A 72089-nucleotide genomic window follows, 5' to 3' on the forward strand; every position below is an offset into this window, starting at 1 on the left:
TTAACCAAACACGAGCTAGGCTAGAATTTAAGACAATGAAATAAATGCTGAAATCTAGTGGGAAGCTCCACACATAATACATAAACTATCTCTTTTGCTACTTTGTCCCAACTTCTACTTTGTTTCTCAAAAAAATTCTCATGTTCCTCTCAATCCGTGATGGCATGAATGACTTCTGTGTACAGTACATCTTGGTAGCTTGAGCCTTCAAAGGATCTCCCTTTTGTCATAGTAATCAGCCATTGTTGATGCTGCTCCCAGTTAGCTAGAGGATAAGGTTGCATTTGATTGATCGCATCATTTATCTTTATTGGACAAAAGAAAATTGGGCACGATATCTGAAAGAAGGAAAAATAAGTTGCATCTAATGTAGGAAAATTAAACATGGCAAATCATAGCAAACCCATGCTAAAAACATTAGATAAACCTAAAGAAATGATTTGTTATCCATAATATTTTACTTTGACTGTTTGACATAATAAATTTGATAGGAAACAACCAAATATTAAAGGCAATATCACATGTACTGGATACTGTGTTGCTGAAATATCAAGTTGATGTTGCTCATATTAAAATATATATTGTGTTGCTGAAATATTTAAAATCAAAAGAATAATCAAGTCGAAAATTTGATATATTAGAAGAATAGTTATTGGTCGAACATTAGTTTGTTGCATTAACTTTTATCTTCAACGCTATATATATTCAATAATAATAATGATAAGCCAAAAAATAAATTTATCCAAATAAAAAAAGATGATACCAACACCTTTGATTGTGTATAACTATAAACTAAAACAATGACAGAATTAGAAGAAAATACTGCTACAAAATCACCTCTTTCTCAAAGATAACTTCGATTGTTCTTCTTCTTAGCTTCAAACAATGACTTCGATTGTTCTTCTTCGTATCTTCAAACAATATCATCATTTAGACATTAATAAATAAGCACCTTATGACGATCCACACATATTGATCATTTACAAAACTTGTATTTTTTTATTTTATGTTTGATAATTATTAATTAGAGCTTTATTTTATTAATGTTAACATTATTTTATAACATCATATACTACAAAACTTAGTATACACGTGCAACGCACGTATAGTGAAACTAGTATGTAGAAAATGAGAGTGTTAACTTGCATGGGGAAGTAAATTTCCTGCTTGCAATGAAACTGAAATCTTCAACAAAAAATAATTTATTCATGAGAAGCTCCGTATAAAAAAAAAAAAAAAAAAAAAAAAAAAAGAAGCAAACCGTGAGCCTTCCATAATAAACATGTATAAACTGATGCATGGATGCAAATAAGAATTAAAGTAAAAAAAAAAAAAAAAAGTTAAAAAGACACATAACTGAAGAGATAAATTAAGCATATAACCCCATTTAACATCACAAAGATATAAGCTACAACCAAATAAGGCTAATTGTCCCACTCTTATATTATATATCATATATACAGTAAAATTAATCAATTTTTGTCATAACATTCATCACATGTCAGTTATGGTTGGAAAGAACAGAAAATTCAAAAGTAAAAAGTAAATGTTGTGATTGAAAGGGCTCCAAAAAAAAAAAAAAAAAAAAAAAAAGAAGAGGAGGTAGCAGATGGGTTTCTAAGAGGAAGTACAAAAGCAAAATAATGTGAGATTAGGAACCCTCCGTGCCAATATAATTAACTCCGCAAAGTGTCAAGCTTTGTCTTGAACGTGTTACAACTAAAAGAAAACTAATAAAGATAAATATAAGAGATAGCAAGCTAAAAAATGAAACATAACTTCTTACAAATGCAACATAAGTGGGTAGAATGATCTATGAAAAATTCGGTGCTAATCAAGAAGTAAAAAATGCTTACGTAAACGATCACAATTAAAACACTTTAAAAATGTCAATAAATAATAAATAGGAAAAGATATTTACTATCGAACAAAAAGCTATTGAGTTACCGATTTCTAAATTTTCTTTCCTCCTTTAGGTAATTCATTCAAAATTCCTCCCAAAATTGGATTAAATAGATAAACCATCACCATCATTAATAGGATGTATTCAATTTTACTAAAAATCAAACAAACAAAATTAGAATAATTAAACTGAAAAATATTTCTTGCTTGCGTTCACGCCAATAATATATAGTAGATAGAGAAAATAATCCAGTGACCATCACTCATCTGCATGTAAAAAAAGAAAACGTTAAAAATGAAGCATATTAATCCGAAAAAATGCAAAGAAACATAATTCACGAATGTAGCCACGATCAATAAGAAAGAGAGCCTAACATGATATATCATTTTTTTGCATACATGATTGCCTTCTTTTGGGGTCGCCTTTAAATTTTGCCCTCATATTTATGGTCTTAAATTATGCCCTCATATTGCTGGTCTTTAATTTTTTGCCTTCGTATCGCAACTTTGAGCTTTCACGCGTAAAATCGTTGAGGCTCCGAAAAACCCCATTTCAAGCATAAATTTTAAAAAAAAAAAATTACTAGGCAAGGTTTGGATCTCGTGTATGCCGACCAGATACTCTTGTTAAGCAATTACAAATTTTACATGCGGACTGCAGATACCATGCCTTTATGGGTGACTTGGCATGAGCAAATATGTCGGCCCAGATAACTTTGATAATTCTTCAAGTTTATCGCGGGGGCATACTTAATGGGCAAACTTTTATGCGGACCCTAAGATAAACTTGTGAATTATCCAAAGTTATGCGGGCCTCCGATACTTAGGCCAAAACCCCATAAGGGATAAGATTTTCCGTAAACCTTTTCCTTCACCCAAATTTACCCGGGATGGGAATTTTTTTTAACGGGTAAACTTTGGGAATTATAAATTAAACGGCCAATTTAAGGGTAAATTATTCCAATTCCGGCCCTATGCGTTGGGGTTCGGCCGGGATAACTTGGAATTCCTTCACAAATTTACCGGGGCATACTTTTTAACCAAAAAATTTTACCCCATCAGCATAAACTTGGGGAATTATCAAAAAATTTTAACCCGATACTTACGCTTTAAATTTCCCCCCCTACAAGGCGGGGCCGATCCCGGATAACTTGGGAATTTCCCTTTACGTTCGCCCCGTGGGGGCATAACAAAATTTTAAAATTTGCGCTTTTAATTTTTTTTAAAATTTTAACCCCGTGTGGGGCAACCCCAACCTATTTTTTTTTAAACCAAGGGAAAATTTTAAAGATTTTAAATATGAGGGGCAAAATTTAAAGACCACCCCAAAAAGAAAGGCAATTCTGCGAATTGCCCATGATATATCAGTGTACGAGTATATATATAAAAAAGAGGTTAGAGAAGTTGGAATTTCACTCCAACTCAAATTTCATTTAAATTCAAATTCAAATATCATATTAGTTTGTTAAAAATATATATTTTTTAAATACAATGCATATTGAAAATGTAGGATTCTGAGATTTCCTTATTTATAGTCGATATATTGAATTGAGAGAAATATCCGAAAATGATGAGATCAGTTCAAAATAAAAGAAGACCATTTGTTTAGTCTTGCTTTTTTACTGTTACCTAACGTTTCTTCCTTTCATCCTTCCTTTTTTTTCTTCTTTTGTCTGTTAGAAAAAAAAAAAATCACAAAAGTTAGTAAAAGATACAGATATACAAATGAATAAATATAGTTATATAGGTTGGATTTAGATAACTTTCAATTCAAATTTAAGAGTTTAAAACGCAAGTTCAGTAAATAAAAGCACGACATAGAAACTTATTGATATATTATAGGATCTTATCAATTATAATTAAGTTAAATTTAGACAACTTTCAATTTAAATTTAAGAATTTTATTTATTTATTTGTTAAAAAACTCATAAATCAATTCAAAAAAATTATTATGGTGTGTAGGTTTGTGTGTTCTACAAAAGATTTGGATGATATTCATAAATGAATAACTATGATTCTTAGGAATAAGAAATTTTCTTTGAGTGTCCCGTAGATATTTAATAGATAGTAGATGTAAATATTGATTATAGACGTAGATAGCTTTTGAAATTTGATTAATAATCATTAGTTCATTTTCATTATTTTACCATTTGAATTTAATTTCTTCAAATAAATAGATAAGCTACCTAAGTAAATAGATCTTAGCAATGATACTTAGCTTTTATGTAGGAGTAGGAGTAGTTGATATTGGTTCAATATTCAATACTTAGCTTCTTATCGGTTCAAAAATTTATAATGCAATTTATATTAAAAAAAAAATTGTTACATTGCCAATTTAAATTCAAAATTCTATTCATAGATTCAAAAACCTTAACTTCCAATTCAAATTTATGTTATTACATAGCTTAACTTAATAAGTAAATTTTGTCTTAAAATTATTAAGTAGCTTATTATTAGATTGTCACTTGACTTAACCGTATTCTTTCGTACCTCTCCTGTGATTATAGATAGCTATATAGATTCCCAGCAGATCACATCACACTCTCTTTATAATAAGTATGAGTCGCTTGAACGACTCCTGTAATTTCGTATTGAGTGCAGCTATGGTGCAATGTGTCCTTTTCACCCACTCCCTTATGGAATTTTGGCTATTAGCCTCTCTGTTGTTTCTTCTATTAGATTACTATGTCGCCGTTGCCGTAGGGCTTTATCTTGGAGTTTGCTGATTTTGGATTCATTGCATGTCAACATTGTTGATTCAATTGCACCAGACGGAAGAAAGCAGCAACATAGAAAAAAGGAGCGATTTATTGTGAAGCGAGCATGACAATCAACTTTCGGAGAATTCTTGGCGTAAGTTTCTAGATATTTGCGCAGGTTTAATTTCGTTTCCCTCCCTCATATTCACAGAGATAACTAATTCAGCTTTTTTCTGGTTTAAGTACTGGGTTTATATTAATTTTGTTAACTTCGTTATTGTTTGTAATATAGTAATTTGGTTGAATCAATTTTTGTTTCTTTCTGCTCTTATAGTGACTTCAAATTCTCTAATATTTTCTTTTGTATATGTTTGCTTTCTCCTTTTTTTTTTTTTTTTGACCCTACTGTTAGTGATCAACTTTATTTGGAAAATAGGAATTACAGACTTATCTCATCTGTTACTAATATTTGTAAGGTTTATGCCTGCTAAAGTGCATTGGGTACATAGGGAATTGCTTAATTCCGACTTCAATTGTAGTTTTCTACTATGTCTAATTTTGTGAAATGCTGAATTTAAGCAGCTTTTAGATGCAGGTTAGAGCATCAAAAGCGGTTGGAAATTGGGAAAGTTGCTATTTACCAGCAGGTTTCTATAAGGATGAAAAAGAAAACAAGCCTCACGTTCCTTGGCGTATGTATGTCTCAGGTGCATGGTATCTTGCAAGACCTTTATGATTTGTGTTGATAATTTGGCATTTCTTGATTGTCTATGCATACTGCTTATCCTTTTGTTATGATAAAAAAATAATTCAACCAGAAGGATTCTTTTGGTTTGTGAGCATTACTTTAGAAAAGAAAAAAGTTTTTTTTTTTTTTAAAATTTGAAATGATCCAGAATATAATGTACTTTTCCCGATTCAAACTCTACAGGAAGGATAGGCAAATGAACTGTGAAATAGCGAAACGAAAAATTTAAAACTGAACATATAGTTCTTTATCCAATATTAGTTAAACATCATGATGAATAGCGTTTTGACACAATAGACTGATATTGCTAAATTCAAGAATATTTGGACTACAAATTTTCTTATTTGATTGCTTTTATTTGTTCTAGATGAACTTGGGTTTTCAAATGCAATTTCTTTGGTAATTCATTCTGATTTTAAAGTTTGAAAATGCTTACTGATTTATTCAAGTTTCATATTTTGTGTCAATGATGCACTAGTTATTTGAACTTATGAGTCAACTTTATAAAGGAGGAGTGAACTTTTTAAAATAAACAATTATTTTCAAGACCAAACATGGATATACTAATAAACATGCCATGCATTTTCATCAGTGATTAGACCTTTCTTTCATTGCTCCCTATGGTTCATTTACTATTGGAATTTTAAACAAGCATTCTATACTTATACAATCCTCCTCTCATAAAGTCTTCTCAATTTATCAGATTAGAAAGCTTACTAATCATAGAAATAGCCTTTAGGAAAGTCTCCCTTTCGGTAAGAGTTAATCTTTTTTTTTTTTTCCTTAGAAAACCTGATGGAGCTAAGCTTGACGCTGCAAAGTATGTTTCAACTATCCTTTAACTTCTATTTGTACCTTGCTTTTATTTTCTATTGTAAAATCTCATAAATAAGTCTTATTTTGGTAATTTTGCTCACTGATTGTAGACACTTTAAAATGATGACTTTAAAACACCATTCTCTCAGGTACAAGATAATCTTTAGAGTAATTGACCATTCAAATTTGATGAATAACTACCAATAAAATGCCCAGAGACCAACTTTATTGCTATAAGAAGCTGAACTTTTGGTTTGGCCTTTCCTGTGTCTTTTTAAAACTAAGAGGGACTCTATATCTTTTGGCTTCCTCATTAGTGGTATTCTACCCTGTTTACTATTGTCATACATCTTACAACACTCCTCTGTATGTAGGAGGATGATGCAACTGAACCTACTCTCTCATTTATCTCATTATTAGTTCCTCTACAGCTCTCGCTACCATTTATCTCATGATTAGTTCCTCGACAGCTCTCGCTACTAACGTCCGTTGATTCCCCTTTATTAACAAAAATATGTTTCCAAATTCTTTATGCAGTTCGTGTTGCTTTAAATATGTCCTAGAAATATATAGTGTCTTCTTTGTAATGAATACAATGTTTTACAAGAACTTTTGGTATTTGTCTCTGACAAGTTCTGCTTAAAGTGAAACCAATGGTGTTATCAGTGGCTTTTTAGTTTCTCGCTGCAGAGAAACAGGAAAATGGATAGTTCTATGTAGTACTTGCTACATTTGCAGATTCCCCTTTTTGGGCATAGGGACAATTAGACCCGTATCTTGGCTTGGAAAACCTTGGATGGTATGTGAGTTGAGGCTTCTCTATCACATGCAGCAGTTCTTTTGCATTCATGGCTTGGTATCCTTCTCTTTGCCCCATTAGAAACACAGACTCAGCCTGAATATTGCAATTGGTCCTCGTGGAAATTGTTTGGTGGAATCCCCTTTCGTTTGAATTCAGCTCATTCAAAGGTCATTGGGAAATAGGAATTGGAGTACTTATTTATTCAGTTTTGTTGGTAAACCCATGATTCTTGCTAGAAAATTAACAGTCCTTGGCTCTTTCTCTTTGTTTGGCATTGATACGTTGTTATTGTTGATTTTTTATTATGTGATCATAATCTTTTTCCTAATTTCGCAGTCTTCCTCGGTTATGACAGTTTTGCAACCAGATTGGTCTTTAAATTTGGTCTGCCTTTATGCTTTTCCACCATTTTGTGGATTTTAATTTCTCAATACATGATATTATCGGATATTTGTGATTTATTTAATTAATATATTGGTCTGACTTTTCTGATAGCACATATTTTTTGCAGGTGAAAATTGCTGGAGATGGGGGAAAAAGTGAGACTGCTTCGACTGAACAAGGTAATTTCTACACTTTTTTGCTCTGATGTTATATGTTTAGTTAAATAAGGATAAATGGTTGTATTTTATAAGTGTTGTATATTATATGTGTGTGCTTTGGGAATAAATGTTAAGATTACAAAACTTAAGACTTTAATGTAGAAATTTTATGAAACGCTTGAAAAACTTATGCCCAACAACAAAATAGACAAAGCACAAATTGAATTGGCGCAGGAATATCCATGTTTCTGTGCCAAAATAGTCTAAAAAATGAGTTTGATTTATAGATTGGACAAGTTTCTCCCACAATCACAAGCTACAATCATCATTTGAAGGATCCCCATCCTAATCAATCCTGCAGCTATATCTTGGCCAACAATAATAACATCATCCTGAATAATGTTTTCACTTTCGTCATTGTCCAGAGAATCCCGGGCAAAAGGAAGTGTATTGGAAGGTTTTGCATTGTATTTCCAGAAACCACCATGGAGAAAACCTTCTTCGATCTCTGGTTGACTTCTAAACACCAGAGCATTAGGTGCATCAGTTGGTATCCTCTGATAGAAACACAGAGGTTAAGAATAAATCATCTCCCCAAAGTTCATTGAGGCAATAAAATTCATAGTCTTACCTCCATGATTTTAAAAAGCTCCTCAGTGTTCTCAAAGGTAAGAGTACACTAAATGGCTATAGCACAAACTAGATTGCAGAATTGTGGTTGTCATCCACATACATCATCCAAAGTAAAAAGTGCATTTTCATCAACACTTCGTTTGAGTAAGAAAGAATGCAACAACTGTTGACTGAAAGAAAATTGATCTTGTTCCATGCCTAGAAACATTCCTTATTTCCGGGAATCCTTAATTAACACGAGATATATTGAAGTAGATTATTTTCAGATTTATATTATGTAGAATAATCTATTTATTTTTTTGGTTACTGTCCATTTATAGTTAGTACTATCCATTTATATAGTCTACAGGAGTGTGTATGTGAAATCTTTGCAAATTTCCATTGGATTGGATCCTATTTCACTTTGGGTACATAGTATAAGATTTACTCCATACATTCCATTTATACTCCATCACTATAGGAAAGGATGAAAAAACAAATAAAAGATTATGAACCATTTTCGGGGAACTTTTGTTTGGAAGCTATGGTGAGTTTGATTTTCTTTTGTGTAAAGGGGATGATGACTCATTTCTTTGTCATTTGATTTACATCTATTTTTCCTTTTAATGATAAGTACCATGTCGTTGCAGTGTTTCACGCAATGTGAATGATATTTCTTGAAATTTTTTCCTCGGTAGGGTGCTTTTTACTTAAATCTTCATATGCTTTGGAATGTCTAATTAAGGAAGTCATCATGCTGATGTGTTTCAACTCTCTGTTATATGCTACCTACCTTTTGATCGGAGTAAAGGCTTCATGTATTCTAACATAGGGAGCCTTTTCCGCTTTTATCGTAGATTTGTTTTCATGTAAGTAGCTAAATGCCCACCCTTTTCTTCAAACTCTGTTACCTTTTTCTCTAGGTCAATTTCGGGCCACCAAACCCTGTAACTGATGAGAAGGTCCTATGGAGCGTGTACGTTGTCACACTCCCTGCCTTCCAAAGATGCCTAGAGGACAGACCAGACACATCAGCATGATGACCGGGGAGCAGGTTCCCTATGGGAAGGGGGATAGACAATCATCTCAAGGCACATCACGAACTACAGGTAAAAAACAGTTTATTCATGATCACATGTCTGTGATCTATTTGCGGTACTTTGTGATTCACATGAAGTCGTTGTCCAGGCACATTAGGTTTTAATCCTGAGCAGAAAAAGATTAGCTGGGGAATTAGGAGCCTGACTTCTATATTATGTGCGTCGAAGATATTTATGTCTATGTATATTCTATCTCCTGGACATACTAAAATCATTTACTGATGGATGATCTCTGCTAGGTTTATCACAAGTGAAGTTAGTATGAGAAGTGCAAGTGGAAACTAATCTATAGAGCTATTATTTAATGCAATGCATATCCATGACTGCATCTAATTAATTTGATGGAGGTGCTTAACAACGGATGTGGATCAGTACAGCCCTGCAACTTGGATTCAGCTTCATGCATATCCCATAAATCTCGAACACAAAGATGGTCCTGTAGAACTTACGGTGTCTAATAAATACTTTAAACTTGAACATGTCTCTTTGTGTTTAGACTTTCTATTTGTGGTCATTATGTATGGTCTTTTACACACTACTATGCCCTTGAAAAAAATACATCAACATTTATGGATTTCTTTTGTGTTAGCCAGAGGCAGATCCACGTTTTAAATTCTATGGGCTCAATCTTAAGATTTTTAGTATTCAACCCATTATAGTTTACAAGTTATGGGTTCATATCTACTATACATTACAATTTTAATAATTTTTTACACAAAAATTTATACTCCGCGTCTAAAGTTAGGGGTTCAATTGAACCCCCACTTATAAGGCTAGATAGGCCACTGGTGTTAACAGATTAGTGCTCTTAAAGGAGAGGATATAAACTTCTTGATAGAAATTGCCATAAGATGTTGTGACCATCTTTTTTCCCCTTGATGCTTTTTTGGGTTGGTGCTACCCTTCTGTTGGAACATGCCGCATCTTATATGTCTTGATCACTTCTGGTGCTGAGACACTTTGATGCAAGATATTATCGGGGAAGGAGTTCAGTGAGTCCCCTTTACTGGGAAATCTCTTTTGCATGTTTTTATGATTACACATTCTGCTTTTCCACTCTTATGACTATGTGTAGAAAATGTAGAGATGTGATAATGATGGAAGGTCGAAATGTCATCTATTTTTTAAAATACTATTCCTCCATTTTCTGCTTTATGTGCCACAATTGTGTAAATGTTAGTTATTGAAGGAGGACAAAATAGGAAAATCTTAATTGCAAGAGTTCTATGTCTATTGTCTCTCTTTCTATGTTGTAGTTGCAACTTGCAAGTGTTGAAACCTTATCCTCAAAGAAATGGAAGGAGACTCTGATTGAGATGGGTCTCGACAAATTTAAAGGACCTCTAGCAAAGTTCGTTGCACCAATTTTACTTGCTCCACCGTCCAGTTTTCATATCTGGTGGACTTTAAGGTTATGGATATTATTATTGGAAAAAAAAAAAAATCAGTCATAAGGTGAAGCATTGAACAAATACGAGGAATGTCGATTCACATTTAGGTTGACTTTGCTATTATCTATCAAGTTAATACATTGTTAATTTGTCATTCCTGCTCAGTCAAAATTTCATATCTCTTGGTGCATTTAACCTTAAAGTTTTGATCAATTGAATTTCTTTTCAGTTTCATTTTGTGACAAAGTTCCTGAAGATATTTGATGTTTTTCTCTCAATTTAAGTTGGTCGTTCTATCCTATCACACCCCTGATGATGCGAATTGCTACTCTGCATGAGGACTCAGTGGAGAATGGAACATCTGGGGAATGCTTTGTGATCGCAATGTGAATGAGCTCCTGAACTATAATTTCTGAAATATCTTATGTAATTGAGTTACAAAATAATTTGATTACTAAACAAGCTCATTGTTATTCTCAAAGTTCACTTAAATGCCTTTTGTCTGCACTTATTGTTAGTCTTAAATACAAAACTATGAAGTAGGTAGTTCAAAGTAGTTGGTTTGGAGCCCGTTTGGATTGGCTTACAAACCAGCTTATAAGTCATTTTTAACTTATTTGGTTATTTGGTAAAATAGAAAACAGCTTAAATTAAATTGAAAAGTGCTTAAAATAAGTTAAAATCAAGAAGTTGTTCAACCCCAACTTATTTTTTTGGATTAAAAGTCATTTTGGTTTGAGCAACAACTTTATCCTTTTATCTTTTATATTTTCTGTTAATTTCAATCACCCTTAGTTAAAAATCCTTTAAACAACTTTTATCAAGCATGAATATTTCTTTTATTTATAAAATAACGTTCAACACATAAAAAGTACTTGAAGCAATTATGCTTAAAAGTCACTTTTTTTTGAGCTAATCCAAACCGGCTCTTAATTGTGAAAGGAATAGTGATATCGGGCGCCCGTGCCGAGCACGGGCACTCTTGGTGAGGTCGGAAAATAAATCAAACTTTTATTAGTTCATAAGTTCATAATATATAAATTAAATTCAAATGTCGAAATGACACAGCGGTCAAATAGATTTTCTATTTAAATTTATAATTAATCCATTGGTTTACTTTAATTGAAAGTAGCAAAATGGAAGTATAGAACGGTTAATTAGATTAGATATCGCGCTAATTTTAGAAAGAGAGAGAAAAGAATTTGAATGGCCTTGATTTTTGAATGCTACTAAATAGGGCCCACAGTCGGGACCCACATTTTCAGAAATGTACGTATACTTCATCAGCTCCCAATGTGATTATACGCACACATGTCAATCTCGAAATTCAATAGCCTGCACTTTGATAGAGACTTGGATTGAGTAAAATGACAGAACCGTCCTTGATCGTTCCAAACTTGACTCTTCTATATAGTAGAAGAAAAGAAAAACGCCTTGATGGAATCAATAATTAAATTGGTGTCTGAATTAGGAAAACTTTGGTTTTGATTTAATTTATGTTTCGGAAACAATATGTGGATGACTTGGTTTTGGAAAAATTATGGTTGAATACACGATAATTCTTAAGCTTATCAATAAATTTTATTTAATCATTCAAACTATAATATGTTTCAATTAAGCACCTTAACACATAATAAATTTTTTTAATTATACACTTATGACTCAAAATTTGAAAAAGTTTTTGTGCTTGTTTTGAAATGCTCATTACGTAAATAAGTTTCACCGCTTAAAAATTAAAATATGTCACCTTCTTTAATTATACACATTAATCTCAAAATGAATATAAATAAGGTTTTATCACTTATTGAGGCATAAAAATATATAATTAAAAGGTGTAATATATTTTAAGTTATCTACTTAATGGCGCTTGAGAACTCACATAACAACTTTTAAAAATTTGAGCCGAAAGTGTATGATAACTTCACTTTATCATATAAAACATAATTTCGGTGTCTAAATAAAATTTAGTTGCGATAGAGCAATATTAAAGCAAAACAATTAATTTTAATCACTTTTTCAGGACAAGCAATTACTGGTGTTGATTTCTTGGAACGGAAGTTGCTCCTTCTCTCCATCATCTGCAATCGAGATGTAAGTTGTCTATTTGACTCTCAATTGTAAATTAATTACCATTTATGTATTTGGTTGCGATACTTTTAAGCTGCCGAAAGAAAGCTTCAAACTCCTATTTGTATTCTTGAAATTTGCACTTTTACTTGTGGGGTGAATAGTGCTTGCAAGTGTTGTATTTGATGAAACCTCTCTTGGGTTTGCTAACAAAATATCTTTAGGAAATGGTTGATTTTTACTCTAACTGTTCATTGAAGTTCTTGTTGTTGGATTCTGACCAAATGCCATTTGGGTTATTGAGGAAATTGATGATTATACCCCACCTATATTTTGAGCCTCCTAGTATTTAAGTTATATGCTTTTTTTGGTTTCCCATTCGGTGTCCGGTACCAGCATTGGGGCCCCAACTAAACCCGATTCGCTCCGCGTAAGGGCCATAACAGGATTTTTTCAATACCCAGGGTTCGAACCCTAGACCTCTAGTTCAGGGCGAAGGGATCCTATCTATCTCACCATAACCCTTGTTGGTAGTTACATACAATTGGAATTAGAACATGATTACCCAAACATGGATCACAGCTAAAACTAAACACCCTAAGAAAAATACTTTCTAGCCATAATCTAGTGTGTGTGGTTGTCACGCCCCGAACCTGGGCCTGGATGTAACACGGCATGCCTGACTGCATGTGACCGAGCAAACCACATGGCTGGCTAAATCAACATGGGATATGTACTGATGCGGGAATATAATTTGAAACATGAATAGTTCGGATGAATCATGCATCATCATAATAATACTGAAAATACTGTTTTTAAACATAAGTGCGGAAAATAGTCTGAAAACATAGTTGTGTAGCCCACAAGGCTAAACATAACTGAATACTGAACATGACATACTGATTAGTCTATGAAACTTCCGACATGAGTCTGGAAATACTGAACTGTTGCTGGGACAAGGCCCCTAGCATACCTGTCTAGCATAACAAGACTACTGAAAAATAAATGATAACGTCTCGAATGAAGTGGGGCTCACCAACTAGCTGATACGGTGGAGTCCTAGTGAGCAGATCCGGCGTCTTGAAAATAACCACCTGCTTCCTAAAATGTAGGCCTCGAGCAAAAGGGTCGTAAGTACACTGGAATTGTACTTGTATGTAAAACAACTGAATGAAAGAACCGTAAGTGGGGTGCTCGGGGAATGGCAACCCAAATCAATAACATGAATACATGAAGTAATTTGAAACTGAAACTGAAGTTGTAACTGTAACTGTAACTGTAAATTGAATCTGTACTGTAAATTATAACTGAATACTATCAAGCTATAATTGTAACTGAATACCGTAAAGCTGTAACTGTAACTGAAACTTGGACATGACCATGATCTGCATGGTCAAGCTGTAAACTGAGTAAAATATTTTAAGTGAGAGAGCTTTAGTATAACCCACATACTGGAATCACCAAGTGGGTACGCGAAGTCTGGTCTCTGGCCCGGCCAGCAAAGCGATCTCATACCTTGCTAGGGTATGAGACACAAAATGACATGAAAGGATCCAATCAATAAGCTGAAGGTATCGTCCTAACTGCGCGGAGCGATCCTAACCCTATGTTGGCATACGTAGTTTCAGGCATCTGAGCATTCTTGGTAAATCTATGCTACTCCCGAAAATATTGAACATAAACATAGTTAGCTTAAAAACTCATGGATTTCATAAACCTGGTTTGTAAATAGTTTTACATGAAAATTTGTATAAATATATCTATATAATTCCTGAGATACGAAAACATGTGAAAATCCATAGGAATGGAACAATCTGAGTTCATAACTGGTATCTGAGAGCTCATGGAAAAGATAACACGAGCATACATGGATTACAGACAGGTTCATGACAATCGTAATGATATACATGAATACAATTATCTGAAACATGATTGAGATTGACAATACATATATGTAATTAACTTGTATCTGAGGTTTTCATGAACTGAGGCATGATTCTCTAACTCTGAAGAGAAATAGTGATTTCTTAAATTAACGTGGCGTGGGGAAGAACAACAATGTTCCCACACCTAGATATAAGCCCTACATACCTGTAAACGCTCCAATCCAACGAACTAGTTTGCTTCTCTGACGAAGAACACCCAAAACCCTAGCTTGAATCACTTGAGAAGGATTACCTTGGAAATCTTATGTTCTCGTTGAAGAATCATGTATTTAGTGCTAGGATTGATTAAGAATCGTAAAGATGTTCTTACCTTGATATGGGAGGTTGAGATGAGAGAAAAGTCGTCCTTCCCAATGGACTACGAGGACCCTAGGACTGAGGACTCTTAGAAAGAAGGTTTATCGTCTTGCATACCATACTGGCTCGCCTTTATGAAGAGCAGACTGGCTGACTTCCTGGGTTTTTTATTCAAAGAAGGCAGTTAGTGGACACCCACCAGTTTTCACCTGTTAGATAGAGAAGGAACTTTCGATGTCCTATGCCGTCATCACTAACCATTTCCTTTCTCTTTGCATTTCTTGATCTCCAGCCTTCCATTAGCTTTCGATTTAGTTTGCGCCCTCCATAGAAGTTCAAGGAAGTAAAGCTATATACTACAGGAAAGAGATGGGCTTTCTCCTTTCTATTGGAATGTCTGACAAATGAAATTTCGAGTTAAGTGTTGAATTTATAGAACGGGGCTTTGGGAGGCACTGGCTCACTGAGCGAGCTCCAAAAGCGAGGGATGACCTCACTATGGGCCTCGCTCAGCGTGGTCATGCCTCGCTATGAGCTTCGTTCAGCGAGCTCATCCCGTCATTCCACACTTACTCGATTTTTCTAAAATTATCCCTTGGGCACAACTACACCTCGCTGAGCGAGGTCTATAGCAAGGTCCCGTCTCGCTCTGAGCGAGCTCCTACTGACATTTCGATACTTAGTCGAAATTTTACGTTTTTCGTCTTGGAATCAATTTGCCTCGCTCTATAGCGAGCTCCGATCTCGCTTAGCGAGCTCCCTCTGTCCTGCAACACTTAGTCAAATTCCGCTCTTCTGATTTCATGGTTCTATATTTTAGTTCTGGAGTATGGAATGTTACAGCAGCATTAAAAAAGCTAAGTGATTTCTTTCCATCTGTTTGAAGCTTGGTAGGCTGAATTAACCGTTATATGCATTGGTAAGAGGTACTAGGTACCCGGTGGATTGGTCTAAGTGTGAAGTTGGCCCGAACACCACGGTCATTAAAAAAGAGACGGGTGTGAGCTTTGAGAATCATAATTGCCCCCTTTTCCTACCACCTAGAAGATATTTAGAGCTTGGATGTATTTGTCCACCATTATCCAAGTTGAAGTCAAAGGAAGGATCAGTGACCTTCTTGATTATTTGTGGGTGTTAGGGGAGTAGGGTGGTGGATGATAAAAGCTTTGACATTGAGGATTAGCGAAACATACACCAATCCGGTGGATTAGTTAGCTATGAAGCTTTTACCAAGAATCGTTAGAATCTAACAACAATACTTACAACACTCCTACTTTGACAGAAAGGGAACCTTGAGGGATTCGACATAAATTGTTGTCCGTTGCGTCTACTCTTTTTTAAATTGCTATGCCCGAACATCCACGAAACCACAGTGCTTATTGTTGACTTGATTACTGTTTGTTGGTTTCCGACATGTTAGAAAAGTTCTGTCTGAATTGATATTCTTGGGTGTTGATCATTGGTTTCTATATGCTCAAGAAAAGAGTGCCTATATTAAGTCATTGGGGTCTCTGACATGACCTAAAAGTTGGTGCAAGGCTTTTGAAGTGCTAGGTTGGGTCAAAACTTGGGTGGTTCTGCAATTAATAGGAATGTATGAGGTTTCTAGTGGTACCAAGTTATGGGTGATAAAATGCTAAAATAAGATTATACACAACTGAATGCTAATTACTACTTACTAGTTAGCTTAAATTACAGTTGGCAGAGTGCGAGAAAGCTGTTGTGGTTAATGGGAGAAGAAGAGTTCCTATTGTCTCGAAAATGTGGCCAGAAGTAGAAGATTTTAGGGATATGGTAAAAACATGGTGGAATTTGACGGAATTCAAGACAGGACTATCTCTTGCAGTCAGGAATTTCGGTAGTGTCAGTTTTGCTGGCTTTCTGTAGTACTGTGGCTTGTTTCTAATGGTCTCCCTGTGATGATTGTCTGCATAGATTTTTACTTTTTGTTAATCGTGGATGCAGCTATTGTTGATCTTGCTTTTCTGCTGATAGACTTTCTCCTGCATTATTTTCTTTCTGTTCTCGTGCTTATATATTTACTCATCAATGTGCAGAATTTTGTTTCTTTAGTGATATAGATAGTTGCATAGTATGCAATAGAATATCTGAACCTAAAATGAAATAAGTAGATACAAAAATAGTCTGGGAAGATAGTGCAGCAACAGTCCCTGCGGTGTAGTGGTCATGGCTACTCATTATTAAGGCTGCTACTTTTTGTAACTAAAACTTGAGCAGATACCGGTTAACTTAGTTAAAGGTAGTAAATATCCATTAACTGTTCTTTGTTGCACAATTATATTACTTGATCAAAAAAATTGCACAAGTATATTATCTTATGCTTTGGTCAAGATTGGGTTGCATGTCAATTTTCTAGTTTTTTTTATGCTTTGGTCAAGATTGGGTTGCATGTCAATTTTCTAGTTTTTTTTATTTTTTATTTTTTTTATGTACAGGTTATTATAGTGTTTCAAGCTGCTCCTGCATTCATGTCCTGCTAATCGATTTTAGTAGTGATGGATCGACAAGCTCATGATTATGCTGCTATGGCTTTTGCTCGACAACAGCACCAAGCAGCTAGCATGCAACAGCAACAACAGTTTGGTTTTCATCCCCAACATCAACAATTTCCTCCTTCAGTTCATGGTCCTCCATTTCTACCCCCACATTCTTCCCTTCAACAGTTCCCTTACCCTCACCCCATTCAGCAACCACAACTCCATCCTCACATACCGCCTCCTCACCACCTTCACCTTCAGCAGCCACCTCCTGCGTTTCCTCCACATATGCCTCATCACCAGGCACCATCACCTTTCTACAATCCCTATGATTCTCCCCCACCTCCAGCTCCTCCACCATCTGATCCTGAACTCCAAAAGCGTATAGATAAATTAATAGAGTATGCTGTCAAAAACGGTCCTGAGTTTGAAGCAATGATCCGCGAAAAACAGCAAGATAATCCAGATTACAGTTTCCTCTTTGGCTGTGATGGCCATTACTACTACCGCTATAATCTTTGGATGGCTACACGCCCACCAGGTGGACCATTTAATGCTCCTTTTCCATCCTCTTCTCTGCCCATGATGCATCCTCCAAATCCTATGATGAGTCCATCACCCTTAAATGCCCCTTATAGTGGCTCCAATGCTGCTGGCGGGGCTTCTGCTGCAATGTTAGGTCCACCTCATTTACATCAACCTCCTTTCCCACCATTCTATGAACAGCAGCCCTCTCAGCCTTTTGGCCGAGCAGATTATGATCACTCATACAGGTCTTTCAAAGGTGTATCAAGGCCTCTTCCGTCAGAGGTTGAAATGGAGTTGAATAATGTACTAAACAGTCTTAATGGTACCAAAGAGTCAATTAAAGGCGCAAAGAATTGGTTCATGCAGAGGTCTCCATTTATACCTGCTTTGGTTGAGGCACTCCGAGATGGGGTATTTTCCCTAGATGATCCTGAGAGACAGCTTCATATAGTCTATCTTGCCAATGACATCCTATTTGAGAGGTAATATATCATTTAGTTACCTTATAATTTACTGCACAAGTAGATACATGTGCCAGAATGAATTCTCTGGGTGTGTTTGGTATGAAGGAAAATGTTTTCCAGGAAAATAAGTGGGTTTCTTACTTATTTTCTTGTGGTTGAGCATGGGGCTTTCATAATGGGAGGTCTTAGGTTCGAAATCTCCTGTCTACGAAAATAGGGTATTTGCTTTCTGGGTCGAGCTCGTCACACATGGCTTGCCTAGTGCGGGTTATCTCTCTTGTGTGGTTTGCGGGCTATTGCACAGGTTTACCCTGTGCGCGCCCCAAGGTTAGCGGCTGAGGGTTCCCTTGGCATTAAAAAAAATAATAATAAAAAAAAATAAAAAAAATCTAGACAAATACTATGGGAGGTGAGGGTGGGGTGGTGGGGATGGGGGCTACAGGGGTATGGGTGAAAATGAGGTGTGTTGGTGGGTGGGTAAGACAACAATCAATGTGGAATGTCACTTTGTGAAACTTGTTTTCCCTACTTCCACTAGGGAAGTCATTTTCCTCATGTTTAAAGAACTTGTTTTCCTAAAAAAAAAAAAATCAAAAAGTTTTACCAACCGAACATAGGAAAATTAGAAAACATTTTCTGGAAAATGTACTCCACCATACCGAACACACCCTCTGTCTTGCCCAAAGTTTGAACTGGACTTGAATTTCCTTTACCTTTAAAAAATCTTAACTTTCTTCAGTTACCCCTTTCTTTGAGAAGGAAAAAGATATCTTTATCATTTTCTTGAAAAAAATTGTATGTCATTTTAGTGCTTCTTGTTGATTTCTCCTTACAGCTAACATGTCCTTATAATCATAAAAAAATTAAAGAAAACTGAATAGCTGAAACACACTAGGTATCTATTATAATTAGGACAGCTTGATATGGTAGATCTTTCTCAACTAGTGCTTGTAGCATGTAGTGATATCAACATACATTCCTATGTCTCCCTCCTATCACCGACACGCACACACACACACATATGATACACCAGAGATATAGAACTTGGAAGACTACTAGATTATGTCAACATAGAAGATAATCCTAGATTCTGTTTGTTGTGTGTGTGTGTGGGGGGGGGGGGGGGGTACTGCCAAAGTATGGAGATGGTGTAAACTGGCATTTGCTTGTGGGAAATGCCAGTTTTGGTGGTCTAGTATTGGTAAAGATGGTGAGAACTGGTTAAGTTCTGGAGATGACCGCTTTGGTGTTAGTGTTTATGGTTAATTTCAGCAGGCACTAATGAAGTATGAGAGGATGGAATGATCAAGTTCGAAGGTGGAACTTGTAGCGTTTATGATGAAAACAAATAAATATATAAGCATGAATAACAAATATATGTGTTGAATGAGCTGGCAGATTTAATCACAATCTGCTCTGTGAATGAGCTGGCAGATTTGATTATAATCTGCTCCTATAAATATGTGATATGATGTATTTTAGGAAAAGATACTAGGAGTTATTCTAGGAAAATAGTTAAGAGGAAATCCCTTGATTTAAGGATCTCCTATGAATTAGGGATTCATTAGTTTTTTCTGATCTTTTTGTTCTAGTATAAATACTGTACAGTTCTGTGAATAAAGTAAGCTTTGCATTCTCTGAAAGCTTTCATGGTATCAGAGCGGGAGTTTTATCCCTAATACCATATGGGCAAAACAGATTCTTCTGGAACATCAACAGAAGACAAAAGTTCTTCTCCGATAGAAAATCTGATCGCACAAGGAGGCGATGCTTCTCACATGCCCTTCCAGTTAACTTCTCATCGATTAAACGGGAAGAACTATCTGGAATGGGCACAGTCCGTAAAGCTTGCAATCGATGGCCGTGGAAAGTTGGGACATCTGACCGGAGAGACGAAAAAGCCAGAAGTCGGAGACCCAAAGTTGAAAACTTGGAGATCAGAGAACTCACTCGTGATTGCCTGGCTAATAAATTCCATGGAACCAGTCATAGGTAAACCTTATCTTTTTCTACCCACTGCTAAAGATGTGTGGGAAGCCGTTAGGGAGACATATTCTGATGTAGAAAATGCCTCTCAAATTTTGAGTTAAAAATTAAACTATGGCAAGCTAAGCAGGGTGAGAGGGAAGTCACTGCTTATTATAATGAAATGGTGTCTCTGTGGCAGGAATTAGACCAGTGTTACAATGATGAATGGGAGTGTCCAGTGGATAGTGTGAAAGCAAAAAGAAGGGAAGAAAATGAGAGAGTTTACCTTTTTTTAGCAGGACTAAACCGGGAGTTTGACGAGGTTAGGTCACGAATCCTAGGAAAGAACCCTTTGCCCTCACTTCGTGAAACCTTTTCTGAAGTTAGGAGAGAGGAAACTAGGAGGAAAGTTATGCTAAAACCTGATTTTAACCTTGAACTAAAACCTGCCATAGACTCTTCAGCTCTTGTAACAGTGAAAAATGAAGACGACAAAAAGAAAAAGCCATGGTGCGATCATTGTAAAAAACACTGGCACACCCGTGAAACATGTTGGAAGATTCATGGGAAACCACCAAACTGGAAGAAGAAAGGAGTTGATAATCGTGGCTCTCAATATCAACATGGTCAGGCTTTCCAAACTTGTTTTGATCAGGGACAGCAGTCTTCTCCAGAAACATCTCCATTCACAAAGGAACAACTGGAAATTCTGCACAAACTCCTTCAATCTCCACAATTTCGTCCTAGTGCACCAAATCCTTCTAATCCTTCTTGTTCTTTTGCTGAAACAGGTATTGTACCGTCCGCTTTTCTTAGTGCCAAATCTAACCAAATAAATCTTTGGATCATAGATTCAGGAGCTACTGATCACATGACAGGAAGTTCCCATTTTTTCTCTACTTACACTCCTTGTGCAGGGAATAATAAAGTCAAGATAGCTGATGGTTCCTTCTCTGCAATTGCTGGAAAAGGAACTGTTAAATTATCACCATCTCTCGCACTTCATGATATCCTTCATGTTCCAAAACTTTCTTGCAACCTGGTTTCTGTCAGTAAATTAACCCGTTCTCTTAATTGTCGTGCTATTTTTGACTCCGATTTGTGTGAATTTCAGGACAAGGTTTCGGGGAAGACGATTGGCAGTGCTAGAGAATCTGGAGGTCTTTATTTTCTTGAGAATGGGAACAACTCACTACAACTGAATCCAATTTGTTTGAACTCTACTTCTGTTTTGAATAAAGTCATGCTTTGGCACTATAGGCTTGGACATCCTAGTTTTTATTATTTAAGACATTTGTTACCTCAACTATTTAGAAATAAAAATCCGTCTTTGTTCCAATGTGAATTTTGTGAAATGGCTAAGCATCACCGATCCTTTTTTCCCTCTCAAAAGTATCAGGCTTCAAAGCCTTTTACGATGATTCATAGTGATGTTTGGGGACCATCTAGGATTTCAACAATGTCTGGAAAGCGATGGTTTGTAACTTTTATTGACGATCATACTAGACTGAGTTGGGTTTATTTATTGAAGGACAAAACGGAGGTAAAAAATGTGTTTGAAACTTTCTATGTCATGGTAGAAACACAATTTAATGAAAAAATCAAGATTTTCCGAAGTGATAATGGTCGTGAATTTTTTAATGAACAATTAGGAAGTTTTTTTCAGAAAAAATGGGGTAGTACACCAAAGCTCTTGTCCAGATACACCTCAACAAAATGGCATCGCAGAAAGGAAGAATAGGCACCTTTTAGAGGTAACGAGGGCTTTAATGTTTACTAGTAAAGCTCCACAGTACCTTTGGGGAGAGGCTCTCTTGACTGCTACTTACCTTATTAATAGGATGCCATCCCGGCCTCTCAAATTTAGAACACCTTTTAATGTATTCAGAGAGAGTTTTCCTAGTTCTAGACTAACTGCAGATCTGCCACTGAAGGTTTTTGGGTGTACAACGTTTGTTCATATTCATCCTCATAATCGTAGTAAACTTGAACCGCGAGCTAGGAAGTGTGTTTTTGTAGGATATGCTCCAAGTCAAAAGGGATATAAGTGTTATGATCCACATGCTAGAAGGATAATTGTCACAATGGATCTAACTTTTTTTGAGTCCCAACTCTATTTTACTACTCATCTTCAGGGGGAGTATCATGTAGGTGAAGATTCGTCTTTTTGGGATATTGAGGAAACTAGACATCAGACAAATAAGGAGCTAGACTTTACGATAAATGCTAATGTGAGGGATATAGGAGAAGATATGAATAAGTGTGATCCAAGAGATAATAGGGACCCAAGTGACTTAAATGATAAGAACTCTGATAATGAACCTGTAGAGCCTTCAGATGAAAAAATTAAAAATGGAAACAGAGAACAAACAAAAGAAATACAGGTGTATTCGAGAAGGAACCGAACTCAAGGCAAAAAGACCGAAAATTCTCAACACTATCAACAGTCAGTTCCGCGGGACCTTACTGGAATCCAAGGTAATCTTCCACCTGATTCTAATTCTAATTCCTTCTCAGATCTGGATCTTCCTATTGCAAAACGCAAAAGTGTTAGAAATCCCTCTAAATATCCTATTTCTATGTTTGTGTCCTATAAAAAGTTGTCTCCTAGTTATTCAGCCTTTACTTCACAACTTTCTAGTGTGGAGATTCAAAAAATGTGCAGGATGCTCTACGAGTTCCCGAGTGGAAGGAGGCTATTTTGGAGGAAATGCGAGCTCTTGAAAAAAATGACACATGGGAGTTGGTGGATCTACGAAAAGGAAAAAAACCAGTGGGCTGCAAATGGGTGTTCACCACCAAATTCAAATCAGACGGGTCCTTGGAGAGGTATAAGGCCCGCCTAGTAGCAAAGGGATTTACGCAAACATATGGCATTGACTATGTCGAGACGTTTGCTCCAGTAGCTAAGCTAAACTCAATTAGAGTTCTCTTGACAATCGCGGTAAATCTTGATTGGTCTCTTGAACAGTTAGATGTGAAGAATGCTTTCTTGAATGCGCAATTAGAGGAAGAAGTCTATATGGAACCCCCGCCAGGTTTTGAAGAGAAGTACAAGTCAAAGATATGTAGACTTAGAAAATCTCTTTATGGCCTCAAACAGTCTCCACGGGCTTGGTTCGAAAGATTTACTCAATTCGTGAAGAAGCAAGGGTATGTGCAAGGACAAGCAGATCACACATTGTTTACTCGACATTCACTAGAAGGAAAAACAACAGTTCTTATAGTGTACGTCGATGATATCATCCTCACAGGAGATGATGTGGTTGAAATAAAAAATTTAAAGGAACGTCTTGCCTCAGAATTTGAGATAAAGGACTTAGGCCCGCTGAAGTATTTTCTTGGCATGGAGGTTGCACGATCAAAGAAAGGAATTATAGTCTCACAAAGGAAGTATGTTCTTGATCTGTTAAAAGAAACAGGAATGAGTGGTTGTAGACCAGCTGAAACTCCAATTGACCCAAATGTAAAGTTTGCAAAGGAAGGAAAATTGATTGATAGGGGCCAATATCAGAGATTGGTAGGCAAGTTGATTTACTTGTCTCATACTAGACCTGATATCGCCTTTGCTGTGAGTCTAGTCAGTCAATTCATGCATTCTCCACGAGAAGAACACCGAGAAGCTGTTTATCGAATCCTAAGGTATCTAAAGAGTTCCCCTGGGAAAGGGTTGTTCTTCAGAAAGAATGAGCAAAGAAGTGTTGAGGCTTATACGGATGCGGACTGGGCTGGTTCATCTACGGATAGAAGGTCTACATCTGGATATTGCACATTTGTATGGGGAAATTTAGTGACATGGAGAAGTAAGAAGCAAAACGTGGTGGCTCGAAGTAGCGCTGAGGCTGAGTATCGATCCATGGCACATGGAATTTGTGAAATGTTATGGCTCAAGAGATTATTGCAAGAACTAAGAAGACCTATGAGTCTACCAATGAAGTTGTATTGCGACAATAAGGCTGCCATAAGCATTGCTCATAATCCAGTTCAACATGACAGAACAAAACATGTTGAAGTGGACAGACACTTCATTAAAGAGAAGATTGAAGATGGAAGCGTGTGTATCCCTTTTGTACCAACAAAAGAACAAGTTGCAGATATTTTCACAAAAGGTCTTTTCAGAACTACCTTTGAGACCTTTGTCAGCAAGTTAGGCATGTTCGACATGTACATGCCAACTTGAGGGGAGTGTTGAATGAGCTGGCAGATTTAATCACAATCTGCTCTGTGAATGAGCTGGCAGATTTGATTATAATCTGCTCCTATAAATATGTGATATGATGTATTTTAGGAAAAGATACTAGGAGTTATTCTAGGAAAATAGTTAAGAGGAAATCCCTTGATTTAAGGATCTCCTATGAATTAGGGATTCATTAGTTTTTTCTGATCTTTTTGTTCTAGTATAAATACTGTACAGTTCTGTGAATAAAGTAAGCTTTGCATTCTGTGAAAGCTTTCAATATGGACAAAGATTTTTTTTTTTTTTTTTTTAACGATAAAGTGAAATATCAATTGTTTAGTGTCACCTCATCAGAAACGCTCATTTGCAAGGAAAAGTTTGTCTTAGAGCCTTGATGATGACACTGAAGCGCACATTGAGCGAGGCGAAACACTCAACATGTTTTGAGCCTCGTTTCAAGGCTTAAGCGCGCCTTTGACAACATTGCCTAGGTCTTGATGTTGGGAACTGATAACACATCAATATGTGTTGATGTGACACTGAAATAGAGAAGTGAGAAAGGGAAAATATAGATAGAAGAAGAGAAGACTAAGAGAAAGATCAATTTATGAAGTATTACCTGCCATCTGATCAAACAAAAGTAGAAAGGGCCCTATTTATAGAGGAGTGGATCCTTATGAGAAAGTGATGTTATCTTTAATTAAAAGATAATGATAAAATCTAGTTAAGAATAAAATCAATCTAAGTGATCATGATAAAGGATAAGATCTAGTTTGCGAGCTATTTACACAGGAGCTGGCTTTACCCCGTGCGCACCCGAAGGGTAGCGGCTGCGGGTTCCCATGTCATCAAAAAAAAAGAAAAAGAAAAAGAAAAATAAGGATAAGATCTAAACGATAAATGAGAGTATTATGAAGTAATTTAGAAGAAAATTTCTAAGTTATAAGAGTTAATATCTTATACTAAACACTCTCCAAAATCTCTTGGAATCTTATTACGTGTTAGCGTAGAAACAGAATTGACAATTTCTCAAAATCAAGAACCAAATTCAAACTACGGCTATTTAAGACTGCTACTTTTTGATTTGGCGGTTTTGGTTTGCGTTAAGTTGGTTTAGCGGTTAAGTTGGTTTTATGAAATTTCAAACGAAGTGCTCTAGATTGATAAAAGTTAAAATTTAAACTTAAAATAGAAAACATCTAATAAGTAGTTAATTTGACCAAGGCAAATCCAAATTTAAGTAGAATAACTTTCCAAATACATTTCATTATTTAATGGACTGTGAAAAATATTACGAAAGAAACCTAAACCAATTGTTTGAACAACTAGCAACAACATGAAACAATTTACTTACATAGAGTGGTTAAGATAGGAGAAGCAAGATCTAAGTTAGAGAAACAATCATAAAAAACAACAAAAAAGAGAAACCGCCAAAGATAAATGGCATTGTGTGAAAAAGGAAAATATTATAAATTAGGTGATGTACTGTATTGTTAAAGGCTCGCCTAAGGCGTGTTTAAGCCTTGAAACTCCGGTCTACCATAGGTTGGACACTAGCCTTGCTTAGGCAATACTTAGTGCAAGCACTAAGACGATAAGGTGTGCATAGATAATCCATTTGGTTCTTTCTTGACGATGATGATACTGAAATAAATTTAGTTAAATAATATGTTAATTAGAAAAAAAAGGAAGGCAGCCCCCCGGGCTTTGGTCTAGTGGTAAGAGTGCAATGCGTGATGTTTGGTTTAGGCGCACGTCACGAGTTCAAACCCTGCTCTATACAAAAGTTTGGTATTTAAGTGGAGAAGGGTATAGGGCCGGGCTCATTATCCCATTTTTGCAAACTTGATTAAAAAAATTAGAAGAAAAGCCAATAATGTAGGAAAGAAGACATTCGGCATAAGTAAACTAGTCAACATACCAAAATTAGTATGAATAAAAACTTCTGATATGGTTTTTTACTTGATTTGCATGCAAGTTATTTTACATATCTCACTTAGTTGTGATCTTTTTCATTTCCTTTTTCCATATAACCGCTGTTGGTATTAACAGTTAAGTATTTCTTGCATTACACGCCCACATATACATTTGATTTTCTTTCTTTTCTAAAACGTGTGCTTTGATTTACCTTTTGTTCTTAAAGACTTACCATACAATGGCGCTTTTTCCCCCTTTGATAACACTGGTTATATGTCTTTTATTGAACAATGAATAGAACCTCAGACTTCTACTTCTACCTCTTTCTTATTCTCATACTTCGTAATAAAATCCAGAGTTATTAACAATCAGAATTTAACGTTTTGGTTTCAGTTAATATCATAGATTTGAAAACCAGACCTGTATTTCAATTTTTTTTTTTTTTTTAAATAAAAGTCTGAATTCAACCTATACTAAGCTAAACCAGAAGTTTGGGAGCGGTATGATTTGGATTGGTTAGTTAGTGGTTTCTAAATTTTTTGCTGAGTCCTACTTGCTGGTGCTTTCTGGTATCACATGACAGCTCTGCTCAACCTTTTGTTGCCCATCAGCTATATGAGGGTATTAGGCGGTTATTGACATGCATGAGTTGTATGCGCCCCTGGCTTTCTCAAAATGAGCGAATCGAATGAATGGATTAATAGCAATTTGGTTGTCTTACGTAAAAAATGGATGTATTAGTTCTCTTTAATTTTGATACGCTAGACCCTCCACTTCCTACAACATGCTACACACACATAGAGAGAGAGAGAGAGAGAGTGTGTCTCATAGTTACTCATTTTAGTTTTTGGTATCTGCAGCTTGCAACGACGAATCAATCCTCATGAGCTTGACAACGAGGCACTTGCTTTTAAGCCTGTTTTAGGTCCCATGCTTGCGATGATATACCACAATCCTCAAAACAAGGAAGAAAATCAGTCTCGACTGCAGAAAATTTTACAGTTTTGGAGCTCCAAGGAAGTCTATGATCAGGATACAATTCGTGCACTTGAAAATGAGATGATGAGTGGACTGCATGCAAATTTTGCTGGTCCTCGAAGGGAACAACTGGCTGCAGATCCTTCTGCTGCTGCAGGTAGTTACTTCTAATCTAGCTGTAATAAGGAATACCATTGGAAGAATGTATGGCTTTTGTTAGTTATGTACTTTTTGGCCGAATTGAACAATTATTCTTGATTGCTTTTCTTATTACCTTTTTTTTTCTTTTTCCGGGGGGGTTTTAGGATTGTCACACCAAGTAGCAAACCGGAGTGCTTTACAGTGGAAGCCTGATGAGCAGGTGCCTCCTATACCTAAAGCAGTTCCTCCAATACCATCTGCGGCACCACATCAATTTCATCCTGGTGTAGTTCCACCCACTGGATTTCCTGGGTCGATGCCTATGCTGTCCTCTGTTCCACAAGGAAATCCACACGCTGCAGCTCATCACATGCCAGCATCAACTGCAAATGTTGGTGGAAAATTGCCCCCATACCCCTTGTTTCCTCCTGGTCTTATTCCTGGTATGGTCAGGAAGAAGCAGATTGGTAGTGGGGTGCCTTACTCTCCTATGAGCCCTTTAGATATCCCCACCACTGTACCATCCTCCACCGTTTCAGAGTCTGAGATTCTTGAGAGAGTGTCCAAATTTTTTAGGGAGATCGGAGAGGTTAATCCGTCAGAAGGTCCTGTTAAACCATCTGATTCAACCCATGATTATGACGACTATGAGAGAGAGCTTCCTGTTCGCAATGGAGGGGCTTGCATCCCTCCACCTCCAAATCTCCAAGTTGACCCTGAAACTGGGACTCACCCTGATGGAAGTGTGGAGCAGAAATCTGGATTGAATAGTTCAAGACGGTTAGGACTTGGAGCCACAGCTAATCCAGATGAGTCAAGTCAATACGATGATGTCTACACTTCTTACAGAAAAGATAGAAGCACAAATTACCATTCATCGATGAGTGCAAGAGCTACGAGGTAAATTAATCATCATTTTGACTTGTAGTCTGTAGAGAGCTCATAGCATCTGTGACCAATATTTTGCGCTTTTTAGCTGCTGTTGAATGGACTCACAGTTCTTGTCTCCGTAATTTTTAAGTTTAGGTGGATGTTGAAAGACAGATTTGCCTACAGGCAACAGAATGAGTTAGATCTTTCCATGTTCTTCCAATGAATAAATAACTAGTTAGCTGTAATGGACATCCTCTAGCGTACACTAGTAGGGAGAATACCAACATAAAAGCTGAACAGATGAACTTTGACGCATCAAGTTTTCAACATCTTATGCTGCATCACTTAGATGGGAAGTGGTGAGAAACTGCCCTTATGCTTTGTGGGGAATGATGGCTATACTTTCGTCCAAAGCCAAATTGATACTAAGGTCATTTCCCGGAAAATGAAGTCCTAGAGAAAAGATGTAAATGGGAACAACTTCAAGTAGTTATAGTTGCTGCATGTGCATCGCCTGTTTACTATTTCGAAGTTTGTTGTTTCGGAGGTCAGAAACAATATAGCCTATTTGAAGCATCTTAGTCTAGCATTGCAGAGGCTGGGGATGTGACTTTCTTCCTTAAGTGTGGTTTTAGAATTTAGCTTTAGTCATATTATTCCTTCTCCGAAGGGGTTGTCTCTGTGTGACGTATAGGTCATGGGTTCAAGCCGTGGAATCATCAACTGATGCTTGCTTCAGGATAAACTGCCTACATTACTCTCCTTCAGGGTGCGGCCCCTCCCCAGACCCTGCGTGTACGTAGGATGTTTCGTGCACCGGGTTGTCCATATTATTTGTTCTTTCTTTTCTTTCATTGGTAACAATTGTCGTGATCGTCAAAATACCAAGAATGACATCATGAGAAGACAACTCTACTAAAACTTACATTGAAAGGAAGGTATATTTGGATGGGATGTCCAATTACCAGGGTGACATGAAGAAGCACATAAGCATGAAAGAACTTAATTTTGATGTTTGTGGTAAGCATGTTAGTGTCTTGGGATCTGATCTTTACATGGTAAGCTTAAGCAGGTAGACGGGCTAGGACTACAACCATTAACTTATCCCAACAGTTTTAATGGTCAGGACTCGGATGGATGAATCATATTTTCATAAAATATTAGTGTTAAGAAACAAGGTTGAAGCTTTTATTTCAGTTGGCTATGATGACGGTATGAATGAAAATCAATTGTACATTGAATCTTTAACCTAGTCTTGTCCATATTATTATAATGTTTTGGAGCTCCAATCATCACCATCACCATTTCGTAAAACTGGTAAATATTATTTCCAAAGTATAATGGACAAAAAGTTGATTTATAAATAAGCTTTCGTATAAATGGGAACGAATAGTTGATCTCAAATGCTTGGGAATGAGTTATGTGCTCACAAGGCATTTGAGCGCTATAATACACCCACAATCATTTACTCTTTTCCTTTTAACTGTCTATTAACTCGTGTTCATTGTAAGTTAGAATTACGGTCTGAGAAAACGTCTATGCATCTAAATATCGGTCTTTCTGCAATGTCATTTTTCTCTTTCTCCGTTGAAGGATTCAAACTTCTTTTCATCTTGTTGGGAGGTGTAGGTCATACTTTTTATTAGCGATTGTATTTCACGCGTTAGGTTTATTCGGGACTTGAGCATTCTCGAGGCATACTTATGCACTATTCTTATACACTCTACCAAACGACCCCTTAGAAATGTCTAGGTGGTCATTAGGGTAGTTAAGGTGTGTGCTGGTGGCAAGTTTAAGGGACTATCCATGTATTTTGCCCTTTTTATTACTAACTGGAGTTGTCTTAAACAGGAATCAACACAATGTTACTCAAATTCTAAAGAATGAAACTCAATAAATTCTGAGTATTCTTCCCCCAAAAAAACCTGCCAAAATTTAAATAAATTTAATGGGTAATTACTATAATTAAGCCAAAAGTGACAAAACAACGGAATTTCAATCAAATTATACCCTCTTTGCCACGGTGCAATATTTCGAAAGATAGATGCCAGATATAAGCTTCTTATCGAACAAAAGATAGTAATAACAGTTGAACTCATACATTCTATATATTCCAATCGACATGTCATTAAATTGAATGCTTGTTTACATTTCAAAACACAAAGATATGGCCATTTAAGACATTGTGTGCTTGAAGTATTTTAGTAGTTAAACAACCTTTCCTACAAACGGGGAATAAGAACATCTCAAACGGGGAATAAGAACATCTTTGCTCATTTATTAGTTCAAGCACTATGACTAAAACAATTCTAATATGCTAAATTATATCAACACGAAAGTTTTACCACTGATTAAAAGAAAAAATAACCTAAAAGCTTTGGATAACAGTATTTTTTTCCTAGTAACTGGAAGGGTATGCTCCTGCCGCAAGCTATAACCATTTTCTCAATCAGCTATAATTCATCTACTATAACAAACATTTATTTATATAAATGAAAAGGAAGGTAAAGCGAAAAAGAGATTGAAATTAGTAGTTTACTAATGGATTTATCTCTTCGTATTCTGAAATTCATTTCTAACCAAACTCATCATTTTCATTTCCCCTCTACAGGATTTCAATTCCAATAATTAATAAAATAAAACAAAAAGAATAAATAGAATAAGTCTCAACCTTTAGATATGTTCCTACAACTATTTTCTTTGTTACGATGTAAACTGCATAACCTTATGACAGAAGATTAGACATATCAATACTTTGAACACAAGACGTATCTAAAGCATGTTGATAAGTTTAACTGAATTTACTTTTCCCTCGAACTATATATACATACGAAAAAACATATTTATATTTCATAGATCACACTCGTTCTGAACTTACTGACTGTGACATCTGCCTTTGAGCTTAGATCATGAGATAAAAGTCAACTCAAGTCCTGCTTACAGTTGCACCCAGTGCAAGTTGTATGGTACCTATTTTTTGTGAAAATTAAATCACAGAAAAGGAAGAAGAACTTGCAACTGGTGCAACTATAGGTTGGGCTTGAGAAAAGGAACTACTACTAACGGCTCTTGCATCTCTAGCCCCTATATAAGGTGTTTCCTTAAAAACCCTAGCTAGGGGTATTATTGAGTTTTCAAGCACTTTTTCATCTAACCACCTTATAAGGAAAGAGACAAATTCAGCCGTCCCACTCAAAATAAATTATATTTAATTTAGATTTTGGAGTAGATTTAATTTAAAAGGTGAGGAATTTTGCAGGGGTCAATGGAATAGAAGTGTGGCTTAGTGATGTATTTTCAATACTGTCGTAATATTAACATCTAAAATGAGTGGAGTTTAGAAAAGGTTAATGTCATAGCATAGTACAGTGTCATTACGTTTAGTTTCAGAAAAAAGCATTCGAGCTGCGATTTCAACAATTCAAACTTAAAAGTGCAACATGACTTGACGAGTGAAATATTGCATAAAAATCCAATAGTAAAATGGTAAAAATATACTCATCCCAAGTATTAATATTAAATCAATAAATGCACATCGTCATATGTTTGTACATACTAGTGGCACGGGCCCAAAACTAAAATTAAAAGTTACATTTGTAATTACTTATAATTATTTTTTTCGCTTTTTTTTTTTACATATTAAGTTATTAAAAAATAAGTTCGAGTCTTTGCAAACTTTTAAAAACAAAAGACTTAATATTTAAATTGAACAAAACTATTTAAAAACTGAACATAGATTTCTTTTGTCCTTACTTGAGACTTTCCTTTTACCTTCAAACATTTACCTGACATAAAGTCTCTTATTTTTTGTTATTTGTTGAATTTTATTTAAATTTTAGATTTTGATAATTTCTTGAAATCCAACTTAGTTATAGCATATGTGTGATTAACAACATCCATTATGAACTATAACGTTTTCTTCCAAAAAGAAGAAAAATAATTTGGTTCTAGAGACATCAGTTATATGCTACATTTATTCTTTACTGAGATTTTGATGAGGTTACTTATAAAACAAAGATAACTTTTAAATAAAATTTTATACTTTGTAATATTTGTAGATGTCAATTCATTTAAATTATACAAAATATGTTGAAAATATGAAGAAAACTAATTCTTTTTCTCAATATAATTAAACTTTCCTTTTACTTTCTAAAGTTATGTAATGAGAAAATGACATTTTTTCCTTTTGTTAGTTTAAGTGGAACATTATTTTATAAAATGTATATTTTGATTATTTTCTCAGACACAAATGAAGCTTAAATGCTGCATGATTCATTTAACCATCTTTCACTATGCTAACAAACACTAACCTAACATTTTTTTACCCCCCCCCCCCCCCCCAACAAAAAAAAAGAAAATGATACTCAAAATCACAAAAAAAACTTACTCCCTTTTATTACAAGTTGTTTGACTTTACTACTGCTTGAAAAACTACAAAATTATTTCATTAACTACATAATTTCAAAGATGTTCTCAACATTTTTAACTACTCCATCAAGTTTGGATTATAGTTTCTTTTTATGTAATTTTTAAAGTGTAAATTTATATTAAGAAATATATTTATGAATACCGCGTAGTCAGAGGCGGAGGGAGGAAGGGTCAAGGGGGCTCATTCGGACCTTTTTCGGTGAAAAATTACACTGTTTATATATGATTAAAATTATTTTTTATGTATATATATTAGACGTTGAACCCCATTTGGCTTCTTTGTGTATTTAATTTTTCATATTTGAACCCCCTTAGTGAAAATTCTGGTTTCGTCACTGTGCGTAGTATGCCTGACACTATTTTTTTGTAGACGAATGGAGTATAAGTTACAACATACATTGTTCATTATGTTATCATTTTAGAAACTAAGTAATATTTAAGTACGCATGCATTTTAAAAAAATAAAATATTAGAATATACCAAATAATATCCAAAAAAAAGTTAATTTTGTTAAACATGAACGATATAGCTAATCAACGTACAAACCAACACAACACGGTGATGAAAAGATTCAAATTTCAATATTGTTAACAAATAATTTAGATAAAAATAAACAAATTACGTAACAATATCTAATTCAAACGAAGATCAATTTATCTGTTAAATTTTTAAAGTTTCGCATTGGACAATTAAATTCAATTCTTGTGTGCAATACATGTTTAAATTAAGTTAACTGCAAATGTGGTGCATTTTCCCATTCAAGTTACACCTATTGAATTTTTAATTGACATCTTCACAGTTCACAATTTCTTATAAGTGTTTCAAGAGGAGCTTGAAATTTTCTAAATTTATCAAAATTGAGTGTGGCACCCTAAGTAATAAAGAAATATAGTAGGAGTAAAAATGTGGCATATGAAAAAGTTAAAGTACATGTTACATCATCTTCAATAAAGTTAGTCTAAGGATTTTGTATTACCAAAAAAGACTTGAAAGTGCTTAATCTTTATATAACACCTTATAGTAGATGAAGTAATAACAGATAAATATGGGGGCAAATTTGGAAGAAGGAACCTCTTAGTTGGTAAGGTTTAGTTGTAATGTAACTAAAATCACCAACTAAGTACTATAAAAAAGTTTGATTGGCTCTTATATAATATAGTAATATGCAGAGGCGGACCCATATATGTGTGTATGTACACCTTGAGAAATTAGTATATTTAATTATGCACTCTAACAAATGAAAGTGTCTTTGGGGCACATTGATTCGTTAAACTGATGCTTCCCTTACATGTCACTCCGGATCGAGCCAGAATGTCACTTTTAATTATTTTTTTGAGCCTATGTTTAGGAAAACAATAAGCGTTAAATGAGCTCGTCCAGATTCAAACATGCACTGTCACCACATGTTGCACATCCTAGGCCACTGAGCTATCTCTTTCATTTCCTTTTCTGTGTTAAATTTTATTTATTACACATATTTGACCTATATACTTGTATTTTCGCCACTGCTACGCTATTAGTGACCGCCGACACGGTATTATCCCTCAGTCGTCATTAAATTTTTTATTGGCGTTTATGTTAAGATAATGGTGCTCTCGCTTTCTTAAAATCCTGGGTCCGCCTCTTCATATATGCTTTTCACTTAATTATAATTAATTAATACTAATTATAATTAATACTCCCTCCATCCCAATTAATGTGGCACCATTTAACTTGACACGAAATTTAAGAAAGAAAGTAAGATTTTTGAAATGTGTGGTCCAAAACAAGTCTTACATAAATGTGTGGTTGCAAATCATTCATAAAGTTAAGCTTTAATGCATATGCGCCCCCCTAAACTTGCCCATTTTTATTTTTATTTTGGCACCTCAACTAAGTGTTGTTCCTATTGAACCCCTGAACTCGTCCTTAAGTGTGTCTATCAAACCCCCTAAATCTGATTTTTAATTTATTGACTTTTGGCAACTATATTATTTTTGTTGCCAAAAGAGCTATTGCAATTTTTATACTTTCTTGTAGTGTTTATTATTTTAGACATGTGGTAAACTATTCTTTAGATCATGGATGTGTTGGTTTCTGCTGGTTCTGCTCTTCCACTGTCAGCTTAATTAAGAGCTACCCTTTTTTTCCCTCTCAATTGCTGCTAATCTTAGCTAAAAGATGACATAATTAAATTAGAATATATATTAGCATATTACATCATTGAAGATGGAATACTACGTAAGTTGGATTGTGTTTGATAGATACACTTGAGGATGAGTTGAGGGGTTCAATAGGAACAACACTTAGTTGAAGTGCCAAAATGAAAAAACGGGATAAGTTTAGGGGACCGCATATGCATTAAGCCTAAAGTTAAATTATTTCTAAAGGTGACATTCTTTTTGGAACATACCAAAAAGGAAATGGTGCCACATAAATTGGGACAGAGGGAGTAATATTTTTATTAAGTAAATTATTCAATCATAATAAATTAATATGATTTGATTGTTTGAATGTACTGGAAGTGGAAGTGAAGAAAGAGGAAAACAAGATTTTAGGTGTTTTCTAAATACTCCCTCTGTCCCATAATAAGTGTCACCTTAACATAAAAATATGTCTCATAATAAGTGTTATCTTAGGAAATCAAGACATAAATTGACTAGTTTTTCCAACTCTACCCTTAGACAAAAATTGACAAGTTAAAGTAACATCTAAATGATGATTGGAAAAGCCACATAGTAACTTGGTCTTATTAGATTTCTAATGTCAAAAGGTTTACTACTTGTACATGCTCTAATCAAGAGGAAAAAATAATTTATTTTTATATAGGGGTAATTTAGTAAACTTCATATTGCATTATTAATTTTTTAATATGTGTATTTTTTTTGCTAAGATGATACTTATTATGGGACGGAGGGATTACAGCTTTCATGCTGAAACGGGTCAAAAATTTCTTTCAATAAGTGACCAGACAAATAGTTGCACATGTGGGATGCATTTATGGTAAACCTGTCAACCGGGCTGGTTGAACCAGTGACCAGAACCGACTCAACAGGTCCCGGACCCGGATCACCGGATCACCAGTTTGCGGTTGACAGTTACCCGTCATTGACAGTCCGGTTACGGTTTCTAAAAATATCGACCGAATAACCGGTGAAATAATTTTTTTTTTTTTTAAATAGTTGTTGAAGGACCATTGCCCAACGGTGCAATTTGCATTTAACGGCCAAAATTTGAGTTTTTTGGCCCCCCACCACCCCCAAGCCCCCAAACTTTTATTTTTAACACATTAACCCCTCCCCCACTGCTATATAAATCTCTCTCCATTTTATTTTCATCCACACCAATTTTCTCTCTCAATTTCTCTCAATTATTAGCTATTTTGCAACAACTAGCCACTTTAAAATTACAATTTCTCTCAATTGTACACTATAAAGTATAAAGTTTCCTTCAAGTTTTAATTTTATATTTTGCAATTATACAAACAAAGTGTTGGTGGAGTTGGTGGATTTGCAATTCTAGCCGCCTTCAATTCGATGCTTGTATTGTCGAAGAATTTATTCCGGCAATTTGGTACCTTCTTTCCAACTCTATCTTTAATTTCCGCAATTTAATTCTTGCAATTTAATTTTCGCAATTTAATTTCTTGCGATTTAATTTCTTCCAATTTATTTTCTTGAGATTTATTTAATTGCTTGCGATTTAATTTCTTGTTATTTAATTATGAAGAGATGAGACTTCTTTGGTGGTAGTAGGAGTAGTGGTAGGGGGAGGGGAAATATGGATGAAACATTTGTGGGTAAAACACCTAATATAGGTTATGACATAATGAAAATAATCCAATTTTAGATAGCGAAGTAATGGAAAACCGATTTGGCCCAACCTTTCATCAAGTTGATGATGATAAAACACAATCACCGGAACATCCGATAGGAGATACACAAGCACAACAATCATAAACACAGTCAAAACCCACTCGTAAGCCAACCTCTAAATTTTGGAATTATATGACTAAGGATAGGGAGAAAGAAATAGCCACGTGTAATATATGTAATAAAATATTTGTGTCTAGGTATAGGAACAATAAGGATGTGGGAACAGGTTCACTATCGAGTCATTTAGCGGCAAAACGTAGGGATTTGTGGGGATCACAAACGGGTTCCGGGGGTATTAAAAAAATAATAGACCCACATATCGGAAAAACTTTTAGTTACAACAAGAAGAAAGACCATGTACATATAGCTAAAATGGTAGCTTATGATGCTTTATCATTTTTCTTTCCTTCAGGGCCGGATTTTGTTACTTATATTCAACGTAGTTATAATTCGATATTTGAGGGTATTTCTAGAAGTACTTGTAGAGCGGATATTATTGATTTATATAGAAAAGTATAGATTTTATTTGCGCCATGTACTTAATTCTTTAAATTGTAATGTTTTCCTTACCGCCGATCTTGGTCTTAGTGTTAATAAGTTAGATTTATTTGCTATTACATGTCATTGGATAGATGATAATTGGTGATGCAAAAAAGAATTATAGCTTTTTATATATGATGAAGAGAAGGGTCGCCACACAGGTAAATTTTTAGCGAATGGAATAACAACTAATATGAACTTTTTTAACATTTACAAAAAAACACTTTGTATTGCTTTAGATAATACTTCTAACAACACAAAGGCGGTTGGCCTTATAAAAAGTGAATTAAACCCTCCACTAGAAAATGTTTTTCATGTGAGATGTAGTTGTCACATTTTAAACTTTATTGTTAAGGATGGTCTTAAGTTATTTGATAATCCTATTTACAAGGTTACGAACGCGGTTGTTTTTCTTTTTTTGTAATGTCAATAGGGCTAAAATGAGAGATTTTAAGAGTCAATGTGTGAGTGTTGGTCTTATACCTAAGAAAATTCAAGTTGAAGTTGATACTAGGTAGAACTTCACTTACATTATGTTGCAACAAGCATATGAATATAAGGTTCCCATACAAAATACTCACAACAATCACAATGAGGAGATTAGTGAGTGGTTAAGTAATTCCGATTGGGAAGATGTTGTGGAATGTACTACACTTTTAGAAACATTTTATAATGCTACTCTTGCTTTTTCTAGACAATTATATCCCGCGGTTACCAAAATTTTAGCATACTTAGCCGAAATAACTAGAGTTTTATATGAGTATAGTGAAAAACCGGGTTATCAAGCGAGTATTCATAGTATGAGGGAAAAATTTAAGAAGTATTATTTTTCCATCCCAACTTTATTTATATTGGGTTCTTTTCTAAATCCTTGTCTTAAAACTTGTTATACCGTTGAGTTGATTAGAAAAATTTATTGTTATTTAGATATTACTACTGAGGAACCATCTAAATTTGAGGCCGAGAAAGCGGTAGATGTTGAGCTTAAAATTCTTTTTTACACATTATTCTAAGTTGGAAGAAAATGCGACACTCGTTGCTCCACACCCTACTACTTCTACTGCTCAAACTAAAAAATATGGCATGTCTAGTTTAGGAATTTGGAGAAACATTTCTACTACTCCTTCTAGTAGTAGTGCAAACTTTGATGAACTTCACTTTTATTTGACGCAGCTGGTGGTGAAAATGAACGACGAAATGGACGTCTTAGCATGGTGGAAGAAATACAAGATGAATTATCCGGTGCTTGCAAGAATGACTCGGGATATCCTTAATGTTCAAATATCAACCGTGGCCTCGGAAAGTGCATTTAGCCAAGAAAGACAACAAATTGGAGACCATAGACACTCCTTATCTGGATTTAGCTTGCAAGTACTAGTTTGCATTCAGGATTGGATTAGATCGGAGTGACGCAACCAAAGTCTAGCGGCGGTGGAAGGTGAAGAGCAAGAGATTGAAGTTTTAATAGTAAGTGAAGAAGACCAAATTGAAGACATGGAAGATATCTCAATAGATGAATATGATATGACGAACATTACCCAAATGGTTGAAACAATGTGATTTTATTCCTGTATTACTTAGTTGCAACTCATGTATTATTTGCAAGTTAAAAAAAATTATAACTTGCAAATAAATGTTATCCATCAATGAATAAAATATATGACTCATTGAGCTTTCTTCTATTTACTTGTATTCATATTCTTACAAGTATTCAAGTTAATATTACTTATATTAAGTTTGGAATATATCTACAATATACTTAGAATATACTTATAATATACATCTACTTAAATTATAAAATAGAAAGTTATAACTATATATATTTATAAATATACAATCTTGAATTTTATAATACTCATAAGTTATTAATAAATATAAAATTTAAGTTATAATACATATAACTTAAACATATATACCTACAATATACTTAGAATATACTTATAATATACATATATTTAAGTTATAAAATAAAAAATTATATACTTAGAAAAAAACAATCTTGAATTTTATGATACTCAAAAGTTGTTAGTAAATATATAAACTTAAGTTATATAATACATATAACTTAAACATATATATATACACACTTAGAATATATACATGACACATATAAATATACTTAAGTTAAAAATATATTTGGAAATAAGAAGTATACAATCTATATTACGATATATATATATATATATATATAACCGATCGGTTATGATTCGAGTATTTTCAATCGGATAACCGCCCCGTTAACCGCAATCGGTTGCCACGACTGATTTTTTAATCGGCAACCGGCCGGTTGAGCCACTCGGTGTTGGAACCGGGCCGGGTTACCCAGTTGACTGGTTTAATTTATGGTCCTTGCTGGAGGAGGGCCACAATACGTCTACTTTTGGCATTCCCAAACAGTAATATCACGTGATTGCCCCAACAGTAAATTTTCTTTGTATTTCTTTTTTAAAGCACGAATGTGACCAGATAAATAGGTACTCCCTCTAGATTAAAAAAAAAAAAAAGTTCACTTGGTCATTTGCAAATTCTTTAAAAAAATATAAATTTTTAAATAAAAATAAAAAATTTGACTAAATTATTTTTAATTAAATAAGTATTGCAATTTTATCAAACAGTATTTAATAAGAATAAATATGAAAAAATAAAATTAATTCTTTCTTAATTTAATAAATAATATATTTTACCAAAAAAAAAGGTAAATGAACAATCTTTTTGATTTCGAGGGAGTACTATTGCTACTATTAATTTTTTACCAGTTGCACAAGTGTCACGCACATCCTGAATCGAGGAGGGCTAGATATGTCAGCTTCTGTCTTTTTCCCATATAAAAAATCTTTGAAACCTGGCGGCAGTGGATGAGCATGAGTGGTTGCCCTAATAATAAGTCTTTGTTTCTCGAACCTTCTTTTCCCCACTTTGTAGTCTAGTATTTATTTCAAATTTGAAAAAAGATTCCTTTACCATTATCTTCTGTCCGTAACTCATTAATAAATAGGCTCTCGTACTGGGCCATTTCAAGAAAATCCCATCCAAAATGAAAAAATCAGAGTGAAAAAAGAGAGAGCACTTCATCCATGGTGTCAAGAGCAAAGATTGAGCTCTCATCCATGGATGTATGTAGAGGAAAGCTTATAGATCTATCTCACAGTTGTACCCAGTGTTAAATTTGTTCTTCACAATATGTAGATCGAAACGAGTCGAGTGTTGTTTTTTTTCATTTTTTATTTAAAGCTAAGTGATATTTCAGTAGATTTACCGCTACTGAACTCCTTAAACACTTTCATTTCTTCCCGTAGTGAAAGACCTATGGTCTTTTTTCAATCTTTAGCTTACAGTTATACCCAGTGCAATTCGTTTCTTATATGATGTGTTTTGGCCTATAAATTTTATTTGTGTTTGTGAGCATTCTAAGAGTCCATTTACATGCAAATTGACAGAAAAATCTGTTGAGGTGACTATTATTTTGGTGCGAGAATTTTATGCCAATACAATTAATTATTTGGAGAAACACATTAACATATTGGTTCCAAGCATGATAATTTCCATCAGCTGAGAAATATCAACAAGATGTTGAAACTACCAAATCAAGATTTGATATGCCAAAATTCTAGACTTGCGACAAGCTGAGAGCTGTATTTGGGGAGTTGACATTCTGCGCTCGACTGGGGTGAATGATCAAAATCTCCAAATAAATATTTTTATCAGTAGCAAAAGAAAGATTCTTGCTCAACATTAATTGTATAGACATCTTTTATAAAGATAAGTAATGTATTATTTATATATATTGTATCACATTTTAGAATCTTCAAGTACTCAAAATAGTGCATTTAAGTTCCAGATTATAAATGATGCTCGAGTTAGAATGGCAAAATATTTTGAGTAAAGAGGAAAATATACTTTTACCTTGTACTAGTACAAAAATGCGTGCATAACTTTACAGTTGCAATTTTTTTGGATGATATATAAAGTTAATAAAGATCTTCAATTTTTATTTCATAAAGATCTTTAACTTTTATTTCCTATTGTTGTACTTTTCTAATAGTAGTCATGATAGTTCGCTGATGTTAATAGCTATTTTCTCGGTTAATTTTTTACTTGTTCTTTGTTAATTTGACGCTCTACTTAAGAAATTACTACTTATTTATTGTGGATTTATTTTATTGTATTACTGTTACTAGTTATGCTTTGAAAATTTAAGTTTACTACTAATATTTTACTCCTTCCGATCCAAAAAGATTATTCTATTTTCCTTATTAGTTAGTCCAAAAAGATTAACATCTTAGAAACAATTTAATTTTATAAAATGATTTACAATCACATAAATATTTTAGATTTATTTTGGGTCACATATTTCAAAGATCTTCCTTTATTAAATTTCGTGTTAAATCAAATTTGGATAATCTTTTTAGGATGGAAGGAGAATGTAGTTACTTATAAAGGTCGGGAAGAAAATAATATGTGGTTCATATTATATATGTTATTTTTAACATTTTGTCCAAAATGAATGTTATTTTTAACTTTTACCGTCTCATCATAACAATTGAAAAATCTACAGACTCCTGCAAATATCCAATCAAACCAGCAATTCACTTCCGTGTTTGACAAGATTGAAGCACTAAATAATTAGAGACTAGAATAGAATGGTAGTAAATATTAACTTTGACTTGGCCTGATCATGCTGTGCTTTTTGTGTTATTTTATACTCCTGCATCTTCCGGAAATGTTCTGTCCTGTAAGGGCTTGGACTTCCGAAAATTCAAAAGTGGTTCTCCAACCACGGATAGCAGAATTTGCAAATGTGTCACGGGCTTCACCTTTTGCTTTCCAAAGTCCGTGTTTCATCTTTTCTTTTTCTTCTTCTTTTTTTTTTTTTTTTTTTTTTTTAACTGGGAACCATGATCATCTACGTGTACCATGAATGGTTAGTAAGAAAACAGACTTAAGCAGCCTGAAAGTGAGTTTATTATTAAAATGCAATCACCAAAAAATATACTTTAGCTCTATTCTTGGGGAACTTGGTTGTCAACAATGAGGGATTGAAAAACCCAACAATGTGAAATAAGCAGAAAATATGTACACTCAACAATCTAAAAAAAAAAAAAAGGAGATCTGTCTAGGTGTCACCCTTGCCCTCCACCTCCAAAAACTGCTATCTTAATTACCTTTGAGTTTCCACATGTAAAATCAAAATCAAATTAAAGGTTTATTGCAGACTTAAAGGTCATATATATGTAATACTTTTTAAGCACCAATAGCATAAAATAAGTACTAATAATTTCATAAATGTTTATGATTTGGTGAGACCCAATAAACAAGATATGTCAATTGCAACATAAAGACAACTCTGACACTAAATTACATATGAAGAACTACAAATCATTTAGCCCAAGATTTCCAGAAACACTACAAGAAAGAAAACATTTGGCAACAAAATATTTTTGGTTGTCATAGATGGGTTATTATTGCAAAAAGTACTTTTGGCAATAACATTATTTTTGTTGTTGCATAAACTTTTTCCAACGGCTGTTATTGCAATGACGTGCAACAATTTTTTTTTTTTTTGCAACAATAGTCAATACTATATGGCAACAAAATTAAATTTTTGGCAGCAAAAAATGACTTTTGCCAACTATATTATTTTTGTTGCCAAAAGAACTGTTGCAATTTCTATACTTTTTTGTAGTAAAAGTCAGTGAAAAAATCAAGCACTATAAATTAACTCAAAAATTCATTGAAGAAGTCATTCTATCACTCCAAACTCTATATTCAAAAGGAAATCAAAATAAAAATTAAGTATTATCAAATGGAGAAATAGAGTACTGACCTTGAACAAGCTCTATGTTCGTTTCAGAAAAAATTATCAAAACTCAAAACACGAACTGCTCTTGAGGTTATGTAGTTTTAAAACTTTTTTGGGGGTTAAATTGTGGGTTACAAGCAGATGGTTCTTCTACGTGAATTTGTTTCGTTTATGTGAAATTGCACAAAGAAAGTTTCTGTCTTTATCTGTTTTAACGCGTCATCCTATTTCCGCTTAAATTATAGTATTGACGATGGGATACAAATTTTTTTACAATTGGATATCATCTCCTTCGTTATTGTGAAGAGTCGCTGTAAGTATATATTTAGCGATCGTCATCAAGTTCATTCATTAAGAAGTGGCTAAAAATCAAGTTTCTTGTAGCAAGAAATACCAAGGGAGTAAAATGTTGGCTTCCAAAGAGATTCAAAGCTTGTGCGTTTTCTTGTTGCAACAAAATCATAAAATACCTATACTGAAAAATAACAAATCTTGAGGTATACGACCAACCATAAACTATAACAACTTATATGCTTTATCAGCTGCGAATGAATGTATAATTTTGGACCTGTTACCTAAGCATATACTAACAGATAATTTTGTTCGAAACTAGCATAAGTATTTTGTGAAAAAAGAAAAATTAAAGCACAAGTATTTCCAACTAACTTCTAATAAATCAAAGATAGTTGTTTGAAGTTTCCAACTGCTTAAGAGAGGGATGATTAAAAAAATAAATATTTGACCAAAAATGGTAGTAGTTAAATTGATAAGAAGATTTATGAGCCAACTTTACAATTAGATTGGGGTAATTGAAATTCATCCCCTTCATTTAATGCTGAAATGACAACTTATTCTCGATGGAAAAAATAAAGTTTTTGGATCTAAAAAAGAATCATTTTAAAATGTTTAGTTTCACTTTAACGTCAAATTAACTTATATTAAAGCTGATACGACAATTAAAATCCGGACAGGAGTGTTTATATCTTTTCTTTTTTCATTTGTGAATTTTATAAAGGATTAAGAGTCAAAACACAAATGGATAGAACATAATCAAATAAAGAAAAGAAAAGTTGCAAGAGATAGTTCATTCAAACCCCACGACATAAATTAACATTACATCATCAAATAAAAGAAAGAAAGTGAATAGAAAAACTTACAAACTTGGTAACTCATTGATTCAATTGATCTGAAGAATCCATCAAGAAGACTCATGTTGAAAACAGATTTCATCATCATAACCGTCGTCATCCTCTTGTTCATCGTTGTGAACTCCCTTCATCTCAGCCGCAACAGGTTGAGTTGAGAATGAGAAGGATTGATAAAGCATCATTATATAGGACAGGCAAAGGAACTAGGGTTTCTAAATGCTATTACAAACTTTTCCAAACTTTAATATAAATATCAAAACTGTGCTCTTTGTTTTTTGTGGAACTGTACTATTATGGACTTTACTACCCGTTTACTCTTTTGACTGGATGAAACAACTTTAAAAAAATATACTCCCTCTGTTTCAATTTATATGAACTTATTTGACTGGGCACGATATTTAAGAAAGAAGGAAGACTTTTAAAACTTGTGGTTCAAAATAAGCCTTGAAAATTTGTGTGGCTGTAAATCATTCATAAAGTGAATTTGTTTCCAAATTAGGAAAGAGGTCATTCATTTTGGCACGGACTAAAAAGAAAATAGGTTCAAACAAATTGAAACAGAGTGAGTACTAACAAACAAAGTCTGGAAAAGAAAAAAAAAAAAGTTCATTTAAAATACCATATCCCCTTTACCCTCTTTTTCCTTGTAAATCCATTTCCTCTTGAAACTACAAAGGCAACTGTTGGATAACACTAAAATCACTTTGAAAGTTTGAATATAATGTTGAATCTGGTTTAAGTGTTGGCATATCACAACAATTGAAACGAACAAATACAATTAGCACGAGTTTTTCAATAAAACGTAATCACTTTAAATATTTGAATTTTGAAAAACTTTATGAAAATTTAGAATAATAGAAAACGAAAGTACTCTTTGACAAATATAGCTAAATATATATACTACAATAGGAAAAAAATTATTAATGACTTAATCTAAAATTTCTAAAACCATTTAATAGAGCTCTATAATTAGTAAAAAGTAATTTTCCTTGTTCTATTTTTTTTTTTTAAAAGGTTCCCACAGTGGCGGTTTATTACTTGATAGATTAAAAGAGTACAATGAGGGGGACAAAGCGTAACCTCAGAATTACAAAGTTAGAGTGAAAAAACTAACACTCACAATTTGATCTATCCATAACTTAGAAAACTTGTTTTCCTTGTAATCTATCTTCTCATAGAACGAGAAAAAACTAAGGTAAAATATTAATAAAAAAGTAAAATTGAAATCTAATTCGTTGTTACCTATAAAAAAATATCTAGTTAGAACTCTTGCAAGGAGTTAAGGCCAGACGTCTTAACTTTCTCAATTATGTAGGTGTCCAATTGTTAACTTTCTCAATTACGTAGGTGTCCAATTGTTTACTTTTCTTATATAATTTTTTTTTCCAGTTTTTTATTATTTTTTATATTTAGTGAAATGTGTTAGGATTCACTAAATCTTTTCCAAATACATTTGATAGAACTTTAGAAGTATGAATGGTGACACACTAATACTATACGATGGGCAATTGAGTTTTATTCGAACTTTTATAATATGCTAATAATAAAAAAAAAAGAATCTCGGCAAACTTTGTGACTTTTGTTTAGTATTGTTCTTGTCGAATTATTGTTGGTATGATATTAATAGACATGCGTTTTGTATATTAGAATCTAATTTTAATATTTATCATAGTTCTTCTTCTATTTAGATCAATTGAACAAAAAAAAACAATTAATTTATAAATGCATTGATAATACTTCATGAAATAACCAAAAGAAACGCGATCAAATTCACCAACTTAAGGGAAAAGGGTCAAAAATACCCCTCTACTTTGAAAAAATAGCTAAAAATATCCTCCGAACTTATTTTGAGTCAAAAATACCCCTCTCATCCTTAAAGTTTTCAAATATACCTCGTCTTGACGGAAATTACCCCCAAAATAACCCGAAATCATTATTTAAACCCGTTCCATCATTTAAACCCGACCCAACTAAATAATAACCCATAAGATCCCTTTATTCCCCCAATTCCCTCAAACTTCAAACCTACGTATTGGGGGAATAAGGGGATTTTATGGGTTATTATTTAGTTGGGTCGGGTTTAAATGATGGAGCGGGTTTCAAAAATGATTTCGGGTTATTTTGGGGGATAATTTCCGTCAAGACAGGGGTATATTTGAAAACTTTAAGGATGGGAGGGTATTTTTGACCCAAAATAAGTTTGGAGAATATTTTTAGCCCTTTTTCCAAAGTAGAGGGGTATTTTTGACCCTTTTCCCCCAACTTAATGTATAATACGTGATTCTTATAACGGACAAGAGGTAGCTCGCTTAACTACTGCCTATTCCATACTATTCTGCTAGAAATCTAAACTACTCATCATGCAATAAAATATATAATCAGATTGAAATATTTCAGTGAACAACTGGAGATTCAATTCACTTTTATTTGAATTTTAATTTGCATGAGAAAAAAATAAATGGCTTCTTATGTGTCAAAAAGTTAAGATAATTTTCGATGGGAAAAAAAGAGTTAAGATTGTTTATGTGTCTGATTATATAGATATGTGCCGACTCATTGCGCGCACACACATATATATAATCCAAAAACCTTAGCTATATATATATATATATATATATATATATTCACTCTCTTTGACACTCAATCTTGCATGTAATGACCGGAAGTTTGTGAAAATAGGTAGAGTGACTTTTAAAGTGATATAGGTAAAGAAGTAACTTTTTTGTTAAAAAAATAACAAACCAACAAAGATGATTGTACTAACTAATTTAAAGGGTTGAGTGATCTTTTAAGTAATTTCTTCTCAATTAAGGGAAAATTACGCTTTATATCTACAGGGAGAAAATATCTACTCCACGTAACTCATATTTTGAGTTTTTTACTCGGTTTAGCTCATATTTATGTATAAATTCCTTTTATACATTATTATATACTTTTATACAAGGTTGATATGTTATGTATAATGCGTTACCTAGGTATATGTTGTGTAATATTGTATATTGAGCTAAGTGGTGTAATATTTTATGTTAGGATGTTATTTTTGAATATTTCCGCCGCTCAATTATGTATTGGCAAGGTATTATTAAGTATATTTAGGAGAAATAAAAAACTGGAACAATGCTAACTCCACAATCACATTCTTCGGTTGACTGTTTCATTATTACGCTACTACGTCCCTATTAACATCGTTTTTACTTCTGTCATTTATTTCTTATATGTTTTATCACTTGCGAATGAATGTATAATTTTAATTTGGACTTGTTTACCTAAGCATTTACCGACGGCTAAATTTGTTTGAAACTAGCACAAGTATCTGGTGAAAAACGAAAAATTAAAGCACAAGCATTTCCAAATAGCTTCTAATAATTCAAAGATACTTGTTTAAAGTTTACAACTAATTAAGATAGGTTGGTTTACAAAATAACTATTTTACCAAAATTGGCAGTGCTTAAAATTGATACTATAAGATCTATGAACCACTCTTTACAGTCAGATTGGTGTAACTAGATTTCATCCCCTTCATTAGTGTTGAATTAGCTATTATTCTAGGTTAAAAAAAAAAGAGGAAATTTTATAAACAACTATAGTTTAGAGTTTAATTACGAGACGCAACTATAGTTTGCATATTTACGATACATTGCTAGTGTTTCGGTTTAGTATGCATGTAACTCTTGTATCTGTTCGCTCAATTTTGATATATTAGCACATACAGTCGCGCTGGGTACAATCACGATAGGTTGTATGCGCGCACTCACCAGCATGTATCCGCACATACAACCTCGCGGATATACAAAAACCGTGGGATAATTTTACATACATACAACATTCAATCGTCCACTATTGAAGATGCCTTGAATATAGTGAAGATACAGATATATACATACAACATACAGTTGTGCTCCATTTAAGATACATACGACATATAGTTAACTTCCTTTCGTAAAAAATGTTTATAAAAAAAGGTGGAACAAAAAAAAAAATTTGCCAAGAGGCAGCTTTTGGCATTACCTGTAGAAAAAATAATCTTGAAATCCAAGTGCACAATTGATGAGCTGTGTAATACTCCCTCCGTTTCATAATAGGTGGTGTTTTTAACTTATGCACACCTCTTAAAATATTGCTCATTTCTATAAAATTATGAGTATTTTTACTAACATACTCCTAATTAATGCCTAGAAAAAGAAAAACTACTTAATGATTCTTGATTATAAATAAGGATAAGTTTGGAAGAACAAGATCAATTTCTTCTTGAAATCCTAAAACACTTATTTTGAAACAAAATGAAAAGGCTAAAACACTACTTATTATGGAACGGAGGGAGTATTATAACATGGTTGTTACTAGGGGTGTTCACGTTTTGGTTAAAAACCAATCTGAACCGAAGACCGAACCAAACCGATTACATAAATCGAGATTTATTTGGGTTGGGTTTGGTTTGGTTTTAAATTTTAAAAAACCGATAATATTTTGTTTGGTTTTGATTTTACTAAAAGCAACCAAAGAAAAAACCGAACTAAACCTGTAACGCCACAAATTTGGAGAGGCCTGGCCGGCACTCAGTGCCACACTCGGCCTGAACGAACCACTCTAAATCTATAACTCTGGAGGGGTAATTCTCAACTTAGGCCGATAGGACCTACCTGCACATAGTCAATACCAACTAGCCGACAAGTCCACGATATGGATATACATAAACACTAACAATCTTGTCTAAACTGGGCACAAGCACCCAAAACATATATAAACAACTGAGCAAGCCGACGAGGCTGCTATGATTGTACAAAGCCAATAGTACCAAAATAGATATATACAAGCCTGCAAGGCTATCACACTGCTACACTATATATAGAACTTGTCTACAAGCCTTTAGAGAAAGCATAACTGCATCATGGTCGGGATAGGGCCCCGACCTACTCATCAAGTCTGTAATTACAAAAGTAAGACTCCAAAAGACCTGGCGACTCCGAACAAAGAGAGCTCACCAATCAGCTGATATTAGGTCCTGCCTACTGGGGAGGTCTGTTAGTCTGTCTATCTGTACTTGAAGGCTTCAATACAGCGTCCCCCGACAAAAGGGTCGTTAATACTAAATAATGTACCGAGTATGTAAGATAATAGATAACTGAAACTGAAACCGAACTGAAACATAACAATTTGGAGGCCAAAGAATGCCCTGAACATCTCACATGATCTGACTCATAAAATCCAATATAATAATATTATATATCTCACTGACCAAGTGACCAGGAAACTGTAAAATCTCACTGACCATAAGGTCAGGCAATCTGTCTCACTGACCCGTTGGCCAGACAATCTATCTCACTGACCCATAGGCCAGACATATCTATCTCACTGACCAAGTAGCCAGGTTAAAAGAAAATGTCTCACTGACCAAGTGTCCAGGCTAAAGAAAATATATGTACATATCATGTGTACACTGAAATACATGAAGATGTCAACATGTCTTTCTCTAACTCTTCTACCAAAATGAACTAAGGAGCGGATAGGAATCCCTCGGAAGATACAATACCACATCTAGAAACTTTACACCTTTATGGTAGCTCTAACTGATAGTTCTCTTTCTTTAAGATTCGATAAGCACTTACTGTCTACAGATCATGCCAAGAAAAGAAAGGATAGCCATTATATTCCTCGTGTCATCAATACAAACCAATCAGCGAACTCCCTCGATTAGTAGGCCAATCCTATAAAAAAAAAAGGTATACCTTTATTAACTAAGGTATAGCTAGTATATCACGTATATCGAATGATAACTCATTTCTAAAATGAACCGGACAGTATTTCTCCTATTCTTTAACAACCACAGCTCAACCAACTAGGCCAACAATAATAACTACAACCTCTCTTACTACTCCATGGACCCAAATCATCAACACACAAGAGTATACACGAAACAGCCTGATATACACTCATATACAATGCTTTTATACAAGCTACCAAACCCCCCACCGATCTCCATATCATAAGAAAACAACGCATAACCTACTTATATACAACTACTACTATAACTTGAACTCACGGCTTTTGACCACAATTCCGTGAATTCTTTAACAAATACATACCTTAAAAACTCATATGAGCCCGTAGAAAGTCATAGACGATGAATCGTATCTTGATTCCCTTCCTCAAAGCTTCCATAACTCTCAGGAAATTTCCTAAAAATAGCAAAATGGTCCCTTCGTTCTCTCTCGAAAAGCCTTGGCACCGCATCCTTGTAGATGAAGCTCTCTTTTTCCATGTCCGGAAATTAACTTCCTGTATCACTTATTCTTGTGAAAGTTTTTGTCGGACTTGAGTTGTTGAATTGATATACAGTATGTTTTCATATTTTCTATAATACAACTTTGTGAGAATAGTTACAAAGTTCAACAATTGATAAGCTAACTTGCTTTACACGTGTCCGACATGAAAATTTATATACCTTGACTCATCAATCACTTATGATACACCTAATGGCCTCCTTTGGTCCACCCCTTTCATCTTGACAAAACCCTCCACGTAATATTTATTCAATAATCTTAATTAATTTCTTGTCTTACACCATAATTTCTTATTTAACCAATTACACACATATTTAATTCTTGATCTCAATTCACTTAAATAAAACTCCTTTTTAATACACCTCATATACTCGTTATCATGATCATGTAATATGGTACTAGTCCGTAGCCTCTTTTGGCACACATCAAATATTATTTCCAATCACCATCATTTCATTTTCAAGTCTTAAATAATTTCGGGGCTTCGTCCTTTTATATACAACAAGCTCTTCATTTGCATACTCGACTATGACAAAAGTTCTCTGGGGCTCGGGTCTACTTACATACGTCCGATTCAAATGATATCCGGAAAGCCTAGGGTATTACATTGAGGAAACTTATACTCTTTGATTCATTAAATCACTAACCTTTACGTCACTTACTTATCACTTGTTAAACATAGCATAAACACTTATAACCTCAAAAATAATCTTGTCCTTGATTTTATGTCGATTAACTTACGACAAATCCAACATAAGAAATTATGGGAATAAACATCCAATTCACACTTACGGCAAAACTTTACGCGCAAAAATACGAGGTGTAACATCCTCCCCCCCTTTAGGAACCTCCATCCTCGGATGTAAAGAAGTTCCAGCAGAATCTCATCTGTAATCATACTACTACCAACCTGCCACACAACCCAACAATATAAGGCAATGCCACACCGGGCTACAACAATCACAATGATAATGGCCTCACATGATCAATGAAAGTAACTAGTAACATAGTACTCATCTGAAGACAATAGTGTCGTGGCCTGAACCTACCCTGAGATCGAAAATAGATGCGATTATCTAGATTTCATATATTTCTCAACTTCCCAAGTCATTTCCTTAACGTTCTTATTTCTCCAGAGTACTTTTATGGAGGCTATATTTTTGGTCCGCAATCTACGAACATGGCGATTTAGAATAGCAATAGGAACTTCCTCATACGATAACTGCTATGTAACCTGAACATCATTTACCGGTACAACTCTAGAAAGATCTACGATATACTTACGGAGCATAGATACATGGAACACGGATGTACAGACTCCAAGTCTAAAGGTAAGTCTAACTCATAGGCTACTTGGCCTACTTTACGTACAATCCTGTATAGGCTGATATAACTAGGGCTAAGCCTTCCCTTCTTACCAAATCTCATGACGCCCTTCTTTAGAGATACTTTCAAGAACACTCAGTCATTTATTTGGGGCTTCAAGTCTCGTCGTCGATTATTTGCACATGACTCCTGATGACTCTGAGCTGCTAACAATCTCTTCTGAATAAATAGTCCTGACTTGTAAGAAGCATTCTAACCTTGTAAGCCTATCAACATCACCCCTTTAGAATCAAACTTATGCGGAGATCGGAGTAACCTGTAATGAAACCCATTTGATCGCGTTCCATTTCCTTGTCAGAATATCTATCTCCTGCGGCAATCCACCAGGCCTCTTATATTCAACTTTTACCTGTTGGCAATTAGGGCATTAGGCTACGAACTCGGCTGCACTTTTGTTTACATCATTCATCTTTCTGATGTCATGGTACCTCTTCGTCAACTCGAGGTGCATATGTAATATCTTAAGGTCTTAAGTATATGAATCACTACCGCCAATCCCTAATAGTGAGTCGGTAATCCTTCTCGTGCTTCCTGAGCCGTCTAGAAGCATAAGCGGTCACCTTACCATGCTGCATCAATACATAACCCCATCCGACCCCTAAAGCATCACAATAAACAACATAATCCTTAGATCGCTCTGGAGGTGTCAGGACTGGTGCTGACGTCAATCTGTTCTTCAACTCTGGAAACTTCGCTCACAAGTGATTGTCCTCTAAAACTTAAATAGTTTCTAAGTCAACTTCGTCAATGGTGCTAAAATAGAAGAAAAGCTTTCTACGAACATGCCGTAATATCCTGCCAAACCCAGAAAAACTATGAACCTTTGTTGGTGTCATGGATCTAGACCAAACCTTCACAGACTCGATCTTCTGAATGTCATTCCTTATGCTTTCGTCTATTATCAAATGCCCTAGAAATGCTGCGGAGTTTAAGCCAAAATTCACATTTAGAGAACTTCGCATACAACTTCTGATTCTGAAGGGTTCTAAGTACAGCACGCAAATGATTTACATGCTCAGTTTCTGATCGAGAATGGACCATAATATTGTCTATGCATACAATCATGAACATATCTAAGAAAGGGTCTGATTACGTTGTTCATCAAATCCATGAACACTGCTGACACATTAGTCAACATAAAAGACATAACGAGAAATTCAAGATGATCATATATTGTTCTGAATGCTATCTACAGAATATCCTTCTCCCTGTCCTTAACCTGATGATAGCCCAATCTAAATTCCATCTTCGAGAAACATATAGTACCCTGTAACTGATCAAATAAATTTTTAATCCTCAGTGGGTGTTTGTCCTTTATTGTATGCAACTGCCTAGAATTAATACACATCCTTCCTTCTTCCTTACAAACCACACTAATGTCTTCCAGGGCGAAGTGCTGGGTCTGGTGAAGCCTTTCTCTAGCAAGTCCTTCGATTGCTCCTTTACCTCTTTCAACTCAGCAAGAGCTATCCCATAAGGAGGGATATGTCGGTTGAGTACCTCGTAACTTATCCATAACAAATATCAATTTCCGGCTCTAGGGGAATGCCTGAAAGCTAATTCAAAAATACATCTAGGAGTTCATTAACCACTGGACTAGACTGAAGAGTCGGCGGTTCTGCCTCTGCACTCTAGACTCCAATAATATGATAGATACAACTCTTTGCAATCATCCTCTCTGCCCGAAGGTGTAAATAAAGTTATCTTTCGGTGAAGTCGGGCTGCCTTTTCATCCTAGAACTAGTTTCCCTAGGAAGTGGAATGTAACAATCATTGTATAGTACCCCAAGGATAGAATAAACAAGCGCTAGCCAATTCATACTCATAATAACATCGAAGTCAACCATTTGTAATTTAATAAGATCTACTAGGGTCTGACAGTTACAAGCCACTACTGAACGACCGCGATAAGTCTTTCTAGCAACAACAGGAAATAGGTGTAGATACAGAAGACGGCTCACTCAATAACTCTGCCACTGCACCAAACCTTCCCACAATAAACAGAGTAGTATACAACACATTGGACCCAGGATCTATTAATACATAAACAGTATATGAACAGACTATCAATGTACATGTCACCGCATCTGGTGAGGACTCCAAGTCCTGACGACCTGCCAAGGCATGAATGTGGTCCTGAGCACCACCTAATCCAGAAGCTCCACCTCTACCTCTGCCATTACTTGATCCCCACGATCAAGTCTCGGACATCTCCGAATCTAGTGCCACTGACTCCCGTACTAAAAACAACCTTCTGTATTCAAATGACATTGTCCGGCGTGCGCCCAACCATACTGACTACAATGAGGCCTCTTTTGAACCAAATTACTCTGGCTCTGGGATTCTGATGCTCGTAACCCCTACCTGAGAGCCCTGATCCGGCACCAATTGTAGGGGTAACCTGTCCTGTATCCCATATTCTTGCGGCCTGCTGCTGCTCGAGGATTTCTCGTAATCGTGCACTACTCTGGCCCTCTTGGCCGGTCTACCTTCCTCATCTAGATCATGTTCTGTAAAAATCGTCTAGCCCTAATTAACGGACTCCTAAGACTGCGGACTTCTCGATCCCTCAGAAGATATATGACTATTTGGTGTCCTGGCAGGGTGCTGAGTCTAGAAAGCCGCCAGTTGTGTTGATAACTGTCTTTGCTCTCTTTACCTCCTAGCTAGTAGAGTCCAGTGGGGGAACTGGTAGTCCTGGCGATACCGGAGCTCCACTCAGCTCTCTTAATGTCACTGGAGTGGGGAACACTCGAAAGGATAATTCATCCTAGATCTCAGATGGATCTTTCTCGATAGAGGGCATAATCTCGGATAGGTCCTCTTCAATAGAGTAACTCACCCCTAATCTTATTACTTTCTTAGCCCTTTGGCTAGCTAAAGCTTCTCCTATCACAGACAGATCTATATACAAACACCAACATATAATAGTAAGCCCAAACTCCTATGACTCAGATCTACCGCATGATTTAGATTTGAAAGAAGGGTAACCAACTTCTAAATGCCATATAGCTTCCTGTTTATACAATGTGATGCACAACACATCTATAAAAAAGACTCTAATAGACACAGCTTGTAGACTCCTAAAGGAAAGACCTTCTCTGGTACTAAGGTTGTCACGTACCAAATTTAGAGAGGCGTGTTCAGCACTCGGTTCCACACTCGACCCGAACGAACCACTCTAAATCTATAACTCTGGAGGGGTAATTCTCGACTTAGGCCAATAGGACCTACCTGCACATAGACAATACCAACTAGCCGACTAGGCCACAATATGGATATACATAAACACTAACTATCTTGTCTGAACTGGGCAACGCACCCAAAACATATACATATAACTGAGCAAGCCGACGAGGCTGCTATGATCGTACAAAGCCAACAATACCAAAATAGATATATACAAGCCGGTAAGGCTATCGCACTGTTACACTATATACAGAACTCATCTACAAGCCTCTAGAGAAGACAAAATTGCATCGTGGTCGGGACAGGGCCCTGACCTATTGATCAAGTCTGTAATCACAAAAGTAAGACTCCAAAAGACCTGGCGACTCCGAACAAAGAGAGCTCACCGATCAGCTGATATAAGGTCCTGCCTACTAGGGAGGTCTATCAGTCTGTCTATCTGTACCTGCAGGCATCAATATAGCGCCCCCTGGAAAAAGGGTCGTCAATACTAAATAATGTACCGAGTATATAAGGCCATAGATAACTGAAACTGAACTTAAACATAACAATTTGGAGGCCAAAGAATGCCCTGAACATCTAACCTGATCTGACTAGTACGAAATCCAATATAATAATATCATATATCTCCCTGACTAAGTGGCCAGGCAATTGTAAAATCTCACTGACCCGTCGGCCAGGCAATTTGTCTCACTGACCTGTCGGCCAGGCAATCTATCTCACTAACCCGTAGGCCAGGCATATCTGTCTCACTGACCAAGTGGTCAGGCTAAAGAAAATATCTCACTGACCAAGTGGTCAGGCTAAAGAAAATATATGTATATATCACGTGTAGACCGAAATATATGAAGATGTCAACATGCCTTTCTCTAACTCTTCTACCAACAATGAACTAAGGAGCAGATAGGAATCCCTCGGAAGATACTGTTGACACCTAATTTTTGATCTCCCGTAATTTATTTCAATCACTCAGAGTCCCCGGATAATAAATAAATAAATGAGCTAAGCATTTTGAAAGCCTTTAATGATTTTTTATAAATTGTCCAGGTCAATATTTCATTCCCTTAAATTACCAAGAAGGATTTTCATGCATCATAAATTTATTTAGAGAGTAATGAGTGTTTTCATGATATTTTATGAGATTTTGTTGAATTTAATTTAATTAAAAAAAAAGAAAAAGAAGAGGGGTTCTCCTTTATTTAATTATTTAAAATCATCAAAATTTTAGCAATTTAAATAATTTAAGTAATTAAATATTTAACCCTTAAAATTTTGCAATTTTTTATATTATTTGCCCATAATGTTTTAATTAGGATAATTAATTAATTAAGTGATAAATACAGCAAAATTGATCCTTTTATATAAATATATTTTTCCCCGAACATAATTAAATTAGCCAGCTCATGATTTAAGGAAATTAGAGTTATTTTGCAAAATCAGCCTGTTAATATTTTATTTGAAATAATCAGTTTAATTTAATTTCAATTTTTTTTTTGCTAATTAAGCCAAAAGGCCATAATTGGAATAAGGAATTTTTACTCATTGTAGCTTCTTTTAAGACCTAATTATTAATATTAAGTACCCTTTTATTTAACTATATTTAGTAGCTAATTAACTTTTCTAAATTACAAATGGTAGCTATATCAAAAATACATACCCAAACACATATATCTTTCTTTTTTCCCAATCACTACCCATTTCAGATTTTTTATTTCTCAAAACCTAAAAAATCTCTCTCCCCTTCTCACAACCACCACCAGCATGGCTGCGCCGCCCCTCTATCTCTTCTCCCTCTTTGCTCACCTCTCTCTCTCTCCGCCGCCGCTCTCTCTCTTCTCCCTACCCCTCTCCCTCTGTGCTCACCCCTCTCTCTCTCTCTCTTTTTTCACTCTATCTGGTGAGGTGATGACACAAATCTAGCCGTGTGTATTGTTGGTGGTGGCGGCAATGGCACTAATTTGAGATGGCGGCGGAGAAGATGACGTGGAGGTGGAGAGATTAGGGTTTTGTTGGTGGTGGAAAGATTAGGGTTTTTTGGTGGTGGTGGTGTCTCAGATTTGAATTTTTGGTGGTGGTGGTGTCTCAGATTAGGATTTTGGTGGTGGTGGGGAGATTAGGGTTTTTGATGGTGGTAGTGTCTCAATTCTGGCCATGTGTATTTGTTAAAAGCCAAATACAAATACATTCAAAAATCTACATCTCACAAATACACTGTTTTTGAAAGTATTTGTCTTTGTATTTTTTAGTGCATTTTGTTAATAGCCAAACACATTGTTTTTTAATGTATTTGAATTTTTTTATCTTTGTATCTGAATGTATTTGTTGAAATCCATTCAAATACACGAAAATCTAAATATATTTTGGCTTCATATGTAGTTGGAATGTACATAATGTATTTGAAATACATCAAAGAAATACATCCAAAAAAGCCACTGAAATACATCAAAAAAAAAAAATCAGTAAAATACATCAAAAAAAAATCACTGAAATACATAAAAAAAAAGGACACGGAAATACGTTATAGCAAAAAAAAAAAATCACTGAAATACATCAAAAAAAAAATCACTGAAATACATCAAAGCAAAAAAAAAAAAAAAAAAATCACTAAAATACATCAAAAAAAAATATTAATATCTAATTTAATAGCTCCACCGTTAAAGGCTAAAATCAAGGATCCTGTTTTTTTTTTATCGTGTTCTGATATATTTGTTGGCAACAAATACACGCGAAAACATACACTATTTTGCCAAAATGTTGCTACAAATGGTAATATTTAAAAAGGTAGCTACAAATGGTAGAAAGCTACAATAAGGTAATCATTTGAGTAAGTTTGCCTTGGAATAATCATGCTAGGTTAGAATTAATTAAGCCCATTTTAGGCCCATTAGCAATTTGGCCGACTTTTTAAATTATTTTAATAAAATGATTTTTTCCTATAATTAAAACTTCTTCAATTTTAATATTTTTTTTAATTATTCGTTTTTATGTACTAGATATACATATGTATACACCAAGTGTGTGTGTATATATATATATATATATATATATGTGTGTGTGTGTGTGTGTGTGTGTGTGTGTGTGTGTGTGTATACATGAACCCACAAGGCCCTTTTGAATTGTTTCAGATTTTGGACCCAGTCCAGCCCAAGCCAGGCTGAGACCTAGCCTAAATTCATTTAAATGAATGAGAGGGGTATACCCCCTTCAGATTTTTATTTCCCTCTTTTTGTAAAAAACTAAACCCCACCCCCTTCCCCTTATCTCTCTCTCTCTCTTCCCTATTTCGTGAAACCCTAGCAGCCATCTATGATTTCCTCATCTCTCTCATGCCAAAAATGACATATTTACAGAGATATGCTGACATACACAACTATTGCATGCTGGTTGTGGTGAAAATATCAAAAGTTTACTCGATTCCATGATTTCTTTTACCCGAATATGGTATAAATCTTTATACTCTTTATTTTTCAGATTTTTTTTTTTAGTAAAAGTCATCATTTTCTTTTGCTTTAAAATGTTTTTTTGCTCGCATTTTACTATTGGTTCTTGTTTGTTGGGTCAGATCTGACCGTATGTTGGCTATGCCTTAGATCTGGGTCGTTGGATTGTTGTTTACTGAGTTTGATTGTTAAAAAGGGTTTTATCCCATGTCGTTGTTGTTAGCTTTAGTTGGACTTCCGGGGTTTTATAATAGAACCCCAACCCTCTTAACAAAACAAGTTTGGAAGGTAAAAAAAAAAAAAAAAAAAAAGAGAGTAGAGAGTAAATAGAAAATTTGAAGGAAAAGAAGTTGGAAAAATTTAGATTTTTTCAAAAAAAAAAAAAAAAAGCTTCTTAGTAAAATAATTTTTTAAAAAAAAAAAAAAACCTTGGCTGAAATAGTTGAGGTTTCCTCAGTTAAAATATTTTGTTACTTACTCCATTTTGTTTTCATGTGGCTGAGTTGTTGAGGTTTGGAAGCACAAAGGCTCCCAAACCATCCTTTTCCTGGCTGCACATATAAAAGTTAGCTCCTTATTTATTTTAGTTTGTAATTTATAGTTTTGCCTAGTCTAAGTGTATTTATATTATTTAAGTTGGTTTGTGATTAATACTTGTTCATGGTGGTTCCTACAGCTAAGGGGTTGCCTATTTGGTTATGTGCTTAACTTTTGGATTTATTTAAGGTAGATGTAGTTGAATTCAAGTGAATGCTTGTATCTGAACTCATTTGGAAGTTAGGTTGTTTGAACCTCCTATTAGTTTGTTTGTTCATGTGATTCTAGTATTCCTATGTTTCTTTGTGAAAGGATGTGGTTGAAGTACTTTAAAAGTTTCATGTTTTTCCCCCTTTCTTCCTTCCTTATTAAAGTCACATTAGTTTGTTAATCATAATCCTAAGTAGGATCAATGTAGTGAAGTCTAATCCTAGGTGCTGTTTAAAAGAGATAAGGTAGTTTATAGGTTGATTTAGATGAACATGAGTAAATTTCTTGTAATTTGTGCTTGTGCTACTAATTTGAAATTACCTCTTTTACTAGTCAGTCATGAACTACCCTCCCTTATGAAGCAAAATCTCTTATCAGGATCATCTGGACTATGGGCGTTTGAATTTAATAAATTGGCTTAGATAGAGCTTCTGGCGTGTTCTCTTCTTTAAAAGTGAATAAATACTTAAGTATAAATTGAACCTGTTTGCTGATTTTCTTTTGTGAAGATGTAACAGTAGATGGTTCCATTTTTCCTTTTTCCTCCTTCTTAAGTGATCTTACTCACATAAAATAGAGTAAAGGTAAGGATTAATTAACAGTCTACCTTTTCTATTAAATGATACTCAGATTAAAAGAGAATTAGGTCCATTTTTAGTTTTGCAGATTGATAAACTATCCATGGCAGCAATGATTATGTTATCATCTAATGTAGGCTGGACTATGTGTCATTACCTTTGATATGTAGCAAGGGTGTATTAATTGTCTATGATTTATAGCAAATCCTAGAACTAATGTGACTAAGGGACTTTAATGTGAAAATCTATTCTTTCCCTTGGTTTGATTAAGTTTTAGTCTCTTGTTTGAACTTGTTGCTTAAGCATATAGAGTCCATAACTTGTTTTACGAAGTTCATGGCACAAGTCCTCCATTTGAAAAATAATCCATTCCTATTTGTTCAGAGTTTGGTGAAAAAAAAAAGTGAAAATGAAAGCAAGTGATTAACTTTAGGAACCGTAATACTAAGTTCATTTGAATATTAATTGGAGTTAGTCTAATCAGTAGTTAACTAACAAGACGGTTGAAAATATGTAACTTGGAATTGAAAGGTATAAAAGTGGAAGAAAGTGGTTGTCGGGATGTAGTCTGTTCTTTGATCTCTTGTTGACTAATCCTATCCTCATTAGTTGTTTCATATAACTATTGAAGTGAATTTGTTATGAAAACAGATTGATATGCCATACTCTGGCATCTATGTTGCATTCCATTCATGAATACGTCTTAATTTGGTAGATCGTTATAAGTGTTCAATTTGATAAGTTTAAGAGCTAAAAGAAGAATGAAAGGAAGCAATTCGGTTTTGATTTGTCCAGTCTTTAACTGTTTGAGGATTGAGGCTTTTGTTTTGAGATACGGAATTTTGTTCTCTTTCTTGTGTGCATAAGTGAAGAGTATGGTGATAATAACTTATGATCCTTGACTGTCTAGACTTAAAAGATGAAAACAAATAGGAAAGATCCTGTAATTATAGTATGCATGAAAGAAGAGGATAAAAGGAAAAAGAGAGAAAGTTGAGAACTTAAGAAAATATTTGTCTTTGATTTGTGAACTGTCTAGTCTCTTTTGGTATGTAATAAAGGGTAATAAAAGGATCATAAGTGTAGAGGTTGGGGTTAAAAACCACTTGGCTAAAGAGGGAAAGTCTTTTAAAGACATCTTAGGAGAGGATTGAGAAAGGGTCAAGCATCACTTGGCCCATAGTATCTTTCTTCCCAAATAAGAGATTGTCATGGCATTCCTCATAAGCCTATGGGGGTATAACCTCCTACCTCTGCACATTTGATGTTCCCATTTTGTTAAGTTCACTGGATCCTAAAAAATGAAATTTCTTGTGCATTTATTTGTTGTTCACTAGGATTGATAGCCTAGTCTTGTTGTATTTGTTTTGATGTGTCTTAAGAAAAGTGGTTGGACCAATTTAGATGATGTATGATGAATTGAAAAAATTGTAATAAAACTAGAAAGAGGAAAAGTTTTTTTTTTTTTTTTTTTTTTTTCAAAAGAGTTTTACGAGGATGAGATGAGAATGTGTAACAATTTTTTTTTAACAATTGATTAAGTTAAGTTCATAATTAGGAACCTCATATAAATTTTGTGTGCATTTGATGTGGTCCCAGCTTATGTGTGAAAAAATGATCTGTCTTTTCCCTTATTTTAAACAACAATAGAACCTTCAAAATATGGAAATTAGTACCTTACATCAATTTAAGGCAATAATGCAGTGTCCTGGGGGTATATTTGACCCTTTCTCTATGATACTTTGAACAATATGTCATGTTTTCTTTCCATTTTTTTTTCTTTTGAAATGTGTTTTGAGTCCACCAGTCTAAAGTTTAAGTAGAAGATAAAGACTAAACTTGGCATGTTGGATAGGTGTATTTTCCCCTCTGTGCAGCATTAAAACCAGTTAAGGATGTGAAGTACTTGCCCAGTTTTTTTTTTCTTTTTTCTGAAGAAGTGAAATCTAAGAGTATGCCATTGTTTTTGAACTTGTTTAAATCATGTGCATCCCTTTAAAATCAACCTGGTTTTCTTTTTCTGCAAGAGGATGGAATCAGGAGCAAAGGTATGAAAAATCCTAAACTCTGAACTTTAAAAATGTGAAACTTGTATGCATTCATGGGACCTTGACTTTTCTACTTGCTTAAGTTATGTGTGAAGTTGTAATTGTTGTGCCTGAGACTTGTATATTCTACATGGGATCATTATGTCTTGAAAGTCTCTTGGCAGTTGTTTTTCTACAAATAATCCTGGTTTAGTTTTCATTTTTTGTTTGCATCTTAAATTGGGTTCTGTTGAGAAGTAATATAGCACCATGTCAATAGATGGTTGTTTCAACAAAAGAGTTTTGATTTTTACCTATTGGGATCTGTCATATCATACCTGTTAAGATTACAGTTTGGTTTCTTCTGTTTATTCTCTATCATCTCAAGGAGGATCATCTAGACTTTGGAACATAATTTCTAAAAATGACAAGAATCTTCACTTGAATTGTCCACAAAATGTCTAGGCTCATTTTAGGATTATACTTAGATAGTTCTACATATACTTCATGAATGCCAAATCTGTTGTGATTGTACCATATCTAGAGGCTGGTTTTTTCCTTATCCTTGTGTGCCTTTGTACCTTGCCACATTTACTTGATTCAACATTGTTGAGACTTGTGTTATTTATATGTACTTGGTTTAAGTTTGAACTTGACCATACTGTGGCCATACAGATTGCCTTTTTTATTTTTTTATTTTTTATTTTTATTTTTTATGTTTAGGTCATACTTAATGCCTTGGCTTTGGTTCATGAGATTAACTTGCCTGCTGAATTTATTCATTCATTCTCTCCTTGTCTCATCTGTTCTTGTTGGCTTATAGTTGTTCCACATGCATGTATATTGGGGGGGGGGGGGGGTCTAGTTTGAACCCTCCCCTGGTGACCAGCCATGCCGGAGGTTCATGAAACCTCTTGGAACTTGTGCGGCATCAGGAATAAGGGGTGTGATGACTTGACCTTCCACCACCTAGTTTGGGATTTGAGTTTAAGGACGTGAAAAACACATATGCCAATCACATGAGCTTATGAATAAATATGATATGTTGCTGGTATACGTGTATATTTATGTATAGAATAGAACTTGTAAACAACAATGCATTATGTATATTGTGTGTGTATATCATGTTGTATGATAGGAACAAGAAATATAAGCTAACCGGAGTCTTTTGTTTTTTTCCCCCTCCACTGCATGGCCACTTAGGCTGAAGTCCAGCCACCCTTTTGGGTTAAAAGGCCAATAGGGAAAATCCTTTCAAAGTGTCATTGAGTCCCAAAAGAAAAAAAAAAAAAAAGAAGAGAAGAGAAGAAAGGGAAGCTAATATATTGAAGGCCTAGTCGTAGGTAAAAATGACATGAAGACCCAATCATGGGTCAAAATAGTTGGGGCTTGGTACACCCCAATTTACTTTTTTTCATTATATTTTCTCTACTTGTTTAAAATTGCTTTCTTGTATTGTATTCATTATTTGTAAAACCCACAAACATTATTGGAGCCATTATATTGTTAATTAGGCCTCTTAGGCAAAATGGTGCATATGCCGTTTAGATTAACTTGAGCACCTAAAACGATCTTTTGAAAAATCTGGAAAAAATGGAAAAATAAACTGCTTTTGGTCTTAATAAATGATGAACCAAAGAGGTCCTTTTTCTTGGGAAATAGAGATGGTATAACGTATGAAGATGAATAAGTTAGGCGAAAAAATTGATTTTTTTTCAAAACTGTTGAAGTGTTTCCTTTTCCGGGTTTTGAGTTGGCTAAAAAATATATACTTCTGGGCCATAGCCCATCTGAGTTTTTCTGAAGAAAAATGTCCGTTGAAAAATTCTTTGGGCCAGAGCCCACTTAGTTTGGTCTTTTGAAAACCAAATTTACATAAGCCACTATTTTGGGCTGAAAATCCCGTTTGTTTGTTTGTTTGTTTGTTTTTATTTTTTTTATTTTTATATCTGTGATTAAAACGTGGCTAAGGCTCATATTTTAAATGGCTAGAAATAAGGCATATTTGGGCGAAGCCCATGCAGCTTATCTTTAAAAAGAAAACTCAATAAAATCATTTCTTTGGGCCAAGACCCACCTGATTTTTTCTTGATAAATAACCAATGGCTAAAATATTTTTGGGCCAATGCCCACGTTTAAAATAAATAAAGTAAAGTAGTTTGGGACAAAAAATGGATTTTTAAAATTAATACCTTTCCTTCCGAGATAAAGTCTGGGATTTTATAGAAAATAAATAGCGAGTACATTATTTTTAAAGGAAATATGTGCACAAGTTATTTGACCTACAAATACAATTCATTTTTTCTAAAAAAGACCAAGTGTGCAAATTTTTTTTCGTAAATAATAATAAAAAAAAGTCCAATTTTACCTGTGATAATAAAACAAAAATTAGGTAAGGATATTCTGAAAATGTATTAAACGGATTAACCCGGTCCATGTGTGAGTAAAACATGAATAAAACTTGTTCACCCAAATCATAAAAAATAAATAAACTTCCTATTTTTTCCATAGAGAAACTACTATCCTTATATATAAAATGAACTAATTATACCAGGATATCATAAATCCGAATCTAAATACCCTATATACAAAGGGAATATATTCAATTTTTTTTTAAAATATGCAACATGACGATCTTTTGCTGGAAGTAAACACTAAATAAACAGTTCATGCAAATACTCACACATTGGGATTCGAAGGTCAACTGTATAATACAGATCCTTAATACTAGAGTGCCTAACACCTTCCGTAGGGGATCACCAGAACCCTTACCTAAAATTTTGGATTAAGAAGGTTTTTTCACGGTGTTACACCTCGTGGTCTTGTACGTTAAGACTCGTTAGGTGTTAGCTGTGTAATTGTGGATACTGGAGTACCTTCTAGGATATATGAGAGTATATGCGCCTATTTTATGGTCATGAGGGTTTAGGATCATGTATGAGAAGGATCGAAAGGATTGGAGGTCGAACGGGTGAAATTGGACGAACTGGCCAAAATTGCCCTTCGCGTCCACGATAGAGCCTCGCGTTCGCGATGGCCACGAAAATTCCAGACCATCGCGTTCGTGAGAGGACCTAGTGTTTGCGAAGGTCAATTATTAAGTCGGTTTCCACCGACTTCCACACCCTATATATAAGGGCCAAGACCCTCATTTTTCCCCCAAATTAATTTCCAAAAAGCTCAGCACATAGATAGGGGTATTTGTGTCATAAAAATTGAGTAATTGGAGTGCTTTTGGGTAGCGGATCATTAATCGAGGCTCTGGTACTCATAGTTATGATTATAGTATCGTCGGGTGGTGGATTTTGGCTTGGATTCAAAGTAGCAATTGAAGATATTGCGCTTCTAACGAGAATAAGGTATGGATCTCTCTCTATCGATAGTGATTTCGATTTATTTACGAAAATAGAGCTATCAAATAATCGTATAACGAATTTGTGGGTTGAGAAATTGGATAAACATCGCGTGAGATATTGTAGGGAATATTTTGGTATGGATGATGATGTTTTTAGCATTAGAGTTGTTGTTGTTGGGTTGGTTATTGGTATTGTGATTTCGGGCTAGGGATATAAACAGGGGAGGTGTTGCCCGAATTTCGGCAGATTCTAAAGAAGTCTAATTTAAATACTTGAGAGAGGCATATATCAATAAGCCTAACTGTATGAATTTCTCTTGAATGTAGATTTACAAGTTTGGGAGGATAAGCGATAATTAATAGGAGATCAATCAGGTATGTTAAGGCTATTTCTTTTCTTTTCATTGGCATGATTCCTACTACCAAGACATTTTTGACTACTCACACAAAGATGTGCTATTCATGAAGGTTATGGTTGGGTTACCATAACCCGATTGTAGTGCTCCTCTCTAGTTAAGATCAAGTACAAGAATGGTTGAGTTGTATATGATGACTGAATGTCAGAAGTTGTAATTAGTATATAGGTTGCTTATAGGATATTATGTTGCTTTCGAACTATCATTATATGTTTTTATTACCTGGCCTATGAGCTGCGGAGTTATTACCCGGCCTATGAGCAGTGGAGTTATTACCCGGCCTGTGAGTCGCGGAGTTATTACCCGGCCTATAAGCCGTGGAGTTATTATCCGGCCTGTGAGTCGCAGAGTTATTACCTGGCCTATGAGTCATAGAGTTATTTATGCCTGACCTTCATGTCACGGAGTTATATCCGCAGAGTTATGTTGTCTTGCCTTAGATGAGAGGCAACCTAGGCAGGGTACTTCTAGATGTTTTCTTGAAATATCCGGAGCATAGCATATTATTTCATTTCAGTTGTTACTTTGCCTTACATATTCGGTACATTATTCGTACTGACGTCCCTTTGTAATGCGGGGGTACGCATGCATGCATAGTACAAAGCGACATCCCGACAAAGCACCCCAGTAGATAGGATCGGATATCAGCCATTGGTGAGCTCCCTTTTTGTTCGGAGTTGCCAGGTCCTTGGAGTCTCTCCTTGATTTTGATTGTATGGTGCAGTCACATCGCTCCTAGAGTTTTGTAGACGAGTCATATGCATAGCATGCCAGTGTGATAGCCTTGTCGGCTTATATATGTCTGTTGGATATATAAAGCAGCCTTTTCGGCCCGCTCAGTTATATATATATTTTGGATGTGTATGCCTATTTCCGACGAGATAGTTGTTATTTATCTATATCTCCAGATTAGTCATTATCAATTTAAGTTGGGGATCACTCCCCAGAGTTTCAGATTTAGAGTAGTTCGCTCGGGCCTAATTTGGCTTCAGGTGCCGCTCACGTCACTCCAGAGTTGGGGCGTGACAAACTTGGTATCAAAGCAGGTCTGTCCTAGAGAGTCTACAAGCCGTGTATAGTAGAGTTTTGTTTATAGATGTGTTGTGCACCACACCATATAAACAGGAAGCTACAGGGCATCTAGGAATTGGTTACCCTTCTTCCAGATTTAAATAATGCTGTAGAGCCAACTCATAGGAGATTTGAGTTAAACTTACTCTTCCGTATTTGTGCAAAGATATGCCGTTGACGAGGAAGACTATAGCTAAGCGGAAAGGTGATACGGCAGCTGGTGAGGGGAGAAGTAGGGCATACCCGACAGCTGAGGCCCAGCCTGAGGGCCAGGGTGAGACCCTATCCCAGCCATCCTCGATGACTCCACCACTTGAGGAGCTCCCGAGGGATGTAGTACCTCCAGTACCCCGTTCCGCGCCGACAGACTAGGATCTTAGGAGGGCGGTGCACTTATTAACCCAGATTGTGACGACACAGAGATAGCCAGGAGCACCTGCTAGAGCAGTGACCGCGGATGGGTCTCAAAGTTCGAGGGTTGGTGAGTTTTTGACACTTAACCCTCCAGAGCACTCCGGGATTAAGAGGGACGAGGATCCACAGAACTTTGTCGATAAGCTTTAGCGCATTTTCAGAGTCATGCATGCTATCGAGACCGAGACAGCAAAGTTAGAGGCTTTCAGGCTTCGTGATATAGCGGTCTTATGTTATGAGCGGTGGGAGCATGCCAGAGGTCCTGAGGCACCTCTAGCACGTTGGTCTGAGTTTTCAGAGGCCTTTCTTGACCATTATTTACCATTTGAGGTACGAGAGGCGAGGTTAGATCAGTTTTGACTGTGCAGCAAGGTAGTTCCAGCGTCCGAGATTATTGCCTTCGATTTAATTCCTTGGCCAGATATGCTCTATCCTTCTTTGACTCTTCGAGGGCCAGGATTCACAGGTTCATAGCGGGTTTGCACCCTGACTATGTCGAGGATTGTACAACCTCGACGGTGAATGATAATATGGACCTTGCTCGTATCAGGCATTGGCATAGAACTGCGAGGATCGTAGGCTCCAGCGGCGGGCGACTAAGGGCATGGGCAGGGAATATCATAAGAAGGCTAGGACTACTGGTCAGCGGGGTGAGAGTAGGGGGAGTTTTAGACCCCAGCACTGTGGACACCCAATTTTGGCCCTCCTTTTTGTTTAATTAATTTCACTATGCTTCTCAGTCGCGAGAATTCGCCAGAATGAGTTTGGAATATTTTCATTAATTATTACGCCATTTTATCGAGATATATTTCTCTAAAGTTAAGAACATGTTTATTGTTTCTTAAAAAAAAAAAAATTACCAAACATCATATTTTTTACTAAACGTCATTCTTTACAATTAAATCACTCAAAAATAGTGTTGATATTCCTATATCAATATTGGCGTTGGCATTTTTCCTTTAATTTTATCTATAACTATGTTAATCATCTTTTACTATATTTTTAGAACCAAATACGTATACTTAATTAATTCTATTGTAATCTATATAGGTATACATTTTGTGGGAATTAATTAGGACAAATGAGCATATTTTAATTAATTGATTGAAGTAAGAGGGGATGAGAAAATAATTCATCTACCTAAAATTTGGGCCAAATCCTATTCCTATCCTACAAAAATCTGTGGCCCAAAAACGCCCCAGCCCAAAATCCCCCGACCAGGCCCAAATCCACCTAAACTAAGTCTCCAACCAAACAGCCCCTTTCTCCTTAAACCACTAGCCCTAACCAAACAAGAACACACACTCCTCTCCTCTCTCTCTTCCACCTCGCCGCCACCCCCCTTTACCCATCAGACCGTCGGTGAAAGCCGATTTTGGCGTCACTGACGCCACCTCCCATCAACCCCTATCCCTTTCTCCCCTTTTCTTCAAGTGACAGAGCTTCGAACAGCTCGTCCAAGTCGAATCAGCCCCCAAATCGAAAAGCACGCAAACATCTTTGGGATTCTAGACCGCTCTTCCAACAATCCATAGGGTAAAGGCTCGTTTCAGTCCGTTGGAGCATAAGACCATGAAGAATCCACTAAATTCGGAGTGCCAACGAATTTGTAGCTTTCAAATCCATCTGAAAAGGTGAGAATCCGTCACTTTTTCTTCATCATTTCATCTTTTTGAAATTTCAGAATTTCCCCCCCTCTTTAATTCAAAATTCCAATGCAAAATCCCCTTGAAGAAGCTGTTGAAACCCCCTCAGCATTTGCCTATAAATACGGCTTTCCGGGGCTGTTTTAGATAAGTTTTTGAAGGTTGAAAATCCCCCTTGAACTAGGCTTAGAATTTGAGAGAAAATTGTTCTTTACTCGAAAGTTGAATCGAAAAATCACTTTCTTTCTCATGAGTCTTCATAATTAAAAATCCATAGTTCTGTCTAAGTGCTTAGAAAAATCCTCTTTTAAGTTTCTTTTTGGCTATCAAAATCTCTTTTCAAGTTCTTGGCTAAAACAACAAGCTTTTCGAGCGGATTCGGAGACTCAACAACTACCATAGCTTCAGTTCGCTGTCACGAAGAAGGCAATCACACTCATATTTTCTTCGTCTTTAATTCCATAGAAGTAGAAATGTAGTTGTTCAAGTATCTCTTGTTGTTTGTTTGGTTTAGCGGACTGAAATGTGATCGGTCAATGGTTGTGGCTGGTTGTTGATTCTGTGGACCTGAACCTGTTTATGGCCATGTTTTTCTAAATTCTAGCCCTAAAAAAATAGTTAAGGAAATTGCCCACGCTTGAAGGAATTACTAAATACTTAGTCGACTATGTGTAGTGGTATTCATTTCAAAATACTGTGAGATCACGTTTCTGTTAGAGAGTCAACGTATGGTCATATAAATGGTAGAATATGGATTTTGGCAGATTGTTTGCCATAGCATTATAAAAAAATATAACCAGGTGATGATTTTTAATATAGGATAAAGATGAATCCGATTGAGTATTGTTCATGTTCATGCTATGAAGGGTATGGTTAGTTACTGTTGTCATGCCTTTGAATAATTAAGTCATTTGTAGAGGATACATCGCACCAACGATAAGAACTATTTGAGCATAGTTAACAATAGTCACTGGTAACTTATCAAGAGGACTGCATTTTTTATTTTTGAATCATTGTTTCAACTATGCTTCATATAAAATATGGCTGAAGTTTCTAACTAAAACAACTTACTTATTCATTTATTTGCTTACGGAAATAAGATGTCGATATATGGGACTGTTCCCCAGTGTGTTCCTAATAGCATGAGCTTATAAAGTGTGCTAGAAAAATTGTTAAGAACATGTTCATATTAAGATTATTCGTACTTTTCTTAAACAATGTCTGTAGTCAGGTTCCTGACTGAATCTAACTCTTAGAAGTATAATAAGTGTCCTGTTGTCGGTAAAAATTGGATTTAAAAAAAAAAAAAACCGTGGCCTATTGTATTATGTGAATATCAGAAGTCGAGAAACAAGGTGGTTGTAGTTGTTTCCTGAGTATGTTGTACATGATATAAGGTCCTTGTCTTAACCATAAGTTGCCACACGTAGTTTAATGGTAAGTCTGATGGCATTTTGAGTATCCTATTTATGTACTCAGAAAGGTATTTTGTGGATTTACACTCTATGATGGCTTGTATGGTATACTTGAGCTTTAGGTATAAAACTTTGCTTCCTTTAAGATCTATAATGATCAAGTTTGAGATTTTATAACATGAAAACATAATTGAAATTATAAGGTAGAGTAGGCTGGCCTATTTATCTTAGGTCTGTCATGTTATTCCAGGAAATGGCCTATACAAATTTAGAAGTGGCTTTATTTTGTTTCTCTTAAAGAAGGATCTGGATACAAATGTATGTTTAAATCTCATAGTTGTGTGATTTTATTTCTCCGCCTCTGCTTTGAGATTAAGTCATCAGGAACTTGTTTTATAGCATGTTGAATAATTATATAAGAACATCTTGTCGATTCTATTGTTAGGATGGCCTGTGTGTTAGTTGTACTCGACGGCTCGTAACTTAACTAACATTAGTGAAGACGAATAGCAGTAGTGATTTATGGGCATGTTGATTAGATTTCATGTTAAGAAATAATCCAAGAATCACCCCATATGTTAAAGTCTTCTTTCCTTTGAATGAATGTTAAAATCCAGACATTAGTGAAGTTCCTTCTTCTTTTCTGTTCTGCACTTACTATATTTTTTACTCAGAGTTAGAAAGCCTTAGAGTTTAGAAGTTGAGTTAGCATAAAAAAATCAGAATTTGCTTGAAGTTGATGAATTCTCTATAAAACCAACTCGAATCTACCTCTTGTTTTCCATGGCCGTTGATCCTTGCATTTTCACTTTTTCATGTCTTTGGAATTAAGTAAAATGGGCTAGCGCACAAACTGAACCTTCTTAGACAGAAACCATGCCGTGTGAATTCATGACCAAGTGGTATTTCTTCTATATTCTGGGAAAGATTATTTCTGGGCATTGTTGGGACTGGAGCATGTTTAGCGCCATAAGAGTTATAGTTGTCACGACCCAACTAGGGCCGCGACGGGTACCCGATACTTGTACCGAGCACCCCTTACCTCGTATCGTACTCTTATTACTAAGTGGGCCGTTTAAATCGTTATTATTGTCATTTCTTTAATTAATACTACCATAGCGGCATTATAATAAAATACATAAGCTTTATTAACTTAGTATACACCGGCGGGGACAAACCGTAAATACAAGACATCCGACTGTACATATTTGTCTACGAGCCTCTAAACATAATACATTTAGTAACAAGGTGGGCCGGGTGCTGCCGTGCCCAAACATGTACACAAAAGTAATACCAATACACCGGAGACTCAGGAACAATCGGAGCGCACTCGACCCCGCCGACAAGCCCCTAAGAATCGTGTCCGTCCGGTGTACCGCGCGCGGTATGAAAACGCAGCCGTCCGCAAGAAGAGACGTCGATCTGAGCAATGTACCGAGTATGTAAGGCATGAATCATGATATGATAATGTAAATGTCATGAACAATAACATGGTAGAACGTACAAGAAATCAAATAAAGACATGACTATAGCCGCCGGCCTTGTAAGGCGGAATCATGCATGCTTACTTTACCTTTATATGTGTATACATAACTCCGTCCGAACATATAACATCATAATCTACCTGAATCTCATAACATCATTAGCCCGCGTCCGGGGTAATCACCTCGTGCCGCCCACTAGTGGTGGTCGTGCCCGGCCCCCTAGGCTCGGTGTAATCATAGCAGCCTGCCTTAGCGGTGACATGTCCGGCCATCTAGGCGCGGTGTAATCATCCAATAGCTGCCCGCCTTAGCGGTGACATGCCCGGCTATATAGGCACGGTGTAACTGTCATAACTTAAGCATGCATAAGAGCCCAACCAAAAGCTATAACTTTATCGGAGTGA

At 35.2% G+C, this 72089-nt stretch overlaps 2 protein-coding genes and 1 long non-coding RNA gene across 4 annotated transcripts; 1 reads left to right on the forward strand and 2 right to left on the reverse strand.

Moving 5' to 3' along the window:
* Positions 1–7790: 7790 nt before the first annotated feature.
* On the reverse strand, positions 7791–8996 carry LOC132034993 (transcriptional elongation regulator MINIYO-like). Its single transcript, XM_059425315.1, has 2 exons — positions 8141–8996; positions 7791–8066 (listed from the first exon to the last, which is right to left on the reverse strand). Exons 1-2 carry the CDS (start codon positions 8144–8146, stop codon positions 7791–7793), a joined length of 282 nt encoding a protein of 93 aa, XP_059281298.1. The 5' UTR covers positions 8147–8996.
* A 3531-nt stretch (positions 8997–12527) lies between these two features.
* Positions 12528–28781, forward strand: LOC132034218 (uncharacterized). 2 transcript variants are annotated; one of them, XM_059424500.1, is made up of 4 exons: positions 12528–12703; positions 17379–18430; positions 27335–27609; positions 27758–28781. In XM_059424500.1, exons 2-4 carry the CDS (start codon positions 17439–17441, stop codon positions 28495–28497), a joined length of 2007 nt encoding a protein of 668 aa, XP_059280483.1. In that variant the 5' UTR covers positions 12528–12703; positions 17379–17438; the 3' UTR covers positions 28498–28781. The 2 variants fall into 2 exon arrangements, with proteins under 2 accessions (XP_059280483.1, XP_059280484.1); XM_059424501.1 differs by lacking the exon at positions 12528–12703 and adding an exon at positions 17128–17182.
* Positions 28782–42011: 13230 nt separating this feature from the next.
* On the reverse strand, positions 42012–44541 carry LOC132034219 (uncharacterized). Its single transcript, XR_009408999.1, has 2 exons — positions 44246–44541; positions 42012–42191 (listed from the first exon to the last, which is right to left on the reverse strand). It is a non-coding gene; the product is annotated as an uncharacterized LOC132034219 (long non-coding RNA).
* Between the last annotated feature and the right edge of the window lie 27548 nt (positions 44542–72089).

This window comes from Lycium ferocissimum, chromosome 10 (genome assembly GCF_029784015.1).
Source record: "Lycium ferocissimum isolate CSIRO_LF1 chromosome 10, AGI_CSIRO_Lferr_CH_V1, whole genome shotgun sequence".
Taxonomy (NCBI): Eukaryota; Viridiplantae; Streptophyta; class Magnoliopsida; order Solanales; family Solanaceae; genus Lycium; species Lycium ferocissimum.

Coding starts and splice junctions, on each gene's coding strand:
- LOC132034218 (XM_059424500.1), top strand. CDS start 17,439: ATGGATCGACAAGCTCATGATTATGCTGCTATGGCTTTTGCTCGACAA. Junction 18,431..27,334: donor AATGACATCCTATTTGAGAG/GTAATATATCAT, acceptor TGGTATCTGCAG/CTTGCAACGACGAATCAATC. Junction 27,610..27,757: donor AGATCCTTCTGCTGCTGCAG/GTAGTTACTTCT, acceptor GGGGGGTTTTAG/GATTGTCACACCAAGTAGCA.